Source organism: Amblyomma mixtum, chromosome 10 (assembly GCF_055824585.1).
Source record: "Amblyomma mixtum isolate Tamu chromosome 10, ASM5582458v1, whole genome shotgun sequence".
Lineage (NCBI taxonomy): Eukaryota > Metazoa > Arthropoda > Arachnida > Ixodida > Ixodidae > Amblyomma > Amblyomma mixtum.
The window spans coordinates 162,172,017-162,244,105 of record NC_143021.1 but is presented as its reverse complement, the minus strand read 5'-3'; the positions used below and the strand labels follow the sequence as shown (position 1 = coordinate 162,244,105).

At 48.1% G+C, this 72,089-nt stretch overlaps 1 non-coding gene and 2 pseudogenes across 1 annotated transcript; all 3 read left to right on the top strand.

Annotated features, from left to right (window-relative positions):
- The first annotated feature begins 31,284 nt into the window (after nucleotides 1-31,284).
- Nucleotides 31,285-31,812, top strand: LOC149327557 (uncharacterized; annotated as a pseudogene).
- A 1,005-nt stretch (nucleotides 31,813-32,817) lies between these two features.
- Nucleotides 32,818-33,500, top strand: LOC149327556 (uncharacterized; annotated as a pseudogene).
- Nucleotides 33,501-66,819: 33,319 nt separating this feature from the next.
- Nucleotides 66,820-66,981, top strand: LOC149327555 (U1 spliceosomal RNA). The gene has a single exon (XR_016286609.1). It is a non-coding gene; the product is annotated as a U1 spliceosomal RNA (small nuclear RNA).
- The last annotated feature ends 5,108 nt before the right edge of the window (nucleotides 66,982-72,089 follow it).

The window sequence follows — 72,089 nt, the reverse complement described above, 5'->3', positions numbered from 1 at the left end:
ACCGGCTCAGTTCCGAAGACTCATACTTGGTGTCAACGTTTCTGAGCATCACTTCTAACATTTACAAGCGGCTTTTAACTCTACACATCATGGGCAACAGGGCACCTCCTGGCTCATCGATGCCAGATGCACGTATGGTTTCTGCCACATTTCATACAGTGTAATGATGTCTACACGAATGATTCAACACCAGACCTTCTAAACCAGTCATCTTACATCTGGCTGTGCTGATCACAAGAAGCATGTCCATTCAATATTACTGCTAGCTCCTTCAGGGCATAACGTACTCAAGCCTTCCCTCTGGCGACCCTGTGCATTTATAGTGCGGTGAAGCTGTCCCTGCAGCCATACGACTGACCGTAGCTCACTGGCAAACTGCAGCTCAGAACGGACAGCTTCGAGAAAAAAAATTAGGAGTGATCAGTTGAGTGAAAAGGCGTAAACTCGACAGCATCATCCTTTCGATCACCAATCAATTCCAGTTGTGATTTTATTCTAATTATCAGTACATTGTCTTTCACACTCCAGTATATCCTAATTCTTATTCTACTGCAGTTCTGACTACGCAACTACGCAAATTTTGTTACATTGTTAGATCGCGGTGAGCACTCCGACAACTACCGGTGCTGCGGTACAGCAGTTAAGCGATGCGCCACTGCACTGGCAGGCGCCTGTTTCAAACACAGCCACCGGCGGAGGTTGTGAAACCCAGGTTGCTCATTCCGAGCTCACGTAAGATTCATCTTTGCACAGGTTGTTCTTCGAAAGTTATTCGAGTGGGAGAGGAGTAAGTGTAGAGGGGGGCGAGTCGACCGGTGGCTGATATCGATATTTACAACGGTGGGCTACAGTTTGCTGGTGAGCATGTTCAATTCGATTCAATTCACCTTTATTTTCAGCATTTTTACAATGTTGACGGTCTCCCAAGCAAAAAGCTGTAGTAACAGCTTGACGAGGCCTGGAAGCCGGCGGCAGGCAGCAGTGACAGCAGTACAAAAAAAATATATGTACAAGATATCAATTGCTATTACATTTTATCACGGTCACATTTTGTCACAGATTTACAAAAATGAAGTAAATGAATAAAAAAAAAGATATTGAGATGTTATACAAAAGCCAGGGTTAACAGGCACATAAAACTGCAAAAGCGATAATTGCCCATATGAGAGGTTAAACTACCATGTGTATGTTTTTATTGAACACGTCACCATTTTACGCCAGAAACAGCAAACACACGTCACTCCAGAAACATTGAACGCAAACTTTTACGCGTTATTCGAGCGTTATTAAAACTAGATAGACTGATCTGATTTAGTAACACTTGCACTGTAGAGCTTAATGACTGGAGAAGGTAATTAGTTCGGTGGTGTGGAATCAACCATTTTTCAGGGGCACATGTTTTCGAAATATTACAGCGCAGCGTTGAACCTGAGAGTGAGAGAAGGAATTCTTTATACATTTCGTTAGCAAAATAAGTGTTAGAGGAGGCGGTAACTATAGAGAGACTAAATATTAATGACATGATGCTGACGAAATAGCGCGGCTGAAGGATGTAAATATGGCACATTGTTTATGCAAAGCATGGCTTCTTTTTCTAGACGAAGAAGTTTACCGACGTTTTTTTTCGTAGTCGTTCCCCATACTAGTGTACGATAGTTAAGGTGTGAACGGAAGAGTGCGTGGTAAACTTGTAGTCTAATGGATATCGGAAAGAGGTCACGGGTCTTAGCTGCATTCTGATGCAGTATACTGCCGACGCAACTGGAGGAGACACTTAAGCTCTCTCTTAAGGGTTTGACGCAATAGTGTAAAGGGTTAATTCCAAAACATGCAGAAGGTCATTATCTAATTCACATTCATAGTTCCTTGGGAGTCCTAACAGCCCTCCCGGCGCAGTGGTGCAGCGGTTAAGCGATGCGCCTTGCCTTGCGATGGCAAGCGCTTCCAGGTTGCCGTTCCTGAGTCACCAATCATAAAGTGTGCCAGCTGCAATGGTGGGTAGTTTGCTCACAATCAGTTGGCCAGGCTATGATGACGCCGAAGGTCATGTGACCTAGGTGGCCCACCTTCCTCCAAGATTGCTGTGTGGTGACATGCCAGAACCTTGACGATGGTTTTTCGCTGACAACGCTGACGCCGAATTTTATTTTTAACCGGGCCTTTAACACTATGAGGTACGTCGTAGTGAACGGCTCCAGAAATTTGGACCACCTGGGTTTTAACGTGCGCAGATATCGCACAGTACATGGGCCTCTAGAATTCCGTGTCCATCGGTGGTCGAATTTCGATGCAGACGAAATGCTAGAGGCCCGTGTACTGTGCGATGTCAGTGCAGGTTAAAGAACCCCAGATGGTCGGAATTTCCCGAACCTTTTTTTTTTCTTGCCGCCTAATGGCCTACGGAGAAAAAACGTGCAGCCTAAGCGGTCTTGATGCCTCAGTGTTTATTTTGCTCGGCTGCTGTACCGAAAACCGCGGATTCTATCCCGGTCCCAACGGTCGCATTTCGTTGAAGGCGAAAGGCTAGAGGTTTGTGTACTGTGCGATGTCAGCGCTCCACTGCGGCGCTCCGCACTGTCCCTTTCGGACGTTAGGCTCCATAAAACCAGTAAACCCAACAGACATGCAGCCTTACGCGCTCCCTGAATCGCTGCTCTCTTACAGGCCAGGAGCCAGCTGCCGCCACTTCGTTGTCATGGAAACTGCCAGTAGCGGGACGTGGTGGCTCGCTCTGCCATTGGCTCACGCGTCTCCGACATTTAGCTCGGAGGCATTCGATCAGCGAGCGACCATTGCACGATGTAGCGTCGCTCCATCGGTCCCAGAACGAAGAACATGTCCGGTCGTACCTGCCAGGCAGCCCGCTCAACACCGAGGAAAACTGCCGGAGGTGAGTATGTGGTTCCTGAGATACAATAGCGTATAGAGGACAAGATTGCCTTCGTAATTTAGGATGACGTTATCGCTCTTCTGTGCGAGAAAATGTGTTACTCTCACAAGCCGATCATTGCGGTGAGAGAAACAGAACCTGGCTGAAGAGTTTTAACAAGCACGCTAATGCATGATGAAATGAACGGCGGCGCAACAAGGACACTAACAAGAAAGGGACACCCCCACCTCTTTCTTGTTAGAGTCCTTGTTGCGCCGCCGTTCATTTCATCATGCACCAACTCGCCCCTCAGGCCATTCTTCTGACGCTAATGCATGTGTAGAAATTTTTGCGCAAGAGATTTTCACTGAGGTTAAAGTAATAAATATATTTGTTTTCTTCGCTCTTGTGACCTAATCTTCTACGCGGAGAAAATAACGTGGATGCTCAAGAGCAGAAGGCTGTGTAGCAGACAATGTAATCTCAAACCAGATGCCCTCAGATGACATAACAAGCCTGAAATATGTTTCGGTTGATCAAAATGTGTAGCTGTGTATTTATTTTGATTGAGCAAAATTTCCCACAAAAACCACCTTTTCACGCAATTTTCTGTGGAACAATAAATGGGAAAACTCAGGAAAACTTGTCACTTAGCTGACGATATAATTCCCAGTTTTCTCTTGATCTTGTAACAACAGAGCAAGCTGAAACAGGAACACAATCAGCAGTGGTGTGTGTGTCCGCCTAAAGCATTACAATATAGAAATATGCCAGCTCCCCCAAAAGAATTACCAGTAGGAGACAAGGGTCGTATATTTTTATAGGATGCAAGTTTTTAGCCAGTTTGCGGTATCCTTCAGTGAATGCATTTGCACTCTATTCAGGTGCAGGCCTTTTGTTTTCCACTTAAAAATGAAACATCGGTACCGGCTGGGAGACTCAGTTCATCAATAGGTGTGCAGGTAGATCGTCGACTCAAGTGGAAGCTCTCTGAATCCAGCATTCGTGGCATTAATCCCTAACGCAAACATTTCCTGCAACATGGACGGCAGTAGTCTTGCTGTCACTGTAGTCTGCACATTGCATTCATAAAGCCATTGCCAATGACAGGGACCGGAAAATCATCGCAGCCAAGCCCAGTCGATGGTCAGCATTGAAGAATATAACAGCGGTGTCGTAGGATTTAACTGTCAAATATTGCTTAGGTTTGGAGGGGCCTGCACTTCTTTTGTAGCGATACCTTGTCCCCAACGTTCTGCGGTCACACGCTCACTTTCGGACGCTTCCGGCTAAACTAAATAGGTAGGGTGCTGTTAAAGCACGTTCTTACTGACGCGTTCGCGGAGGTCATGGGACATAATTGAGCCGATTCATCATGGAAGAGGGGCCCTGAGCAAGTCGCCAGCGACCATTTTGGGCTGTCACTCACTGACCAATTCTTGCGACGCGACTGCATGTTGCAGAACTCCTCAACCAGTTTCTCGAAGAGAATTGTCTCTGCAGTTGTTTACTCCAAGATTGTGACGAAAGTCCTTGTTCCTCGTAGCTACAAGCACCAGTACCATCCCAGTACCACGTGATGGTTTCCTTGTGAGCTAAATTGGGGAAGCCACTGCAGCGTCTGAATGGGGTTAGCGCCCATTGCTTCTACTTCCGGAGACGTGGACGGCGCTGCTGGAATGGAGGGGAGCAGGGTACAGCATCGGAGTAGTGATGCCCACGCTCCTACGATCAACAGGTGTGGGTCAGGACAGGGCACGGATTTGTTTACCGATATACCTAACCAAGCACAGATGTCAGGCAACCATTACAGACAAATTGCGAATAGAAAAAAAACAGCCCAATGAAAGACGACAAAAGAGAAGGACAAAACACCAGCGCTGACTAACAACCAAATGGTTTATTGCTACAGGTAAGGCAACATATAAATTAAATGGCACGAGTAAACTCTCCCGTAATCGAAAGTAGAGTAAGCATGAAATGTTTACGGGCATAACACATTGGTTGTAGATGGTACTAGTCAAAATCTTGAAATGGGTCTAGTGTTCACCACACCACACCACACCACACCACACTCTTCTTGTTGAGTCGAAGCGATCGCCTGCAGTAGTGCAGGCTAAGGTAGGCAGCCGCGAACCGTGGCGGCCTGGTCGCTTTCGGGAGCGGCCGCATAATCAGGGCGTTGTCGGCAGCGGCGAGCATTCTTCTGCTATGGCGTATCACTCGCAAAGCGATCGCTTTCCGCAAGACGCTTCCTCCCTCCCCTTCATCAGGCTCCATTGCTCGGCTTAAACAGCTGTGACGGTGGCGGCATTGCAATGCAGGACGATGCAGAAGCGTACGCGGACACGACGAGACGCAGGCCTGACAAGAATGTACAAGCAGCGCGTTCTAATACTCCGCGAGCGTGTATACATCTGCCTGCCAAAGGGGCAAACGTCATGAGCTGAAGGCCCAGCGGCCGGTCTTTTACATGCGTGAGTGTGGGACCGCAGCGCCATCCTTGGGGACGGCGCGGAAGCGGCCCCCCACGGCCCTCTCTCGTAGAGTGTCGTTAAATCTCGTGCGGTGCCCGGATGCTCTCGTTTCAGTGCCCGGATTGTCTCGTTTCAGTGCCCGGATGTTGGCTCTCGGTCTCGGTGTAATGTCACCACACTGCGGACAACGGGCGCTAAAAGCATTTCATGCTTAAAAACACAAAATAAGCATGAGAGAAAGATACCGCACAACCACACAACTTGACTGAGAAAAGGCACGTCACTGATTAAGGTATATGCGAGTTCCTTAGGTAGTAGATTTATCGATGGGCTGCTGATACAGGTGTTACCTAGCTTTTTGGTATGGCAAGCCTCTCATCTTTATAACGGGCGATGATAGTGGTCCGGTTGAGATGCGCTTCGCAATCTTCACACTCAACACAGTGCACAGCAAGATGGTTTCTGCGAGACTTGTTCTCTATATATTTTGCATGTTCACGTAGTCTATCGTTGATGCATCGTCCCGTCTCACCGATGTAGAAACTGCCACAGGAGGTCGGGATCTTGTAAACGACACCAACACGACAGTGAACAAACTTCCGCTTATGCTTCTTCTGGCAGCCTTTTTTGCTTCCATCCTCATTAACACGTTTGCACAATCCGCTAAGTTTATTCCTGGCTGAAAAAACCACCCTAACGCCTCCTTTGCTCACTATCTTCTTTAGATTGTGCGAAACTTTGTGCACATACGGGATGCACACTGTTCTCTTTCTTTCTGCCTGACCTGTATCGGTGCGCTTGATCTTTGGTAGACTACATTCAGCAAGCAGGGACTCAGCAACATTTGACACCATCTTCTTGGTGTACCCTGCTGCAGATAGCCTGTTCACCTGTGCGTAGAAACTGTCTTTTGTCTGATGCAGACATGATCTTTGCAGTCCGGCTCTTAGGCATGCCTTGGCGATACCAGGCTTAACAATCTTAGAATGAGCTGACCGGAAAGGGAGAAGGCTCTTCCTGGACCGCGGCGAGTATGCCCAACAAATATGGTTGTTAGAAATTGTCAGTTCCATGCCTAAAAACCGGAGCCTATTATTAGAGGCCAGTGACAGGGACCTTCAGAGCTCAGCTCTGAAGTCAATTGGAGGTCATTACGTTCATGTCAGAACACGTCAAAAATCTCTGCAGCCGTTTGCTGTGCGTCATTAGTGAGACATAAAATTAGAAAGCCATCAACATATCGCATAATCTTAACCATGGGCGCGTCATCGAGCTTAGTTCGAAGACGCCTGTCATAACTTGCTAGAAGTAAATCGCTTAGTACAGGAGCGATGCTCGAGCCAATGCAGACTCCTTGTTTTTGGATAAAAAATTTTCTGTCTATAGTGACAACGGTTGACTTCATGTAAAAACTTATCAATTCTAAAAACCTGCTAACGTTCAATCCGCATGCGTTTTGAAACTTTGTTACGCCAAAGCGGTACATGTGCCAAAGCAAAACATGTACCAACCAGCCAGTATTTACCCTCTACTACAGACAAATTGCGCTATAGCTAACCACATATTCAATACAAGCACATTGCACATGCTTCATTTCACGTCTATAAAACAGGTATCAACACTTTTTTCCCTGCAGTTTCTTTTCTTGCAGCCTAGCATTTTTCTAACTCTGACGACCTGGAGTCGTAGCTCTTCTTTCGTATCTAATACTTGTACCCAGTCTAGACAGGGTGTCTGTCGACACATAACCAGTTTCCTCACAGCCCGCGTTCAAATAACATGGGCAAATTAGCGTCATCTATACGAGGAATGATGGAGGTCAGGTGTGGACCGCATAATGCCGTGATTCAGAAAACTAGATAACAATAAACATGCAAAGGTTTCCTCGATATTTCAGTCAGGGCATAATACAAAACCGCCCGTGTGCTTGGTGATGCCATGAGGTTAATGAACTCCAAGTGTCCAAGCATTAATCCGGAGCCTTGAACTGTGACGTCCCTCATGGCATAAGTGCCCCGTCGGCACACTGAACCATCATACTTACTACACCGTACCAATATCACCTCTGATATCTTCTATCGTATTATTCCATACCATATTATACTATACCTTACACAAGCACTACGCCACTAAAAAAATTATTCATTTCTTAAAATGTTCATTGTTAACATAGGTGTTAACAGAAGAAGGTATGTACTCATTATGTTGTTGCTACGAGGATCCTTTTTTTTCCTCTCGCAGAGTGAAAATCCCAATGCCATTAGGTGTCAGTACTTGCGCGCCTCCGGGTCCGTTCCCAGAAAATTTGTGAAAATGTGTGTTATGGACGATGCCTGTCTACGTAGGCGTTCGCAAGCGATGTTCGGTGAATGTCGCCATAGCGTTAGTCTTATAGCGAACCAGCTTTAACTTTTGTCCCTCCCTTCGTCCTCAAGCAACAGAGCCAGCGGGGCCGATGTCAATCAAGACGTGGCAGACTGCGCTGTCTAGAGTACCTTCGTCACGTGGGTGCGAGTCGGTCCTCCGGCAGTCTTCACCCTCGCCCTTACCACCAGGACTGGGATGAAGAGCTGTACCAGGTGAGCAGGACTGATACTTGACTATTGTGGAAGTGACTGGCCCGCTCGCTTTGCTGTAATGCAATTCATTCGACAGTCTGCATTCTAAACATACGTGTTCAGCCTTTAATGTGCTTCAACGTGTCTCTAAAACTTGCACATCCTCACTACGCATTGTACAGGGTCGTCCACTCTAAGTACGAACACGGCGCAGCGTGGCAGCGCTCCGCGGGGCGCGAGCGCATCCGGCGCAGGCGCACACGGGCCCGGAGGCGGTGCTTCGTGTCGTTTGCTGCAGCGCTTGCTCTGTGGTGAAGCGCACCTAACTTTCTGCATGATTACAGCGCTCGTGTGCACCGAGACAGCACTGCGGGAAAGCGCACTAACTACAGCCCGTTGTGGCTGGTTGCGCCTACGACGACTCAGCGGCCTCTCGTCTCAGTGCCACGATCTCGGTGATATGCGTGTATTGCTGCAAAGTGGTCATTTCAGATCTGAATTTATTTGGTTTATGGGGATTAACGTCCGAAAGCGGCATAGATTACATGGGACGTTATAGTTTAGTTTATAGGGGTTTAACGTCCCAAACCGACTCAGGCTAATACAGACGCCGTAGTGAAGGGCTCCGGGAATTTCGGCCACCTGGAGTTCTTTAAAGTGCACTGAAATCGCACAATACACGGGCCTCTAGAATATCGCGTCCATCAAAATTCGGCCGCCGCGGCAGGGATCGAACCCGCGTCTTTCGGGTCAGCACCGAGCGCCATAACCACTGAGCCATCACGGTGGGGACAAGAAACGTTATAGTCGAGGACCCCAGATTATTGTCGACCATATAGAGTTTTTAACCTGCGCTGACATCCCACAGTACACCGGTGCCTTGGTGTTTCGCCTCCATTGAAACGGCCACGTTTCAATGTGGGCCTGGGGTCCTGGACTATAACGGGGTCCTCGACTATGACGTCCCTGACCCGAAAGACGCGGGTTTGATCTCGGCCGCGGCGGCCGAATTTCGATGGACGCGAAATTCTAGAGGCCCGTGTATTGTGCGATTTCAGTGCACGTTAAAGAACCCCAGGTGGCCGGAATTCCCGGAGCCCTTCACTACGGCGTCTCTCTTAGCCTGAGTCGGTTTGGGACGTTAAACCCCAATAACTAAACTATAACGTCCCTTGTAATCTATGTCGCTTTCGGACGTTAATCCCCATAAACCAAATAAATTCAGACCTGAAATGACCACTTTGCAGCAATACATGCATATCACCGAGATCGTGGCACGTAGACGAGAGGCCGCAACCAGCCACAACGGGCTGTAGTTAGTGCGCTTTCCCGCAGTGCTGTCTCGGTGCACACGAGCGCTGTAATCATGCAGAAAGTTAGGTGCGCTTCACCACAGAGCAAGCGCTGTAGCAGACGACACGAAGCACCGCCTCCGGGCCCGTGTGCGCCTGCGCCACGAACACGGCCCGGCCACGCTGCGCCGTGTTCGTACTTAGAGTGGACGACCCTGTACATCATTTCATGAGTGAAAGCAATTGTCCTGTGCCACCCCTACTTTTCTGTAAGGAACTGCAATGTTGCTCGCTTAAATTGCGCCGAATTCTTTTTTTGCCCTCCTTTGCGCGGTTTACTCATTGCAGCGTAATGGGCATAGAGGTTATGGAATGGACACATACATGAACAGGGCCTGTAAAAGAATGACCTCTTATAAATGCTTCAGTACTGAGAGGGGGGAAATTCAGCTTTGCGCTTACCAGGAGCCCAAACCTTGCGCTTACCAGGAGCCAGATACAGACAAACTGGTTTTCAGCCTAAGCCACCCCATTGAGGTAGTTCAATGGGAAAAGACGCTGCTTTTCCACTGTCATGGATACAAGTAGCCGAGATTCCTTTTGCCTTAGCTCAGTCACTGGATTCGCTGCAGTTGCCAATGCAGAAACGTCAGCATCCAGTCAGCATGGTAGTGTTGAAGATTTGCGGGGTCGCAGCGGAGCACCAGAGAGAGATGACCAGCGTGGCAGGCTTCTAGTTCCGAACTGCCCGTGCCGGGTGTGCGCCCCGAGCACGCGCTGTCCATCTTTATTTTTTTTCCATCGCGCGCTGTAACGCCGATCTTAGCGCCGGCGCTTTATAGCGTCGCCGGGCGCTATAGGGCCCCCCGCCTAGACGGAACGGCGAAATGTACGCGCTGACGGGGCAGAGATGTAGGAGCCACAGCGGCAAGCAGGCCTGCAGGTGGGCCGGCAACATCTGAGGAGAGCTCCTGGGGAGGTGTCTCGAGGTACGCTGGTTTGAGTCGGTCCAGGGAGACGACCTCTTGACGACCATCGAGCAGGATTGTCGCTGACATTGTCGTCCTGGTGAGGACGCGGTACGGGCCGTCGTATGAGGGGGTAAGAGGCGCCTTTACAGCGTCTCGGCTGAGAAAAACGTGCGTCGAGGAAGCAAGGTCCGGGTGCACAAAGACTTGATGGGCAGTTGAGCGAGGCGGCACTGGGCGCAGGTGCTGGAGACAGTCCTGTAGGCGGTGAAGGTATTGCAGGGGTTGGGACGAGGGAGCCGAAGGTACGAACAAGTCTCCGGGAAGCCGCAGGGAGGTACCGAAGACGAGTTCGGCCGCCGAACAGCCAAGGTCACGACGCAGGACGGCGCGTAGGCCTAGGAGCACCATAGGGAGGTGATCTACCCAGTGCTCGCGATCCAGGCGCGCAGTAAGGGCAGCCTTGAGCTGGCGATGGAACCGCTCGACCATGCCGTTGGCACAGGGATGGTATGATGTGGTGCGGCAGTGTTTAGTGCCGAGTAGCCGGGTGAGCGAAGTGAAGAGGGCGCATTCGAACTGGCGGCCGCGATCCGTGGTAACAATGCCGGGGCAGCCGAAGCGGGAAACCCACGTCGAAACGAAGGCTCTGGCAACTGTTTCCGCAGTAATGTCCGGAATGGGCACGGCTTCGGGCCAACGGGTGAAGCGGTCGACCATCGTCAGAATATAATGTCCGGAATGGGCACGGCTTCGGGCCAACGGGTGAAGCGGTCGACCATCGTCAGAATATAATGTCCGGAATGGGCACGGCTTCGGGCCAACGGGTGAAGCGGTCGACCATCGTCAGAATATAATGTCCGGAATGGGCACGGCTTCGGGCCAACGAGTGAAGCGGTCGACCATCGTCAGAATATACTTGTAGCCCTGAGAAGGGGGAAGCGGTCTAACCAGGTCGAGATGAATATGGTCAAAGCGTGATCCAGGCGGCAGGAAAGACTGAGGGGGAGTCTTGGTATGGCGTGTCACTTTGGTGGACTGACACGCAAGGCACGAGCGGGCCCACTGGCGAACGTCGGTGTTAATGTTCGGCCAGACGTACCGCTGGGTAACGAGGCGCTGCGTGGCGCGAATGCTAGGATGGCAGATGTCGTGAAGGGAATGAAAAATGGCACGACGAAAGGCCTCCGGGATGAACGGTCGCGGTAGAGCCGATGATATGTCGCACCAGAGTGATCCGGGCACAAACGGATGAGGCACGAGCTGCAGACGGAGTGCTCGGGGGTGGTCACGCAGGGCGTGCAGCTCAGGGTACCAAGCTGTGCCCGCGCCAGGGGACCAAGCTGTGCCCGCGCCAGGGACGGCCAGTCCACAGCAGGTGGAGACACGCCGATGGTGGAAATGCGTGAAAGTGCATCAGCTGCCTCGTTGTCGGTGCCTTTGATATGTCGAATATCGGTTGTGAACTCCGATATGTAGGCCAGCTGACGAAGTTCACGGGCGACGTACTTCGAAGAGTTCGTACGGAACACATACACCAGAGGCTTATGGTCCGTGAGAACGTAAAACGGCTGGCCCTCCAAGAAGTGGCGATAGTGCTGAATGGTGGAGTAGATAGCAAGCAGCTCACGGCCAAATACGCTGTAGTGAGTCTCAGCAGGCTGGACCTTCCGAGAGAAGAAACCCAGTGGGTGCCACTCGGAGTCAATCTTCTGCTGGAGAACCGGGCCAATGGCCACGCTGGAAGCATCCACCATGATGCGAGTGGGCGCGGAAGTCCTAGGGTGGATGAGGACGACAGAATCGGCGAGGGCTTGTTTGGCAGCCGTGAAAGCGGCCTGAGCTTCGGGAGACCAGGAAATCGCAGAGGATGAGGACTTCGTGGTGCGGAGAAGGTCAGTCAAGGGGTGAAGAAGCTCGGCGCAGTGTGAGATAAAGCGCCGTGAAAAATTCACTAGGCCCAGGAACTCACGGAGCTTGCGTAGGGTAGTTGGTGCTGGGAAGTCCTTAACGGCCTGGACGTGAGAAGGCAATGGACGAATTCCCAGCGCCGAGATGTGGTGGCCCAAGAACTCGAGCTCAGAAGAGCCGAAGACACATTTCTGGGCATTGACGACCAAGCCAAACTCTTGGAGGCGTTGAAAGAGTTCCCGGAGGTGACGCTCGTGGTCCTGTGGAGTACGACTCGCGACGAGGATGTCATCGATGTAGGCGAATACCGCCGGGAGACCACGCGTCACTTCAGTGATGAATCTTTGGAAAGTTTGGGCTGCGTTGCGTAGCCAAAAAGGCATGCGCACGTACTCAAACAGTCCGAAAGGTGTAGTGATGGCCGTCTTCGGAATATCGGCCGGCTCAACAGGGATTTGGTGGTACGCCTTGACAAGGTCCACTTTACTAAAGATCTTGCAGCCATCCAGATGTCCAGTGAAGTCTTGGATGTGTGGAAGGGGATAGCTGTCGTGGACCGTGTGAGCGTTGAGAGCCCGGTAGTCGCCGCACGGACGCCAGTCACCCGGATCTTTCTTGGGCACCAGATGAAGTGGTGAGGCCCAACTACTGGATGAAGGGCGAATAATACCCAACTGGAGCATGTGGTCAAATTCCCGTTTTGCAATAGCCAGACGCTCACCGAAGAGGCGGCGCGGGCGAGCTGCGACAGGTGGACCACGCGTGACAATGTGGTGGGTGATACCGTGCTTGGGTGGCTGATGTCAATTACAAGGCTTCGTGACCTCGGGAAAGCCTGCGAGGACTTGAGCATACGGGCATGACGGAAGCAGAGTTCGGATTCCAGTGGAAGTGACAGCTGATATAACGCCAGTGATGGAAAGGCGCGTCTTGGTGTCGATGAGACGATGGTGACGCATGCTGACGACCAGATCAAAATGCGTCAGGAAGTCGGAACCGAGGATGGGTTGATGTACATCGGCGACGATGAAGACCCATCGAAACGTGCGCCGTAGGCCAATGTCCAGAGTGAGGGATCGGAGACCATACGTTGCGATGGAGGTTGAGTTGGCCGCACGAAGAGTTGGTCCATGTGACTTGGAAGCACGGTCTTCTTTGGAGGCCGGCAGTACGCTGACTTCGGCACCAGTGTCGATGAGGAAGCGCAGGCCAGAAATGCGATCCATGACGATGAAAAGGCGGCCAGGTTGAAGAGCGAGGTCACACGCCGCCGTCAGTGATCTCGCTGCGCGTTTCCCGACCAGTTGCATGGTGGAGTACAGCGGCGAGCGTTGTGCTGGAAAGTTCGGTGATACCAGCAGAGATGCGGACGGCGAGGACTGGACGAGTGCGGACCACTCGGGGAAGACGAACGGCGGCGAGGTGTTGAGGATAAACCGTGCGGGGCATGAGAGGACGTCCGAAGGGAATCGATAGAAGCGGCCAGCTGATTGATCCGGGCCTCTAACCGTGAAATGACGGCGGTCTCCGGTGGAGAAGAGAGGGCGGCGAAGGAAGGAAAAGCCGCGTCGTGGACTCGATCAGCGAGCTGGGCGAGGCGGTCAAGGGTCAAGTCGCCCGCAGCAGCCAAGACGAGGCGGGTGGACTGTGGCAAGCGTTGTAGGAAGAGCTGCCGCAACAGTGCGCCGTTCGGGTCTGCATTGGTTTCGCCCAGGAGCTGCCGCATGCTATTGAGTAACTGGGAGGGGCGGCGGTCTCCAAGCTCTTCGTAGGTGAGCAGCTGCTGGAGGCGCGCACTCTCTGACGCCGTGGTGCGGTCCAGGATGCCCTGATTTAGTCGCTGGTACGGGGTATCGCCCAAGGGTGCAGCGATGATGTCCGCTACCTCTTGAGCCACCTCAGAAGGCAGGTTGGAAAGTAAATGACGAAACCGAGATGCCTCCGAGGTGACGTGGTGCAGATGGAAGACGGCTTCCACTTGGGCGAACCAGATCTGCGGACACTTGGGCCAGAATGTTGGTAGGCGGAGCTGGAGAGCTGCGACGTCCCGTGGGCTCAAGGTAGCGTCAGGCGGAAGGTCGCCTGAGGGCGGTAGGTTGCTGGGGTCGGTCATGTCTTAGGCCGGAGTCACCACTGTTGAAGATTTGCGGGGTCGCAGCGGAGCACCAGAGAGAGACGACCAGCGTGGCAGGCTTCTAGTTCCGAACTGCCCGTGCCGGGTGGCGTGTTCGCCAAATGCAGCCGGTACAGCCAGCGATGACAGCGCCGCCCACCGGCAGGTAGCAGCCACATTAAGGCTGGTTATAAATATTCATTCAGAACGACGGCTTGACATCGCCGCTATGGCGCAGTGGATTAGAGGCACGTGTTGCGTATGGAAGGTCGGCCGTTCGACTCCGCTCTCTGTACTGTATTTTTATTTTTTTAATTTCATTTCTTTCTGTTTTTTGTTTTTTCCCTTTTAGGTCGCAAATCGTGATGCTTATGGCATATAACGCCGTTTAAGACGATTTATTATCCCTTTTAGGTAAGCCGTTGTGACAATCTTCAGTCACCGTGATCAATTCACCGTGGTTTCAAGCCTTGAGGCTGTACAGGCTGCAGTTGGCGAATACGCTGCCGGGTGTGCGCCCCGAGCACGCGCTGTACATCTTCATTTTTTTCTAGCGCGCGCTGTAACGCCGATCTTAGCGCCGGCGCTTTATAGCGTCGCCGGCCGCTATAGTAGGACCTGGCGACAATCCATCCAGCTCAAAGTTCAGTACCAAATATATACGAAAATGAACATGAGCATCAATCAAACGTGAAGTTCAATGCCACAAAAAGGTTGAGCTGCAAAATAAGGCCATTCTATGTACGATCTCTTCAGCAGTTATAACTAGAATTATTCTAGTAAAAGATTATTACAAATCATGTATACTGCGTCCCCGCAAGCATATAGCTGCTCTTTGCCGAAACTGGCTTGGATTTCTGCTGCATCACGCTCGCTCCTATTTTCCAACCTCTTTCTGCGCATATTCCTTGCATTGTTTCACCTGCTGTCTTCTGTCTTACTCTGCCCTCACAACGTTTCTAACTGTGCCAGGACGAACGCGGGCTTCTGATTACTACACTATGATTACAATAATGCTTTCGTACTGATAAACACCACAAATTTCAGCAAAAAAAGCTTCCGTATGCTTTCCTCGCTTTCAGTGACTTATCGCTGCGTTCATAAGTATGTCGTTAACAAGCACCTCATTTTCCTATTCTTGTTTGCTCAGTGGAATTCCCAAAATATCTGTAAAACACCTTGCGAAATTAACATAGTAATTTCTTCATTCCCCGTCAGTGATGAGGCATTCACCCCACAGTGGGCATAAATAGGCTGATTACAATGATGATGAATAGATCTGCGCTATTCTATAACCCTAACATTAACTTTTTTTCAGCTCATGCACTTTGTGGTACTGTTTCGCGAATGTATCAGACACATAATTTCATGCTTATGAGAATTTAAAAAGATACTTGGAACTAAAATGGGGCAGTCAACTTCGTCAGTCGAAAGCTAGTGCAAGCCTTGAGGTTGGTCGTGCAGAAGCTAGCCAAACAACTCGCTGAGACCTCAATTAGTGGCTGTCCCCAGTAGCTCAAGGCACAACACGTCATGACATGGGCAGACACGGCGGGCGACAGCAGTGCAATATTGGGTACGCTGTGCGCGGCATGTCAAGAAAGAGAAAGGGAGCCGAGGGAAAAGAAAGGCCTCAGCCAAATACGGTTCACAAAAAACAATTTTATACGGTAAGAATACACTACGTACAATATGAATGAAAAGCACCTCTTTCTGCAAATACAATCGCTACTTTTCTTTTTTTTTTGCAGACACGTGCAAAACCTGCGGCTAGCTTCTTAAGAAACAAAATCATCCCGCTAACTTCATTTGAGATTCCTCAATAGTGCAAGTAAACTGCGGCTGATAACTTCGATAACAAGGCTGTAGCTACCATACCCATGGATTCCTCCAGGCATAATGCTTTTGCTGGTTCACTAATTCTAAGTCCAGCTTTTTTTTTTGCTTGCACTCAATACGACAGCCTGGGCACGCCACTTTTGTAGCAGACACTGACTCTCTACTGTGCCTACTCAATGATCGCTAGCGGAAAACCGACTTAGATTGTAGAAAACCTATCCGTAAGTTTGTCATGAATTATGCGTATAGATCGTTAAAGGATGGCTGCAAGGATTATTTAAATATTGCATTGTTACTACGTATAATTTAGCGCATTACGTATGAGTGCCAGCATGACTTGTGCCTCACCTTTTCCGCATAGTTATAAACAACCCGCATCTCTTGACAACCCTTTTGCAACTTTGCTGTGATATCTTGCCACTTCTTAGACGGCAGCTTTCCCCTGCATAATTCATTGTCAATAATTGCTGAATCCCTCCACCTCTCTTGAAGCTCTACGAACCAGGGTCGGGGCAAGGACCAGTGTCGGGAGAGAAAATGCGGCCGCCTACGTGTTGCTGTGGTGCCTTCGTCACGTGGGTGCCTCTTATCCCACCCTCAGCTTGACGAGGACAGGGTGGGAGAAGATTGTGATCGGTAAGGAATAATTCGACCGGAGCAGTGCATGAACCTTTGGCCCTACTGAAAGTTTCCATATGAAAAGTTCCATAATTTCATTAGTTTCCATACGAAACTTTATGCAGTCAGTATCGAGCATAAGGAGTCGTTATGGGCTATATAGACGCACGTATGGAAGCTTACGCACTCTACATAAGGTCATGCGCACTGCATGGAAATCGTGTAAAAATTTAATGGAATCCTTATAGACTCCGTAAAGGGAAGACATAGATCTTCATACGGTTTCGTTTGGTTTGGTTTATGGGGTTTAACATCCCAAAGTTACTCAGGCTATGAGAGACGCCATAGTGAAGGGCTCCGGAAATTTCGACCACCTGGGGTCCTTTAACGTGCGCTGACATTGCACAGTTTTCTTCCCTATCTTATGGGCTTCATATTCCTATAATTTCATACGAGTGACTCACATGGAATGTTTCAGTATGGGATCCCCCTGTGCTATTTCGCGCTCCCTTCAGTTATTTAACTCCATCTTGAACAAATGTTCTCATTTTCATTCATTGCACTAAGGCCTGAGCTGACGCCCCGCTGTTCGCTTGCCAGCACTGTTAATGCTACCCTGCTTATTCGCCAATTTGGTCCTCGGTTCCGGCTTTCGCCAGTTGTAAAGCACGTAGGGAGCGCTTAGTTTGTGTCTCATAGCAACAGCCGTTGAATGGATTTTGCGCCCTTTGACAAAATGTTTATTGCCTGTCAACCGCTTGACCTCCGGCAGCAACTGGAACGATAGAAATAATGTGAATCGTGTACAGGTCGCCACATTTGTTGAATTTACGACTGTTAGTCCATGCACAGCTCCAACGACAGATTTTGCTATCCATGGAAGCTTAAGCGCTGCGCACCATCTATGTTGTGTGCCTAAGTGAGGTTTACGACCATAGTAATTGCTTTAATGAGCCAAAGCTTAGGTTGTTTATTTTTCTAGAACTCAATTCTTGCGGCTTTATTTCTTTTATTACTTACTCTCTTGCCGCTCCAGAAACATAGATGATAACTTTGCTCCCGTTTCTGAAGTGGCAACTTCAAAACCTCGTAATTCGACTCCTGTTATATGCAATAATTTTACCCTTATTGCACTCCATGATGTCAAGCCAAACCAGTGGAATGCATATCAGCTAGTTCCCATCAGCAAAATTGCTTAAACTTCTATTCTCTCTACATAACATTTTTATACTTTCATAACATATTGTATGAGCACACAAGTACAGTCCTGGTCAAAAGTGTTAAGGCCACAGCGTTTACCTGCAGCGAAATGAATGTTCCAAGAATGTTCCCTGTAACGGATCATTCAAAACACTAGTCAAGCAGGAAGCTTCACTGCCGCAATAAGAAGCCTTCTGCAAGCATTTCAAGGTGATTAGACCTTTAATAGTGCCGTATTGACTCTTATGCGGCTGAGCCAAAAAGCATTTTTCCTTGAGATTTTTGAACACGACTGTACATGTTTAGCATTAAATAAATGGACATATTTAGAATCAACACACTGTTCCCTGAAGACTGCATAACTGTGACTTCATTATTAAATTCCATTTTTTTTTAAAGAGCAGCATTCCCCCTCAAAGCAGCCCCACTGTTGGCAGATATTTCACTGTCAGCTAGCCGATATGTTTTGCGAGTGAACGGTGATCAGCACACTGAGGCTTCCCTCCCCAGTGCCGTTGTTCAAATCTGCACCTCCAAGTGCAAGTTATATTGATTTGCTCTTTGATTCATGTGTGGCGTAAAATTTAGAAAGGCTGCAAAAAGTATGTTTTGGCTTAACCTCTTCCTTAAAGGGATACTAAACCAAACTTTTGGAGCTGCTTTTTTAGATGCACACAAGAGCTTGGCTGCTAAAATTGATAAATGCGGCAAGCATTTTTGCGAGAAAGGCAGATGGCACGTTTTTTTCGAGATTTATTTCCGTAGTGTTGCCCCTGGCGGCCGCCTCTGGAAGCTGCGACTAGACGTCATAACACCCGCGCGCCCACTGTTCCCGCAGGAGCACGATTGCCATTGCTACTCACGGGTTTTGCCAGTTTCGCGTCGGCAGCATCGGAGGTTGGGAGCCTTATCGCTTGCTCTACCCTAACGGCAATGCGACATTGCGCTTCGTGTGACGCGACCGGTTGCTTCTTGGACGAGGGTGCCATGACGTCACGCTTTCCACCTGGCGCTGGCCCGGAGTGCTTGGCGCGCGCTCATAAAACATCGAAAATAAAATCATCCACTGAAAAATATGCGAAGTGACGACAAAATTTCGGTGTAATCACATTCCGAGAATCTATTTTCAGCGTTTTTGCTCAATTTTAAGATTTTACTTCAGTATTCCTTAGAATGGTAAGGTTAGAGTGTAATTTTTGTTATGATTTAAACAAGCAACTAAGAATTCCTTTAAGAGGGTTATGTATGATGCATTGTTGCCTCTTCCTGTCAGGAATAATTTTTATCGGATTAAAGAGCTTGGGGGGACCCGTGCTAGATGTTTAAAAAATTTTTCATTGTGAACGGCCCGCCCCGAGTCCTTCCCTTCTCTGAAGTGATCAGAACTCGCTGCCGAAGAATTTGTATGCTGGTGCAGCACGTCGGAGCAGTACAGCATGTTATAGCCTTATATGCGCATCGCAATCAGTACCGCGAATGCTCAACAGCCGACCAACATCGCGTCCTCTGTAAATTTCCGGAGCCCTTCACTACGGTGTCCCTCATAGCCTGAGTCACTTTGGGACGTTAAACCCCCCTAAAGCATAAACCAATCTGGCGGAAGCCAACAGTTGTACTACGATATTTATATCCAAATTAAAGAGCTTCACGCGGTCGAAATCAACCCGAGCTATTCTGCTGCGATGCTTTTACATTTAATAGCGACGCTAAATCCTACATAATTGCCTCCCATCACGTTTACAAATTTCGGAGGGTTGAGAGCTAATTTGTTAGCTCGGAGTCGACCAGAACCGGTCAGTTCTGCTGATCAGAGAGGTTATCACAGTTAAACATCTCGAAGTCACTTCCTAAGTGCGCGGTTGACCATTGGTTCCATCGTGCGAGGCATATCCGATGGCGGCCGTTAGATCTTGCATCAATGTGGCATTGCCACATCTCTGCGTCCGCATGCGTCGCTTCACTCTAAACGCCAGCGTCTCCCCTTCAGTGAAGCCAATAGCTGAGACCCCGAGGCGACAAGGGGAGTTAGACCTAGTTGTTCCACAACTACGAATGTGCTACCACTGGAACCACGCTACCGATAATGTAAAGCCAAATTAATGTTAAGATAAATATTGCAATGCAGTTTCGAGTTGTAACCGCAGAATGTTGTGGTTTTTGCAGAACTCCGTTTCTTTGGATGTGGTACCTGGGACAGGACTCTGCTGAGGCGACTACAGCGCCTGGTGACTATGCTGTTATCTGTTGTAGATTACTCGGGCTATTGCCAGTAAATGGAATGAATGGCCTCAGTGTCTGTACCTTGACAGCTCTGATTTACCTGCGGCACGTTCATTTGCACTAGTAATAAGGAGTAAGGAGTTGTAGTATCGCGGTATCCTTTGGCACTTTTTTAGCGGTCATGAAAATTCTCATTAACACAATGGGACAACCCTATAGGCCACCCTGACTGACCGTGCCAAGGCGCCACCTGAGAGGGCGCAGACTGTTTTAAACACATCGGCACCGTTCAGTGTACACCTAGCTTAAAAGACAAAAGTAATGAAATTTATCAGAAGGAAGAAAACTTTATTCCTCACTCCCGAAGCACTTACCCCGCAGCACGCCACCTCACAGGTGGCGTGCTGCGGTGTGTGACGTGGCGTCTTAGCAGGCAGTAGCAGTTTGAAACGCCACCTGTCACGGCAAGAGCGGAGGAATGGACAACCGGAGGTAGATGGGTGGCTAGCAGCATAACACGGTACCTGCCAGCGGTGGCAGGTGGTGTTTGAAAAGCTGCGCTTAAATTTTACATAACTGACTACCGTAATCGTCTGCCAATTTTAAGCCGGTTTAATTAAGTCACCTTCTATTCAGAAATGTTTGGCGCTTGTCGAATCGCATATTGTCTGAATCTAAACGGACACTATTAGGAACGGCTCTTCATTCAGTTCGATTACACGGCTACAGCCACGTACCCTTCAGTTCTTGCCGCCATGCTTCGTCCATAGCTATATAAAAAGATGGACTGCAGAGGGCAAGTTCAGCTACGTGAGCTTTAGAATATTGCACGCTCCTTGTTGCCGCCAGTTGAGGTCACCAAGCGCCTTTGGAACGAATATGCTTTGACCAACCCTTTCTTTAACTCTTTTCCGGCGCTTTGTACACAATTGCGTATACAGCAAACTCACAGCTTTTTCTGAGAGACTGGTGCACCTAGCAGTAATTTCATTATTTCAATCGAATTGAGCAGCCTTCTTGTCCAAAATAGCTTGGTTTTTTGTGCCAGGTAGAAAACACAGTGAATAATATTGCACTCAACAGTGAGCTAGGTAGCACTTTGTCCACTATTTTTGTGCACATGGATTTTGTCGCAGGCGAAAACATTGATTATTTTTGTTGAATTTTGGGCGTATTATGCATGTTTGAAACGCAAAGTGATTCCACAATTCCCAGGTTGCTTACCTGACATGTGAGAACATTTCGATGTTACTATTTCTAACAAATCTGGCACTTTGTATGGAATTCTTCACATCGTTGTAAAAAATTACCCGCTCGTCTTTCACGCTCAAAAACTAACAAATTTCCTGTCTTGAGGCCTGGATATACAGAATATACTACTGAGGCGAAAAAAATAACTATTTTCAATAAAACGGAAAATGGCGCCTAAAAGAATTAAGCAAGTACAGTACAAACATTACTATATACTTTAATGATATTGAGCAAGTACAGTACAAACATTACTATATACTTTAATGATACAAATTGCGTTATGCATTTCCCTGGAAAGAATCTTTGATGAGAATCTCGGTGACGTGGCTGTACTCTCAGGGCACTCTTTTTTTTTCGGCTATTTTTTCCGGCTATTCATTTTTTTCATCAGCCATCCAGACTAGTTGCTGTGAGCTAGGGGCGTCCGTTCAATCCGTGTAACGATACTGAACAGAAAATTGCTCTTACAGCCATGGTTTGACGAGGACCGCATAGTAACGCTAAGATTCTATGGCCACCTGGCACCTAGGCAATAATTCAGATTTGAAAAAAAATTTTGATGGTTAGCGCTGCCTTCAACCGGAGCAGAAGCTTGAAGCAGAACTCGTTGCTACGTTCCCTAGTTTTAGCGACCTAGACTTGCGCCTTTGCGTCTACTGAATTACTATGCGCGCGCATTCTTGGACACTCGTTCCTCAAAGTGACTACTCCTGTTGTACCCCTGGAGTACGTGTGCAGCCTTTGACTGAAACGCTTGTTTCATTGAACCTGGGAGATCATCACTAATAGCATGTAATCACCAGTTTACACTCTAGCACATTCCCCTGGTGTCATCGCAGAGCTGGCGTTTCTTCGAATAAAGTACCTGGATACGGGGGGCTTCCAGCGCCTGAATCAACTTCATAAGTAAGTCAACCGTTTTTGCTTTCTTACACTCAGACAGGCAGTTTTATGAACTGGAAGGGAATGTCATAGCGTAGGCATCTACGCGCCCAATGGCCGGGCCGCTTTATAAAAGCAGCCTACTGGCGAGAGAGCACGACTTCGTGTGCATGCTCTATGCACACAGGTTTAGCATACAAGCGCGATTAAACTACTCAAACATACATTCTCTCTGGACGAGCAGTTACACACCGTGCCCCCTTATTGGCACCCGCAAGAGCTGCGGATCACGTTGCTGTTTTAATCCAACCTCGTGATACTGCAGTACATCTTCTGTCGCCTCCACACACGTCAAATATGAAAACTGGCGAGGGGTTTCCAAAATTTTTCTTTCCATGCAGGTGGCAGTGCACTCAAACAACAACTGCGCACTTCCGGTTGTAAATATGTGGACCTCAGCTTTGGCGCTGTAGAGCTCTGCTCAGGAATTCGTCATAGTCGCATTTTGTGACGTATGTTATCAGTGTGTGTGAAAATGAATGACGCCAATGTCATGGCCCGCACGTGTAACGTACAAAGAACCTAATTCAAACGACGCAATAAGATCAGCATGCACACAAGTTATTGTTTTTAACACTTCGTAAGTACAGTTGTCAAAACATGAAGGTAAGCACAGTCATCTGTCCATCATCATCGACGTGAACATTTCTTGTGGTCGTGTTGTGTAGCTTTGCACTCCGAACCTTTCTCCTTTAGTTCCTATTATGACCGCAAGGTGGTCGCCCAGCACTAGATCGCATTGGCTGCACATCGTCCCGTTAAATCTCTGGACATATTTTCGTACCAAAGATGGCGTTGCCCTTCCAGCCGCCTGCAGCAGATTCCCAGCAAAGTCTCTGGAAATGTGGCGTGTCAACTCCCAGCCGTTGTGACTCTCTGCTGAACAAGAACCCTGGTGAGTGAATGCTGCTTAAGGGGACATAGTTACGGTTCCCATTTTCAAAGTAGTGTGCTTCAGGGCATAGCGGGGAATGTTTCTTTTTTTAAATTTCAAATCATGCCCTGTATTTGACACGAGTAGCGTCTAAGCTTCCCATGTACTGAGACGGTAGCGACATTGATTCCTCGTTGCCTGTTTAGACGCCAACCACATTGCCAATTTCTGATTGCAAACGCCGCAAATGGTGGTGAAACATGCTTCCGGGAGATAAAAATAAACCACTATCTTTGTAATTATCCTCCAATCCTTGCTTAACACTAAATTCCAAATGCAGTGTGAAGTCGTTTATGCAATCTCCTAGGGATCGGCCCTTTTTTTACAATCTCGTTGCAGTTTTCACATTTTCTGGTGCGAACTAAAAAGCACGGCTAACCATGAGAATTACAATCTCATTTACAATCTCGTGGAAGTTTTCAGATTTTCTGGTGCGAACTAAAAAGCACGGCTAACCGTAAGAATTAACAGTTGGCGTCGACTGAGACTAGTGTCGAAACTGGGCGCGGTTATTCAACATGCTCGAGAAGTAGATGGGTGATAAGAGTATTTCCACTCTGTGCAGTCTTACCCTTTGGACAAAAATATCCACCCTTAATACTGCCTATCAGTCAGACCCACCTACCCGCCCTACTCCTCTACAACTGACGACTCATAGAAGTGGTAGTAATGGAAATTATAGCAATGGCAATATAGTTGCAGCTTCTATTTTTTGCCATTTTTACAGGACTGCATTTCTTTGGATGTGGTACCTGGGCAGAGGGAGATTTCTGAACAGGACCTAAAATTTCAGCGCCGTGGCCTGAAATTCATCGGCGAGTTCATTCCTATTTCTGTTGAGTCGGCGATTGGTAGTGCCTAGAAAAAAAAATGTAAAAACATTTTATAATTATGTAACAGCGCCTGCTGGTGTGAAGGAAGAGAGAACTGTTAACGAACTGCAAAACACCCATAATGCAAGAAATACTAGCTGGAAATAAACAAATTCATAAGTGCATCGGACTCGCCCTACATCACATCGAGTAGAGTAGAGATGGTAACTACCCAACTGGCTAAGCCGCTCGATGAGACTATGTTGTTACTGCGGGCACTTTGAAGCTTGGCAAACGCGAACCAGCTCGAGGATGTGAATTTCATGCAGAACATTTTTGTACAGCGTAGTAAACAGAAAAGGCATTAATTATTTACAAAAGAGGTAATACACTGCAAATAATGGCAAATGGCGCCGAGCGTTTCGCCTGTTGTTCCTGACATTTGTAGGCTTGTTTCTCAGGTCTTCAACTGAAAAATGTTCCTCGCATCCTGTAAGGATGTTTCCGATGCTAGTCTGCAGCATAACCTAGAACCTTCTCTTTTTTTGGTAGGACGCCTCTTTTGATGAACCTGTCGTTCAGAGCATTGGTCTGAAGTCCGTGGGTGAGTTCACTGCTGTTGCATTATAGATTATGTTTTGGTACTCCCACGCAGCACAGGAAATGGGTCCAATATTGCAAATGAATGGTTTTACTCTGATCCTTTGTAAGACCGATATTTGCAAATATGTTTCCAATATTGAGCTGATTACCTATGCTGCTTTGGTTACTGCCTAGGCAGTAACCAAATGAATTTTTTTAGTCTTCGCAACCGTCGACAGAAAAGCACATATTCATTCAGGAGTCACGACTTTCAGCCAACAGAACAAGTGATTGAGTGTGTGACTTAAAAGCACATATTTATTCAGGAGTCACGACTTTCAGCCAACAGAACAAGTGATTGAATGTGTGACTTAAAAGCACATATTTATTCAGGAGTCTTGACTTTCAACCTCAAACAAAAACCGGGGCTGTTGAACAAGTGATTGAATGTGTTTTGACTTAGGAGCAAATATAAAGGACAACAAATGTTATTGTCACGGCGTTTATTGCTCTAATATACTGCATTCCATTTAGAGTGCTCATTAAGAAAACATCATTATTACGGTAACAGACACAGTTCATGGCTTTTCTGGGCACTTATTTTGACACAGAGCTCTTCCCACACTGTATATCTATGCGTTAAAACAGTGTGAGTGTCACACCACTGAACGTGCAGTTCTTGGCATTTTCAAACCAAAGCGATTGCAGGCATCATTAAAATCTTCTGAATGGGTTGCGAATGCGATTTCCGTCTTCCTCCTTGTGGAGGGCTCAACTGCATTATCCTATCCTATTCGAGGCGCCATTTTCAAAAAACAGTCCTCCATTAGGAAGACGCCTCTCCTTCCTTCTCGTAAAAAAAGTTGTCGATCCGGAAAAAAACCTAATTTCGAAAAGAAGCCCATGTTTTTGAAACTATTACATGTTCCTCTATTCTGACAGGCATATTTACCTCTTGGAACATGACAGCTTTAGCTGCTTACATGCTATGGAGCTGAACACAGCACATTTGTTCCCTTTTGACAAGTCCGTTTGTCCTCTATCCGGACATCACGTGGCTTCAGTTGAATTTGATGGGATACAAAGCCTCTCGCGCCTGTGAGCAGCCATTTGTAATACGTCAGCTTCCTGGTAAGACTACCCTGGTGAGGTTCCAATGTTTTTTTGAGGGTTGGTTAGATACAGTTGATTTAGGCGGTCATCAGACATACCAGGGGCGAGAAAGCGTACAAAATGTGAAGCGAGAAGCGATCCCATCAGCTACAAAAAAAAAGCATATCACCTGTTTTCAAACCAGCCACTTGAGACCATGCATTTGATGCTGTATTCCGCAAAATCAGCAACATGAGTTCCTTCTTAGCAAAATTGTAACTAACTTAAATGTGCTGCTTTCCTTCCTTTTTTTTATTTTCAGCGATGCGTTGGGGGAACATGATGGCCCCCACATGCCAACCTTTCCAGAATTCGCAGCGTGCTTGTTCCACCAAATATTCAAGTAAGACCCTTTTCCGTTCACGTGGTACAGTTCCGTTCTGATTCCATTTATATGGAAGGAAGAACACGTGGCTTCACGAAACACCTTCTGCTCTCGTAGCGCTCTCTTTGTAACAAGGTGTGATAATGAAACATTTTGTGAAGGAGCTGTAAGCGTATCAGTTTTTCTAGACTGGCTTCTCACATTATTCGGAAGCTCCAATCCGCTGTTCTCTATCAACACGGGGCGTAAGCTGAAGGGCAAACTGCTGGAGCTACGTGACTGACTGCACCTGCCACACACCTGTACTTCCCCAGTATTTGCGCCTAAGCGCAGAAGTGATGAGGAGTGATTCGAAAGGCTTATGACACTTGTGAATTTTTGCTAACTTCATGTAAACTAACTGGCCACATGCTCACAGGCCTGAAATCCAGAGAAGCACCTGCAGACACCACCTGTGATAGAGAGCACGTTATGTGTGATGTTCGACACCAAATTATTTCTGGACTGCAACGTTTTTAGAAAAACATTAGAGTGAAAGGATTGAACATCGAATTTTTCAGGGAGCTCGTCGTTATTCACTGTGCTTCCTTCACAAGCGCACAGTCGCAAAAACAAATTCTCTTTCCCACAATGAGCGCAGCAGCCGACGACTCCGTTGAAGCAGTGCACTGTTGATACGTTTTAGACATCAAGGCTCACCTTTCCAGTGTCCGTCTATCTTTGTGGGCAGCAACGTGCTGCTGGGAAAGAAGATATGTTCAGGCATTAATGTGAATGTAACAACTGTTCCGTTTGGTCTCAAGGAAGTGTCAATGCTGTCTATTTTATTAACAATACATCTTTAGCACCAGTTACACTGTTTAAATATCTTGGTGTGTATCTAACCCCAAACCTCACTTGGAATGATCATGTCAGCCACATTGTCGCCAACGCTAATCGCATGCTGGGATACCTAAAAAGAAATTTTTCTCTTGCTTCGTCTTCTGTCAAACTAACACTCTATAAATCTTTGGTGCGTGCTAAGGTAGAATATGCTTCTTCAATTTGGGACCCGCAAACTAAATCATTGATAACAGCTCTTGAAGCTGTACAAAATCGAGCAGCCCGTTTTATTTTTTCGGACTATAATCGTTCACATAGCGTGACACTCATGAAAAATGCATTGTCATTACCACCCCTTGAGACGCGCAGAAAAGTGTCACGACTGAGCCTTTTCTTTAAAATTTTTCACACGAACGAAGACCTAAAAAGAGCACTGTTCATTCCACCTACATACATTTCATCACGCGTTGATCATCCGCACAAGGTCGGCATCCCACTTTGCCGCACTACTGCTTGCTTGGCATCTTTAATTCCCAGGACGTCATCGGAGTGGAACCACCTACCTGCAGCCTTACTTACTACTAACAACATTGAAGAATTTAAAAAACGGTTGCGGGATCATTTTGTAGTAGATTAGATAAAATGGTCATTTTATTTATTTTCACGTTGCCATCCTGTATAAAGCGATTTCACCAATTTTAAACCTGCATTTTCGTTATTTTTGCCGCTTACTGTTACTAACTGTGTTGTCATTGCTTTGTATTATAGCTTCTGTTATGAGTATTTCTAAATGACCTTATGCCTTAACACTACTTTGTATACTTTTGTTTCTCAAACCTAAAGTTCTTTCGCGCTTCATACTTTTTTGAAATATTGTTTACTTGTATTCTCTTCACTTCGAAATCTGGTGTAATGATCCTGCTAAATACACGCGTTAGCTATTGTTTTAAATAACCCGCTGTGTATATATTCTGTACGAATTTGTAACCGCCCACTGCCTTCTCTAATGCCCTCCAAGGGCCATGAAGGAACCTGAAATAAATAAATAATAAATAAATATAAGGCTAAACATATCGAACACGCCTCGTTTCCTGCCAAGCTTCGTTCCAGCCAGCCTCCCTGTGGTGTATAAGGTACCGGGTCTCCTTGGTTATTTTTATTGATGATTATATTACAGATGCAGTCTGTTTCAAATGAGTACAACACTCATTAGCGGCCTCATGCCATGGATGCATGTATTTCTGGCGTGACACTTTCCTGAAGTAATCAGTGAATGCCTTTTGTAGTGATAAAAGATATGGCTGCTGATTTAAGTCTCCAGACAATAAAACAATTTTCAGCTTTTCTGAAGTATGTTTCTAATATTCGTCCTCTAAGGCGACGCACTTCATCCAGCGGTGCTGAAAAACCTTTTCACCGAAATTGTCCAGCTGCCATCCTAATTGTTAGTGGCAAAACTTTACCCAGCAAGAAATATTTCATGTTTGGAAAAAGATTAGTAGCGGGCCACATCTGGCAGATCGTACGAGTGAGGGACAAGCTGGAACTACCGGGCACTTGCTGAAGTGTGTGCTGGAACGCTGTCCTGATTGTACAAGACTTCCCTGGTCAGAGTTCCTGGTTTCTTTTCTCGCATTCTTTATTTTATATTCTTCAGAAGTTCGCAATAATAGAGCCCGGCAATGTTGTAACCTTTCGCATGACACTCAGTGAGCAACAAATCCTTGCATTTCATAAAACTTGACACCGCCTAACCGATGGTAGAGAGATGAACCGATATTCGCCCATGATAAATAATCGAGCAAGCATATTGCTGCTCAGGAGTGACGAGACGTGGAACCCATTGAGCAGAAATTTTTAAGAAGCTAATATCCCCGGATATAGAATAGTATGCTCTCTCCTTTTTAAGAAGCTAATATCCCTGGATATAGTATAGTATGCTCTCTCCTGTGCAATTCCCAGCCGTTCTACTACATGGCGCGTAGACAATTGCCGAGCGTGTGTTGTCGTATCCCGGAGGAGTCGAACACCTTCGTCTCATCTTCTAAGCTCTCCCTGCCTCACTTTAGATCTTGCACCCATTGTTTCGCCATGTGCGTAGGGGGAATGGTCATGTAAGGTCATGACAGTCCTAAATTTAAGATGGCGACATATCCTACATGCCCTTATATTTTATTACAGTGCAGAGGTTAAGTTTGTCCAATTTCTTCATGCTTAAAAGCTAAGAAGGTTAGTTGGCGCTCTGTGGTGTTTTTCTACGTTTTTTCCTTGTCTGCCGCGCAGAAGCATTTCTTGAAATACTTAAAAGCTACCTCATGTAAAATACTGGAAAAAATATAACAATCTTAGAAATACGGAAAAAGTAAATGCTACGGCTAACGGATTATGCTGTGATGTTGTCTTATATTTCTAGTCAACACCTTGCTCTGTTAGCCCCTCAACTCAGTCACCCAGTGTATTTGATCTAAAATTAATGCGTTTTGGTTTAAGAGCATTGGTATCCTCATTGCACTTCCAGTACCATGCAACTGAGGGCAACGTTAAAATGTAACGCAAAAAAGTGCCTGTAGTTAAAGCCAGCAAACAGCAACCGCATGGGAGCAACGTATATGAGGTAGTGATGCAAAACTATCCATAGTACTATCGATACTATCGCTAGTTGAGTCACTATCGAACTATCGATGGTAAAAAAGACTATCGATAGTACTTTCGATAGCCGTATCGACAGTACTATCGATAGTACTTTCGATAGCCGTATCGACACTACTTGTATATAGTACTATCGTTTCTATAAAATCAACCACGCGTACCCACTGCATCCTAAACTTGGTTTCCCTAGTGCGTGGTATGCAGGTGATGGTATGAGTAACTGACAGGACTAGCCCGTTTTCGCAACCTTGGCGTCACCGAACTCTGCAGACTTTCTCTACGTAATGCTGCTGAATAAAATGTGAGCGTGCGAATGTCCCAGTTGCGAAGCAGGTGTGCGAAAAGGATTTATGCAGCAGTTACGTCAGCAAGACAATAGTAGCAGATAGTATCATGTAAGCAAGCACAACTTGTGCTATTTATTCTTTCATCGGATGCATTTCTAGGTATTTTTCCGAACTCTCACAGTGCATGTTAAAGAACCACAACTGGTCGAAGTTTACCCGAAGACTTCCACTATACGGCATCCCTCATAGCTTGAGTCTCTTTGGGAAGTTCAGCCTCATGAAACTGTGAAACCAAAGAGATGTAGCAAGTGTTTTGGTTATATCGCTGGCCAACAAATGCGTAATAACAATATTGTTACTATCAATATTCTTACCATCGACAGTTTCACTATCGATAGTCTTGCTATCGATAGCGGTACTATCGCTAGTAAAACTATCGATACCAACACTATCGATAGTAATACTAACGAATCTACTATCGATAGTGACGCTATTGATTGTAGAATCGATAGTATTACTACCTTTCTGTCTTTCTTTATTCAATACTGCAAACCTTATACAGGTCCAAGCAGGGTGGATAAAATGGCAAACAAAACAATAATAACAAAGTTAGTAAACATCAAAGTGTGGCGAAACGCAATAAAGAATCATTCCAGTCGGTTACTGTGCGAGGAAAAAATGAAAACTTGAATAAATCTGTTCGTGCAAAATACGGCGTCAATAGTAGACTAACCATAGTAGACTATCGATATTACTATCGATAGTAGACTATCGATAATATTATCGATAGTCTATCGATAGTAGAACCGTGGCCGCCGCGATCTGCTCCGGCGGCGGCGCGCGCCGTTGCTCCGGCCGTCCCATTCGGCGCCTCGCCCAGCAGAAGAGTGTAATCATGGCCGCCGCGATCTGCTCCGGCGGCGGCGCGCGCCGTTGCTCCGGCCGTCCCATTCGGCGCCTCGCCCAGCAGAAGAGTGTAATGCTGCTAGTTCCCTAAAACGCCGCGAGGTGGCGGTCTTTGCCTAAGCATCGAGCGGCGCTCGTCCGGCCGGCACTGCCTGCACTTTCAGCCGCTGCACCAGCTTTGTGGCGCGCTTCGACACTGAATGACTAGGCATACGCAGGCAGTGTTTTTCTGACTCGTTCCTGAGGTGACAAAGAAGTTGAGGTACATTGTTAAACAGTTGCGAATGTTTTCTCCATGCAGCTTTTGTGGTAATTTAAGAGTTGATGGGGGCAACACATGCTTTCACCTTGCGACATGTCGTCTAAATTGCTTGCCATCGCGCTGAGTTTTTTCTTCACATCCTTGAAAGCGATGCCCACTCGTTCACCTACTCCACCCATGAAGTGCAACCAAAAAGCGACCACTTTGCTTTATGTTAAAGCTATAATAACTGAGTGGCAACAATGCCATGATTTGAAAATTTTGCAATACATTGCAGAAAGTCTAGGTCGGGATCATGGTCGGGATACTTATATGGGCATTTTCTATCTCGCAGCAGCGGCCGCCATCAGGTATCACAAATGCCAGCATTGCTTACATAGGAGGGTTCGTGGCGAGAGCTCTTGAAGAACGTAGAAGGTGCAGCTCCTGGCCTGCGCTTTACCAGTCGGATGGGTCTAGTCCGTTGCTGACTCATTAGCCTACAGTCAAGGGGGGGGGGGGGGATTAACCTACCCAAATCCAGAGTTCGTCAGTGTTCTGGTGGCCACTAAGAAGGCTTGATATTGCCCCGCCGCATATAAAAATAAGCAACGTGCGGCAGCAGCTGGCTGCAACTATTACTTTCGAGGATCTGGCAGTGCTCCCTTTTTGTTGGCAAAGCAAGGGAGGACCACGCCGCAAGCACAGTATCTGTGGTGTTCGATAATTTCGTGAGGCCACTCTTATCTAACGTAGGAGCTACTGTCACAGACTATAGGGCAGTATATACCGCAAAAAAAAGCTCGCCAGCCAGCCGCTCCACAGGAAAGTGCTCCGTGTTTAGAATGAGCACTATGCGAGAAACATTATAGATCTGGTTTAATCTGCGTAATTAAATCAATCAGGCTATATGCGCCAAAAAACCTTATGCACTGCAGGCTGTTGGACACGGCCCTGCCCAACATTCGACAGGGAAAAAGGAATTGACTGATATCTACAAGCGCCGAAAGCAAACGTTTATTGGATGCATTAAAGTTCAAATGAAATACCATTGCTACACAGGAAAACCGACAGAACGCTAATCTCTCTATATAATTTAAGGCTCTAAACTAACGTTTACGTGGATAGCAAAATTAAAATTGACCGCTGTGCTCAAATGTAAAGTAATTCATGTTTGGTGCCATATACAAATGCACAAATAAAAAAAAACGCTCTTATGACGATCTGCTTAATCTCGGTCCTAAGTCTGCTTCCGAATTTAGGAAGATATTATACCAGTAAGCTATCTTGTCCTTTGCCGGCGCTCCTGTGCGGTAATTTTCTAGCGCGCATCGCACACAGGCCTGCGACAGCTGCGTTTTCGCGGTTTACGCACGACCGCCTCAGGGAAAGCGCGCGTGGGGTAAGCGCGCCACCGTGCGGCGAGAGGAGCGGTCACACCGCTCTCTCGAATTACGCTCTCTCCGTGCGAATGGGATGGCCGGAGCAAAAGCGCGCTTCGATCGCGGAGGCCACGGTGTAATGCTGCTAGTTCCCTAAAACGCCGCGAGGTGGCGGTCTTAGCCTAAGCATCGAGCGGCGCTCGTCCGGCCGGCACTGCCTGCACTTTCAGCCGCTGCACCAGCTTTGTTGGCGCGCTTCGACACTGAATGACTAGGCATACGCAGGCAGTTTTTTTCTGACTCGTTCCTGAGGTGACAAAGAAGTTGAGGTACATTGTTAAACAGTTGCGAATGTCTTCTCCGTGCAGCTTTTGCGGTAATTTAAGAGTTGATGGGGGCAACACATGCTTTCACCTTGCGACATGTCGTCTAAATTGCTTGCCATCGCGCTGAGTTTTTTCTTCACATCCTTGAAAGCGATGCCCACTCGTTCACCAACTCCACCCATGAAGTGCAACCAAAAAGCGACCACTTTGCTTTATGTTAAAGCTATAATAACTGAGTGGCAACAATGCCATGATTTGAAAATTTTGCAATACATTGCAGAAAGTCTAGGTCGGGATCATGGTCGGGCTACTTATATGGGCATTTTCTATCTCACTGCAGCGGCCGCCATCAGGTATCACAAATGCCAGCATTGCTTACATAGCAGGGTTCGTGGCGAGAGCTCTTGAAGAACGTAGAAGGTGCAGCTCCTGGCCTGCCCTTTACCAGTCGGATGGGTCTAGTCCGTTTCTGACTCATTAGCCTACAGTCAAGGGGGGGGGGGGATTAACCTACCCAAAATAAGAGTTCGTCAGTGTTCTGGTGGCCACTAAGAAGGCTTGATATCGCCCCGCCGAATATAAAAATAAGCAACGTGCGGCAGCAGCTGGCTGCAGCTATTACTTTCGAGGATCTGGCAGTGCTCCCTTTTTGTTGGCAAAGGAAGGGAGGACCACGCCGCAAGCACAGTATCTGTGGTGTTCGATAATTTCGTGAGGCCACTCTTATCTAACGTAGGAGCTACTGTCACATACTATAGGGCAGCATATACCGCAAAAAAAAGCTCGCCAGCCAGCCGCTCCACAGGAAAGTGCTCCGTGTTTAGAATGAACACTATGCGAGAAACATTATAGATCTGGTTTAATCTGCGTAATTAAACCAACCAGGCTATATGCGCCAAAAAACCTTATGCACTGCAGGCTGTTGGGCACGGCCCTGCCCAACATTCGACAGGGAAAAAGGAATTGACTGATATCTACAAGCGCCGAAAGCAAACGTTTATTGGATGCATTAAAGTTCAAATGAAATACCATTGCTACACAGGAAAACCGACAGAACGCTAATCTCTCTATATAATTTAAGGCTCTAAACTAACGTTTACGTGGATAGCAAAATTAAAATTGACCGCTGTGCTAAAATGTAAAGTAATTCATGTTTGGTGCCATATACAACTGCACAAATAAAAAAAACGCTCTTATGACGATCTGCTTTATCTCGGCCCTAAGTCTGCTTCCGAATTTAGGAAGATATTATACCAGTAAGCTATCTTGTCCTTTGCCGGCGCTCCTGTGCGGTAATTTTCTAGCGCGCATCGCACACAGGCCTGCGACAGCTGCGTTTTCGCGGTTTACGCACGACCGCCTCAGGGAAAGCGCGCATTAGGGTGCCTCGATGCCAGCGCCGCCGTTCAGGGTGGTGCCATCCTTTGACCGCTCCAACGCCGCCTCTCACTCCCTGCGGCGCCATTTTGAATCACAGCGGTCGGTCGGGCTGGTCTCAGTTGCTTGGTGCAAGCAGCTGAGCTTCCGTTTTTCGAGGCCCAGTGGCTGCGGACGATCGCTGGTGGCTTTATTTGTTTGACAGTGCTTTACCGCATGACTGAGGAGCTTGTCAAGTCCACCGAGGCAGCATGACAGGTTGTTGTGTGGCAATGTACGCCGGGTCAACGCGTAAAGGCCTACGCTGTTTTCGCTTCCCCGGAGACTCCAAGCGAAATAAAAAATGGGAAGCTCAAGTAAAGCGGGATCAGCCCCAGAGTACATTGCTTTAAATGTTACACCTCACTGTGCTTTTTTACCACTGTGTCTCGTTCTGCTATTTCGTGGTTTGCATCTTTTTTTTCTTCATACGTTTTCATGTTCGCGGCGAAGGTTGCACCACAATGCACAACAACATTTTCCCCCTAAATATTGTTCATTTATTTCGTGGTTTGAACCTTTTTTCATGTTTTGCTTTTATGTTTTCCTTTAAGGTTACAGCCCACGGTACATGCCCCACTTTTATGTCCCAATGTCTTGCTTGCTTATATTGTAGTTCGTGTTTTTTTCATGACTAGCAATTACAGTTGGCATTAAATGAATAATTTTCATTATCCTTTGTTTTGTTCTCTGTACCCTCTGTAAGAGGGTAGGCTGAAAAGCTATGTTACATATTTGTCTTCCTCAGTAATAAAGATCAACTTTTAGGTAGGAGTTATTTTTCGAACAGCCTAACCCATCAGCACAAAATTTTGTAGACAGAATAGGAAATACACGGATAGCCAACGTTAAAAACCGCGTTGTTTTTATTTAACAAAACCCTCTATGGTCGATTTTTTTCGAAAAGCGTGACTTTTCGATGTCGATTAATTCGATTTAGAATTTAAAATTTCCAGAATTACTGTAGTTTTTGAATGACTAAAATCCACCCTTATTGAGCAGGTTTATATGCATGGTTTATTCATGAATACCGATTGGCTTGAATAAAATGAATATGAAAAATATGTGTAGAATTGTGTTTCACAAACTGAGGAATCGCGGGAGAGCAACCGGTGCGTATGTCCATGGCGCAAGCGAAGTGTGCATGCGAGCGCACGCAAGAACATTCGGTGGTTGTGCGCTCCTCATAAAAATGAAGCGAGTGAGAAACTTCCAGTAATCCTTTATGCTATCGCCAACGAGGGGTGATTCGTTTTCTTTGGCCTCGAGAAAGAAAACGCAGGAGCAGTGGCAACGTCGGTATGCGGCGGCATCATTTGTACATAACAGCGCCCACCCCATAAGCAGATGTAATTGCGCCCTTGTGAGCAATAAACGGGCGAGCAACTCGCAGTTACCCTTTGAAAGATTAGAAAGCAAACAGACACCAGTTTTTGCGAGCAGAAGAACCGGAAACAGCCCGCGCGACGATAGCGAAACCAGCCGCAGCGCTCGAGCGGCTGACGATACGCGGGCGTTAACAGAACGTGGGAATTAAAATCCAAAATATCGTGAAAAAAAGAGGCAGCAATTTCTTCTATCCGCATGGGGCAGCAGCACCTGCCCGGCAACAGATCTTTAAAATATTAGCGCGTTTTTCAAACCAACAGACGGAACAGTAAATGTTCAACCTCGACCACCTGGGGCTGTAAAATTAAGTCATGCAATTACGTCGTCGACCCTCGGATGTTAAAATGGCTATTATGAGTGAAAAGATACGCAGTGCAATGTTGATGAAAAAGACTGTTCCAGTCAAAAGCACTCTCACGCCCGCCGAAAGTAAGAGTGGCGCCGTTACACACGCTAGCGCAGCTGATCTCGTGTGATTCAATATGGCGGCGCCCGCGATGTTGTCTCCACCCTGTACGGCGGCGCTGGCATCGAGGCACCCTAGCGCGCATGGGGTAAGCGCGCCACCGTGCGGCGAGAGGAGCGGTCACACCGCTCTCTCAAATTACGCTCTCTCCGTGCGAATGGGATGGCCGGAGCAAAAGCGCGCTTCGATCGCGGAGGCCACGGTAGAACTATCGATGGTTTTTTTGAACTATCGATAGTTTCGAAAAAACTATCGATAGTCATTTTTCCGATAGTTTTGAATCACTAATAGGAGGTATTCACATAAGCACACGGGCGCCATTTTGGCCTCCAACGTGCTGCTTCAGCGATACAGGCCGGAGGAGTGGGAGATAAGCCGATTAGACATGCGCTGTAGCCTTTCACTGTGTTTCATCGACGCCAAAATGGCGACCACTGTGGTTTGATTTTCATACAGACCTGGCATCACACCAATAGGATCATTTTGTTTCCCATGTCGTTATAATTGTGTTAAGCGTTGCCTTTTGTGTGTAAACCGGTTATTTGTTGTCATATCAGTACTCTAATTGTTTATCAGGGACATCGTAAGCCAGCAGAAACGGGAGACACTTCGTGACCACACTGAGCTCTGGCGCCACCTTCATGCTTAATTTTTGATGTCAGCCCACAAGCTTAATCGTCGCAATTTTTTTTATACAGCGTATACAGGGCTGTATTACGATGGTTGCACCTAAATAAATGCAAAAGTTGTTACAATTTCTACATGTTGGTAGAATAACTCTTTCTATAATAATCATTGGTTTTTTGCAGGTAACTAATACAGCCTTTTGATTGCATGCAGCTAACGGATCGCAAGGAGAAGCAACGGTTCCTCTTGGAATTACAAAGGGTACAGGCTGTCCGAAATCCACTGAAGGGCTACTCAATGTTTATGGAGATAACACCGTGGACAAGAACAACGTGCTTGGATGGATTAAGAAGGTTCAACACGGAATATCAGCATTGAAGACAAACCACGCAGTGAGACATCTGTGCGTCACACGGATTGTCAGCGAGTGGACGAAATGATGCCGGCCAAATGCACAACTGTGATAGTCAACATTGAGTAGTACTTTTGTATTGAGAAACAGTTGCTCTACAAACAAATAGAATTTGAACGACGTATGTGAGTTAAATAAAAAACTACAAATTTGGCAATAGTTTCTGTACAATCCTCATTTTTGCCGGAATATGGGACTGCTACATGTGCAGACACCATTTCATGGCCCCTATAACCCATCCTTTGGCAGACTGCTAAAGTGAGTGCGAAAACCGTGGCCCCTTCTTTCGTCAGCCCTCTTAGGCTGGCGCTCCCGAGAAACCCAGCGGAGGGCAGTCGGCATATACTGGGCTTGGAGCAAAGGGCCCTAATAAAATTCGCATAAAAATGTACGGTGCACATTCAGTGATGGACACGAATTCATGTACTACAGCAATCAGAAGTTTACGGGACACGAGTGGGCGTAAACTTTTTAGGCGCAGTCGCGTAATCCAGTGGTCTGAAATGTGTCAGTGTATGTGGAGACATGTATGCGTTATTCACTGTGCTCGCGCCTGTGACAGCACCCCTGACGTACGCCCAAGCGGTGGCCAGGCCACGACATACGCCGGCACCCGATTCCTGCCAGGCCGCCCCTTCTTTCCGTCCTCCGCCGCCGTCTGAGCCCCCGTCTCAAGCTCTGTTCTCAAGGGTTCGCCCACATCCTACCAATCCCTGGCGTACTGCGGACAACCGACCCATCTGTTACGCCTGTGGTCTGCCCGGCCATGTCGCGCGGCTTTGCCGCCACCGCCTTCCGCCTTCTCGACCTGATCTGCGCTCCTACCCGTACGATGCCGAACTATCCTCGCCGAGAAGGCCACCTGGTCCCCCCTTTGTTTCCCCTGATCGCCAACTTTACACCACTCGCCGATCGCCTTCCCCTCGACGCCGTTCCCCTTCTCCGATGCTGCGACGTTCTAGCTCAGCGCTTGAGGGAAACTAACAGCCGCAGTTCCGGGGGCAAGAACTGTGCTTGTTTCGAACTCCTCAAGTCCTCCGTGTCGTCCCGCTAATATAATCGTAGTGTTCGTGGAAGGTGCCAAGGTTCTCGCCCTCGTCGACACGGGCGCTGCAGTATCTGTCATAAGTGAAGCTCTCTGCCGCCGACTCCGCAAAGTGACTACCCCACTTTCTGACTTTTCGCTTCGCACCACCTCATCACAGCGCATTCATCCCTCAGCCGCATGTACGGCCCGTGTCCTCATTTAAGATGTTTTGTACACCATCGAGTTTATTGTGCTGTCTCACTGCTCACACGACATCATCCTGGGATGTGACTTCCTTTCGACTCATCGTGCCGTTATTGACTGCGCTCGAGCTGAAATCGCCTTTTCTCCGCTGTGTGACGCTCCCTTTTGCGAGGTACCTACGCAGTCTGCCAAACTTGTGGTCGCGACTGATACCGACATTCCTCCGTTTTCTGCTGCCCTCGTGCCGCTCTCCTGTGTCGGCGTCCCTCATTCAACTGTTTTCTTCACGCCTTCCGAAACCGCTTCCCGCCATCCCTGCCTCCTGCTTCCCGTTGCTGTTCTGACGATCGACCATGGACAAAGTGCAATTTATGTCTCGAACCCATCTTCGTGCCCGTCAGCAGTGCTCCGAGGTGAATGCCTCGGGCGTGTTGAAGAACTTGATTCCTGCCTTCCCTACCCTATTCTTGATTCCACCGCTTCCTTCGATGTCGATGTGCTCAGCTCTTGTGATGTTAAGAATGATCCACCGCCCTCCGACGTCTTCCACCGTGCCATTGACGCCGACCTTCCACCCGCGCTACGTGATCAACTCGTCGCCCTCCTCCAGCGCTTCAGTTCTTCTTTCGATCTTCCTCAGACTGCCTTGGGCCGTACGTCTGTCGTTGCGCACACCATCGACACCGGTACACACGCCCCTCTTCGCCAGCGCCCCTATCGTGTCTCGGCTTCTGAGCGCCGCGTCATTTCTGATCACGTGGACGACATGCTCCGTCGGGGTGTCATACAGCCCTCCCACAGTCCCTGGGCGTCTGCTGTTGTGTTGGTAAAAAAGAAAGATGGTTCCATCAGGTTCTGTGTTGATTACCGCCGGCTCAACAACATCACACGCAAGGACGTCTATCCCCTGCCACGAATCGATGACGCCCTGGACTGCTTGCAGGGAGCTGAGTATTTCTCCTCGCTGGATTTGAGGTCAGGCTACTGGCAGGTGCCCATGGCTGACGCTGATCGCTCAAAAACTGCCTTCATAACGCCTGACGGCTTATATGAGTTCAACGTCATGCCGTTTGGCCTTTGCAACGCCCCGGCAACTTTCGAACGCCTGATGGACACTATCCTTAAGTGGGAGAGTTGTCTTTGCTATCTCGATGACATCGTCGTCTTTTCTGCGGACTTTTCTTCTCATCTCATCCGCCTCGAGCGCGTTCTGACTTGTCTTACTGACGCTGGGCTCCAGATGAATTTGAAAAAGTGCCGCTTTGCTGCCCGACAACTCACCATTTTATGACATGTAGTCTCTAAAGACGGCATTCTTCCGGACCCCGCCAAACTTCGTGCAGTTGCCGAATTTCCGAAGCCCACCTCACTGAAGCAGCTCCGTAGCTTCGTTGGCCTTTGCTCTTACTTCCGTCGCTTCATCTTGAATTTCGCCACGATCATCGCTCTTCTGACCCAGCTACTCGCAGGCAGCTCCAACCTCTCCGCTTGGACGCCTGCTTGCGATAACGCCTTCGACACCTTGCGCCGCCTTTTGGTTTCGCCTCCCATCCTGCGCCACTTTGAGCCGACTGCGCCTACTGAGATCCACACTGACGCCAGCGGTATTGGACTGGGTGCCGTTCTCACTCAACGCAAACCTGGCTTCCGTGAATATGTGGTCGCCTACGCCAGTCGGACCTTGAGCAAAGCGGAGGCCAACTATTCTGTTACCGAACGAGAATGTTTGGCCATCATTTGGGCCATTGGAAAATTTCGTCCCTATGTCTACGGTCGCCCGTTCTGTATAGTAACCGACCACCGTGCCCTGTGCTGGCTGGCCTCTCTCAGACCCGTCAGGCCGCCTAGCTCGCTGGGCTCTGCGATTGCAGGAGTATGACATTCATGTCATTTACCGCTCTGGCCTCAAGCATAATGATGCGGACGCTCTTTCCCGCTCGCCGCTACCTAGTGCTTCATCGCCTGCTCCTGTGTCTGCTTACGACTTGTCCTCGCTTGCCACTGCCGACATGTCCACCGAGCAGCGGAAAGACCCTTGGATCGCCACTCTTATTAACTTCCTTTCGAGTCCTGCGACTGATAATTCGTCCCGTTCCCTCTTACGTCAAGCCCGTCACTTTTCTATTCGGGACGGTCTCCTCTATCGTCGCAATTACCTGTTCGACGGACGCAAATGGCTCCTAGTGATCCCCCGCCATCTACGCACCGACATTTGCGCCGCTTTCCATGCGGACCCCCAGTGCGCCCACGGCGGCGTGTTGAAAACCTATACGCGTCTGCGTCTCCGAGTCTACTGGCGTGGCATGTACCGCTTTGTTCGCCACTTTGTGCGATCTTGCCCATCCTGTCAACGGCGTAAATTTCCGCCTCACACCTCGCCTGCTCCACTGCAGCCGTTACCCTGCCCTGCCCGCCCGTTTGACCGCGTTGGCATAGACATCTACGGCCCCCTCCCTCCCACTCCCGCTGGTCACCGCTGGATTATCGTGGCCGTGGATCATCTCACACGTTATGCTGAAACGTCTCCATTACCATCTGCCTCCGCCCGCGACGTGGCTTCCTTTCTTCTAAAGAACCTGATTCTTCGCCATGGTGCTCCTCAAGAACTGCTCAGCGACCGTAGACGCGTATTCCTGTCTGACGCTCTTGAGGCCCTCCTCAAGGAATGCCGCATTATCCATCGAACCGCTTCGTCTTACCACCCTCAGACCAACGGCCTGACCGAGCGTTTCAACCGAACCCTCAGTGACATGCTGTCCATGTACGTCGACGCCAACCGCTCCAACTGGGACCAAGTTCTTCCCTTCGTCACCTACGCATATAACACTGCGACACAAACCACCACTGGATTCTCTCCCTTCTTTCTTCTGTACGGCCGCGAGCCCCCCTGCACGATGGATACTCTTCGCTACCGACCCGACATTTCCGAGTCCACGCCACTGTCCGACGCTGCCAGGTACGCCGAAGAATGCCGCCAGCTTGCTCGCTCGTTTACCACGCAGACCCAGTGGCAGCAAAAACATGACCGCGACACTTCCGCGACCTCTACCTTCTACCCTGCCGACTCCCTTGTGTGGTTCTGGGTGCCTCCCACAACTCCCGGCCTTTCGCGGAAACTGCTGCATCGGTATCATGGTCCCTACCGGGTTCTCAAGCAAACATCTCCGGTCAATTATATGGTTGAGCCTGTTGCACCCGCTGCGGACTTGCGTCGCCGTGGCCGCGAAACCGTCCACGTCGACCGACTGAAGCCGTACTACGACCCCTCTGTTCTTCCTTCCCCTTAAGACGCCAAGATGGCTCCTTTTCACCCGGGGGAAACTGTAGTGTGCCAACTGTGACAGGTTCCGCTACCGCCATGCGCCGACACTGCGCTGCGCCTGACGACGACGAAGTTATGCGCCGACACTACGCTGCGCCTGACGACGACGAAGTTGCCCCGCTCTCTTGGTGCTGGCTACGCCCATCTACGCTGCCAGATCCTGCACGGCGGTTCGGTCTCTTGAGGACGCCTAATAAACGCACCCCTACACTGGTAACAAAACCACTCGACTAGTTTGCGAATTTGAGCTCCAATGGTTGTTTTTCCGAGAATACGCATTCCGCATAATTTTATCGCGATAGTACCTGTTCCCTCTGCCCGACGTTGGCGGATGGCTGCAGATTCTAGGTATGTGGACTCAAATCCCGGCCGAGGCGGCCGCTTTTCAGTGGAGGCGAAATGCAAAAATCGCCCCGTGTGCTGTGCGATGTCAGCACACGTTAAAGGACCTGGTTGTTATGTGTAAATCGGGGGCCCTTCTGCGGCCTCCCTCGTAGCCCACGTGCCGCTTCGGAATGTTGGACACGACCCGCAATTTTGAACAATATTTCCAACGATCGCCCTTCTTCTTGGCCAAGGTATAGTGGTATAAATAAGAAAATTTTCATAGGATTACGACAAAATATCGGAGCCAAACGTGAATTTTGAAAAATGTATTCATGAAAAACGACAGGAGAATATTTGAAGTGAAATAACAAAGAACATTTTGGTGAAGAAAAAAGGAAAACTCCAAGACGATCGCCCTCTTCGCATGTTTCTTCTTCCTCCCGCGATTGCTTCGAGCGAGACGTCGACTGTAAACGGCCTCAGACTGAAGCTTCAACGCCGATGTAACCATATCCTCGTTTGCATACCCTTAAGGCGGAGCTTCAATGCCTCCTCCAATTTTAAGAGTGGAGGAGGAGGTAAACTTTATTAAAGAAGAGGTCATAGGCGCGGATTGGGGTCATGTTTCCCTCCCCGCGGTGGGCTCTTCTTCTAGGCCGGACGCCAGGTGGCCGACCGACGATGTCGTTCGGCGACCTCTTCGGCTCGCTCTGTGGCTCGAAGTTGAACCTCCGGGTCCGAGCTGAGCAGCGCAGCCTCCCACTGAGATTGGGTACAGAGCTGCAGACTGTGCGATGGCCTGTCTTGAGTACATGAGTATAGGATGTGCGGTGTGTCTGCCTTTTGGTGCCCACAGAGAGAACAGACGGGGCTGTACTGCTCCGGGAACCATATGGAGTACATGTACGGATTAAAGAAAGTGTCTGTTTGGAGCTGCCGCCAACTGACTTGTTGTGTTTTACTGAGGGATTTATGTGCTTCTGGGAAGATCTGTCTTTCTTTCTTGAAGTGGGTAGTAATTTCTTTGTAGGTTGTCATTCGCACCTTGGCCGTCCTGAGCTCGGGGTAGCGCACCTCCCGGTTAACCACGAATCCTCGGGCAAATTGGTGCGCCGCCTCGTTTCCAGGATGGTCCGAATGGGCAGGGACCCAGATCAATGTTATCTGGCGGGTATTGGAGATTTTTTGTAAGATTTTGATGGCTGCTGAGTGGGCCCTTCCTTTTGCAAAATTTCGAATTGCTGTTTTGGAGTCACTTATGATGTATTTGGCAGTGGTGGAGGTAATGGCTAAAGCTATGGCAGCTTCTTCAGCCTCCTCCGGAAATTTTGTTTTATCTATTGTCGCCGATGCAAGGGGAGAACCTCGATGATCGACAACTGCCAGAGAAAAGGCGTCTCTGTCCGCATGTTCTGCCACGTTCACGTACACCGTGTCTTTCTGAACTGAAAATCTTTCGTGAAGCTTTTATGCCCTAGCCTTTCTTCTGTCCGTATCGTAGTGTGGATGCATGTTTTTGGGTAGAAGAGGGACTGTTAAGTGTTCGTGCACGTGTCTTGGAATTGGCAAGGTGTGTGTACGGATTCCTTCATATTGTATTCCTGTATTGATTCAGGATGAAACGTCCCGTTTCAGTGCCTGATAGTCTTTCATATTGTGCGGTGAGGTGTGCTTCTATCATTTCCGCTAAGGTGTTATGAATTCCTAACTGTAATAGTTTTTCATTTGGAGTATGACGAGGGAGGTTGAGCGCAATTTTGTAGGACTCTCTAATTAGAGAATCCAGGTCTTCTCTTTCTCTTACTGTGAGGGTGACGTATGGTGTAGTGTAGTTGACTCTGCTGAGAACGAAGGCTTGTATTAGTCTCCTGGTCTCGGCTTCTTTAACTCCTCCTCGCCTATTCGCGATGCGTCTGATGAGGAAGATTTGGTTGACAGTGTTTCTCAGTTTCTTAATTAACGTGTCGTTTTTTGGTTTGACTGTATCAGCATTCCTAAGATTCTTAGTGCTTCCACTTCTGGGATGGCTGCCCCTTCTGCGTAGATTTTGATCTCAGGCGCTTTATTTTTCCTTTGACGCTTTGAGTGTAGGATGAGGACTTCAGATTTTTTGGGGGAACACGCGAGTCCTGCGGTGTCTCCTCTACTACTACATCTGCCGCTTGTTGTAGCGTATCTTGTATTATGGCGATACTCCCCTTGGTGGTCCAAAGGGTGATATCGTCCGCGTACAAAGAGTGTTCTAGGTCTGGGATTTTTGCGAGTGCGTGTGCCATTTTGATGAGGGTTATATTGAATAAGAAGGGGGAGAGGACCGATCCTTGCGGCGTTCCTCTGTCTCCTAAACTGAAGGTGTCGTATTTGATTGCGCCAATTTGAATTTTAGCCGTTCTATCCGAGAGAAAGTCCTTGATGTAGTTAAACGCTCTTTCGCCCACATTCAACGCTGAAAGAGATTCTAGGATTGCTTTGTGTTTGACGTTATCAAACGCTTTTGTTAAATCTAGAGCTACGATTGCCCTGGTGCTCCTTTCTTGCTCCTGAGATAGGACTTCGTTTGCTAGTCTGAGCATCGTGTCCTGTGTTGATAAATGTGGTCTAAAGCCAATCATAGTGTGTGGATATAAATTCTCTTTGTGCATGTGAGACTGGAGTCTGTCTAGTATGACGTGCTCTATCAGCTTTCCTATGCAAGATGTAAGCGAAATAGGTCTGAGGTTTTCGAGCGCGAGCTTTTTGCCCGGTTTTGGGATGAATTCAACGATGGCATGTTTCCAAGCCGCTGGGAGTTTTCCCTCCCTCTAACACTCGTTCGCAAAATCCGTGAGGGCTGTGATGGAAGCGTCGTCTAGGTTTCTGAGTGTCTTATTGTTAATGCCGTCTTCTCCCGGGGCGGATGTCGTGCGTATCTTATGGAGGGCTGCTCTTATTTTCGGCTTTTGTTATGTCAGCGTCCAGGAGGGGGTTAGGTTGTCCTTTATAATCTGGTAGTGACTGCGTCTCTCGGGTTGTGCAGAAGTATTTCTGCTGTAGCGTGTTGATAATGCCTTGATCCGTGCCTGGGTCAATGTTTAAAATTTTGGTGATTTCCCTTTGAGTCGTAGCTTTATTTGATTCCGGATAAAGGAGATCCCGCAGAAGATTCCATGTCTCTCTCGTGCCTAGATTGCCATTTACATTTTCGCAGATATGGTCCCATTGCTGCCTTGCGATTTCTGCGGAGTGGTGTTGAATTTCTTCTGTGAGTGTGAGTATCTTGTTTCTAAGCTTTTTGTTGTATTTTTGTTTAAGACATCATTTTTCTAGGCTTTGCCTTGCCTCCCACATGTGTGTAAGTCTGCTGTCAATCGCATTTACGTCTAGGTCATGTACTAGTTCTTTAGTGGCCTTTCCCACATCTGATAGGAGGGTTAGTGTCCACTGTTCTAGGTCTGTGATCGGTTCCTGATTTTGGTCGCGGATTGTCCTAAGTTTGTCCCAGTCGGTGATCTTGTTTTTTCTGGGTTGGGGTTTGAGATTGGCAATGACGATTTTAGATGCTATGATATAATGGTCACTTCCCAGATTTTGTCTGGTGTTGCTCCAGCTTAAGTCTGGGAGGTTTTTGCCTATCGTGAGGTCCGGGCACGTGTCCCTGCTCACGCTGTTACCTATCCTGGTAGGTTGCATGGGATCCGTGTATTGGGTTAGCCCTCTTTGCTGGATAAAATCAATTAGGGCCGTGCCTTTCTTAGATATAGTTGCGTGTCCCCATTGCACGTGTTGAGCGTTGAAGTCGCCCACAATTAGGGTTGGGTTTTGGCCTGAAATTTGTAGGGCTTTCAGTATAGCGGCTTTCGCTGGTCCAGCCTGCGCCCTGGGGTGGCTGTATGCGTTCAGTATGAACAGAGAAGAGGAGTTTCTTTTGCTGGGTAAAATTTCGATTAATATACAGTCGAGCTCACAGGGTCAGAACATTACAGGTTTTGAAGAACACCGGCTTCCCTTAAAAAGCTAAAAACATCAAGTATACTAACGGGTGCATGTTCAGCTAAAATCAATGCTGAATGAAATGGGATATGTTCTTTGTAAAATGTAGCAAAATATTTTTTCCTAAATGATTCAAGTTTTGTGCATGATAGTAGTATCTGGTTTACGGTAAGTTCATGTCCGCATTGCTCGCAAACAGGTTTGTCTTTGTTAGCAGGAAGTTGTGGGTGAGATGTGTGTGTCCAATACGGAGACGGCATAAAATAACTTCGATGAATCGTTTTTGGTGTGAGCATGATTTCCATTCGTCTAGAGTGGGTTTTAATAAATGTAGCTTATTATTTCTTTCGATATTCCATTGCGACTGCCATTTATTTCTTAATTTGCACTGCACCAACTTCATACCATCTTTGTAGGGAATGTACGCTTTCTTTATTTCTTTGTTCCGAGCTTTTCCAGCACATTCATCTGCCTTCTCATTGCCAGTGATTACAATGTGACTGGGAACCCAGCAAAATTTTATGTCTTGTCCCTGTATTGTGGCGCTTGTTATGTTGTGTATGATGTCACCAATTAGTGGTGTCACTGCATTTCTATGGTGAAGTGAGGTTAGTATGCTCAGAGAATCAGTGTAAATGATACTGTTTTGAATGTTCTCATTTATTATTTTTTCTACAGCCACCGAGACTGCGTAACACTCGGCGGTGAAAATGGATGCGCACACAGGCAGGCGTACTATTTTTTCCCAATTAGTCTGAACCACAGCACTTCCGACATATTGTGCTGATTTTGATCCATCAGTATAAAATGCTTCGTATTCTCCGTATTTTTCGTTTAGCGCTAAATACTCTTGTAATATCTGTCCATGCGGTGTATGTTTCTTCCGAAATTGTGTTAATGTGAAGTCGCACACAGATGGTAGGCAGTACCAAGGCGGGAGTGGATCACGTTTGCGGGCAATATTAGGCAATGTGTCCATTATATCTACTTCTTGGCATTTCTCTTCAAAGCGGAGAAGAAGGGGCCTGATTGCGAGGGGTCTGTTGGTAAATAGTGTTCGGGATAGGCACTTTGTAGTGAGTGGGTAACAGATGTGTTTAGGCTGGGAACGGATCTTTAAAATGTATGAGCATGTGAGCGTTGTTCTTCTGTCTGCAAGTGGTGGTTCATTAGTTTCTACGTACAGGCTTTTTATGGGTGACGTCCTGTATGCACCAGTTGAAAGACGCAATCCCAAATTGTGCACAGGATCCAGTCGCTTCAAGTACGATAGCCTTGCTGATCCATACACTATGCAACCATAATCTAGAATGGAACGTACTACAGAGCGATAAATCTGTAGAAGGCATACCCGATCAGAACGCCAGTGTTTGCGTGAAAGGACTTTCAGTATGTTCAGTGCTAGCGACACCTTCTTTTTCAGTGCGTTTATGTGAGGCAGGAAAGTAAGTTTTTTGTCGAAAGTGATGCCTAGAAATTTGTGTTCCTTTTTTAAAGGCAGCTCGGTTTGGTTTAGGTGTAATGTTGGATTTGTGTGCAAGCCTCGTTTGAGTGAAGAAAGTAAGGCCATTGTTTTCTGTGGTGAGAACTGGAAACCATTCTTGTCTGCCCATGTTGCCATTTTGTTGATTGTAAGCTGTACTTGTCGTTCGCATGTGGATATATTGGAAGATGTGCACGCTATCTGAAGATCATCAACATACATGGAATACATAATGGACCTTGGGATTATTTTTCTAATAGAATTCATTTTTACAACGAAGAGAGTTGTGCTTAAAATGCACCCTTGAGGAACTCCATTTTCCTGAATGAAGTCCCTCGAAAGGGTCGAGCCTAGGCGGACATTAAATGAGCGGTTAGACAAAAAGTCTTTAATGGAGTTCAGCATTCTGCCACGAATGCCTAGCTCAGCTAAGTCCTGGAGGATCCCGAACCTCCAGGTTGTATCATATCCTTTTTCTAAATCAAAAAAGACGCTAAGACAGTGTTGTTTGTGTATAAAAGCTTCTCTGACTGTATTTTCGAGACGGACTAGGTGATCTGTAGTGGAGCATCCTTTTTTAAATCCACACTGATGGATATCAAGCAGTTCACAGGATTGAAGAACAAAGGTTAGCCTTATATTTACGACACTTTCGAAGGATTTGGCGAGGCAACTGGTTAAGGCTATGGGTCTATAACTGCTAGGAGAGGTTGGGGGTTTACTAGGTTTAAGAAACGGTACAATAATAGCTTTCTTCCAGGCTTCAGGTATTTTCCCTGACATCCAAACTGTATTGAAGAATCTCAAAAGTGCTTCTATGGCAGGCTCAGAAAGATGTGCAAGCATTTCATAATGTATATGGTCGGGTCCTGGAGCAGTTTTTTTTCCGGCAGACAGTACTCTGTTGATTTCTTGGCGGGTAATTAGACTGTTATATTTTTCATTTGCACCTCCAGTTGTTGGGAGCCTCTGTTTTTCAGCTGTATTTTTGTATTTTAAAAAGGACTGCGTGTAGTGTGATGAACTTGAAACTGCAGTGAAATGTTCCCCCAATATGTCTGCCTGTTCCTCTATGCTTGTTTGTGTTCCGGGTGTTGTTAAAGAAGGAATTGTGAATGGTGAAAAGTTGCCGTTTATTTTTCGAACCTGCTCCCACATTTTTTTAGATGGGATCTGACTGTTGATAGTTGAAACATAATTCTGCCATGAAGCTTTTGCGGCACTGCGACGTACATACCGAGCTTTAGCTTTTGCCTTTATAAAATTTAGGAAATTTTCATGCGTCGGATACCTACGGAATTTACCCCAAGCTCTGTTTTGTTGTTTTTTCGCTTCTTTACAGTCTTCTGTCCACCATACTTTATGGTTTTGTCGCGCCACTCCTGACGACTGAGGAATAGCTGTGAGTGCGGCAGTTATGATACAATTAGTGAACTTTTCGTTTATCTGGTCAACGGTAAGATTTCCTAAAACTATATCTTCTAAAGTTGCCTTTGCTCTAAAAAGTGACCAGTCGGCGAGGTGAAGCTTCCAGCGCCGTGGCCTTGTGGGGATTATTTCCGGTGTGGACGTTAAAGTGATTAGTACAGGGAGGTGATCGCTGCCATATGGATTGTCAATGACGTCCCAGTTAAAATCGTTAAAAACAGAAGGTGAACTAAACGATAAATCTCAAAAGGTCATTTTCCCTGAGGTAGGGGAGCTGTATGTGGCTTTTTCTGTATTTAAAAGACATACATTATTTGTGAGGATAAAATCTTCAATGATGTGACCCCTAGAGTCACAGTGCTCGCTTCCCCAAAAAGGGGAGTGAGCGTTAAAGTCCCCAACTACTAGATACGGTTCTGGAAATTCATTGACAAGTTCTTGCTAATCGTAGACTGTTAATGTAAAGTGTGGAGGAATATATACAGAACAGATAGAAATTGTTTTATGGCTGACGACACTGACCGCAACAGCTTCAAGTTTTGTTTTGAGTGTGATTTCTCGAGCCGGGACACCGTTTTTCACTATGATGGCTACGCCTCCCGATAGTCGGCTCGCCTGTTCCCGATCACGGCGCAAAACAGTGTAATTCTTAAGAAAGTTATTTTTTTTTACCTAAATTTGTTTCTTGTAGACATAAGGCTACAGGAGCGTGTGCTCCTAGTATGTCTTTTATGTCACTGTAATTGTTTAAAAGTTCTCTACAATTCCATTGTATTATAAAAGCCATCTTATTTTTGTGTTTGTATCGAGTGAAAAACTAGATCAAGTGGTTTATGGTCCCGTGACTCGGGGCCTGTCTTTCTTTGACCGATCCAGGGAGCTCTGCCGACCGTCCGAAGTGGACGGCGCGGGGCTGCCCGGGGTCGTGTCCATCCCCTCTGCGGAGGCGCTGGGCGAACGTGTAGAAGGCACGTTCATTTTCGAGTTTGACCTCGATTTGCGGGACGAGGTCTTGAGGCCCGCCGACCCGGGGGTTTGCGCAGCCTGACTTGGACTTGGCGGAGTAGCGTTAGCTGCTCCACCTTGAGAGAGTTTACAATAAATGGGCGCGGATGGCCCCGCCACAGGCTCACTGCGTGTGACCTGGACGGGTGCCGAAGCCTGGTGTGGTGCGCCGCGCCCACGCACCACATCGGCGAAGTTTGATTTTGCAGTGAAGGAGAATGAGTTGGTGAGTGCAAAACGCCTTCTCGCTTCTTGAAATGAAATGTTTTCCTTTGTCTTTATGGTGATTGTTTCCTTTTCTTTTTTCCAGAACGGACACGCCCTGGAGTATGCTGCATGGTCTCCTTCACAGTTTGCGCAGTGCGGGGCTGCGTCACATTGATCAGAATGATCCTTCGAGGCGCACTTCGCGCACGTTTTCCGACCGCGGCAACTTTGTGAGCCGTGGCCGAACCTTTGGCAGTTGAAACATCGGCGAGGGTTGGGAACGTATGGTCTTACGTTAACTTTCAGATATCCTACTTCGACTGTGTCGGGCAGTGTGCTAGTGTTGAACGTCAGGATCATGTGTTCTGTGTCTATTTCCTTATTATCCTTCCGGATCTTGATTCTGTGAACGTCTATCACGTCTTGGTCACTCAGACCTTCGAGCATCTCTTTTTCTGTGATGTGGACAAAATCATTTTCGGATATAACGCCCCGGACGGTGGTCAAAGATCGGTGTGAAGTCAAGGAGACAGGAATATCTCCAACAGACACAATGTTTACGAGTTTTGAGTGCTGGATGTTGTCTCGCAGTTCAAGCAGTAAGTCACCGCTGCCCATTTCTGATACCTTGTAGCCAATGCCCAAGGCTTCTGTCAAACACTTTGATACTAGGAAGGGAGAAAGGATTCTTGCTTGCTTATTTTCTACTTCACTATGGATGACATGGTATGTAGGAAAACTCACTTTTCTTTTTTGAAAAAAAAAAAACATCTGCTTCGTTCCGCCCTCTCTTGAGAGAGCGATCCGGTTTGGAATGTGGGGGAGCCATAAAAAATCAGGGGGCACTTTAACTGTCTAAAGTGCGTAGAGGCGAAAGCGTTTTCCGAACCGCTTTCGCTGCTTCTGTGGCACTGGTGGCGTCACATATAATTGAGTACTAATTACTAAGTGATTTCAAATCCCTGATTAATTGTTAATTACTAAGTGATTTCAAGTCACTGATTAATTGTTAATTACTGATTGATGCCTGGATACTAATTAAATGCTAATTAATGACGCTTAAGCTTCGCCTATAGGAGTGGAACGCGACAGCGTGTTGTAGCGCTGCCAGGGGGTCTACGGAACGCCACCACCCGCTCGGCGCGATGCCTTGCCCTTTGAACGCAACGCTTTTTGAGGAAAGGAAATGGCACAGTAATTCTCTGTCATCTCGGTGTACACCTGAACCGCACCGTAGAGGAAGGGAGGAAGTGGGAGTGAAAGAAGACAAAGAGGGCCCGTAATGAAGAAAATGAAAATTGTATTTGAGGAAAGGAAATTACGCAGTAACTGTCTCACATATCTCGGTGAACACCCGTCAAAATTCAGGGGGGCACTTTCTTGGCGTAAAGTGTGGTCACTGATGTGTGGTTAAGATGTTAAGCTTCGCCTCTAAGAGTGGAACGCGACAGCATCTTGCAACGCTGCCAAGGAGTCCATAGAACGCCATTGCCCATTCGGTTCTACGCCTCGCTCGTCGGTAAATTGGTTTTTGGGGAAAGGAAATGTATCGGTCTCTCATATCTCGGTGGACACCTAAACCTCGCCGGAAGGGAAGGGAGGAGGATGGGAGTGAGCGAAGACAGCGTATTCACTATTATAGACGCGCCTTTGCTCATTCCAAACCATCGAGCTGGCATGGCGGAGTGGATAGCATGCTCGCCTCGCACGCCGAAGACCGGGGTTCGATTCCCGAGCTCGACCAATTTCCTACTCGTTTTTATTCATTTATATGACCTGACTAGAAAAGTTAAGTAGGCTAATTGGGTAATTAAGCGGTTAACTAAGCTCAGTCCCACTTACTTGGAGCATCACTATACGATTCCTTCAATTGGTTGCATGGTTACTAGCCAAAGTACAATTGGCCCCGTTTGAAATTCGCGCAATGTGACGTCACTGCCGTTTCGACCAATTGAAAAGCGTGACATTTCGTCGACAACTGCTGCTTACATTGCTGCGACATTAAAGGCTTTCGCCTTAAAAATTTATGTTTTTCGGTCATGGTGCCAGCCACCCACCATGGAGTCCAATAAGGGGACGCGACAGGAACTTGCGAGCAAGTCCTGCCCACGCCAGCTGTACACCTTAACTATAACCCAATATGACTCAACTCAGGGTAGTTGGTTACACACGGTTAACCCTCGCCGCCAGGAAAAAGAGGAAAAAACGAAGAAAAGAGGAGGAGACTGGAGAGTTGTAAGAAAGAGATAGGAAAGTGAAAGATGGAGGGGAGGATAGGAAAAGGCGACTGCCGATTTCCCCCGGTCGGGTCAGGCTGGAGGTGCCGTCTACAGGAAGCTGGGGCCAAAGTGGTGTGTTGCCTCCGCCGAGGGGCCTTAAGGGTCCAAACGCTCGGCATTGGCTCAACCACCAAGACACGGCGATGCCACGCACGGCTAAGCGCGGATGCTCGGGTCCGTGGTGACGCATTGTTCACCATCATCCCCCTGCGGGGATGTCCCTGCGGATGCTCGGGTTAACCCCGTGGTGTCGCCACTCACCAACATCTGCATGCTGCAGACGCCCCCCTGCGGGGAACCCTTCGCATTAGTATATTGCGTGGTTCCACATGCGCCGCCTAACTTTTTCCGCCAGTGGACATTCACAACTACGCAGGAAAAATGGCGGCGCTGGCATGACTGCTGTTGTTAACGCATTATCTTATTAAGGCGAAAGCCTTTAATGCCTCATCGTTGTCGACAGAAGGTTGTCAGCAGAGGTGTCACGCTTTTCGGTTGGCCGAAATGGTTATGACGTCAGAGTGCGCGGATTCGAAGTAATGAGGTCACCTACGGATGCCTGACGCCGCCTTTTGGCGCAGACGAAAACTAATAAAATAGTTGTCGTCCGCTCCGACAACTCCGGCGTAAGGCGTCCGAGGGTGACCACATTACATACCTCATTACTGCGAACAGAGCCATGGATACAACCGAACTCATCGAAGCAGGTTGGTTTATCGGGGTTTAACATTCCAAAGCGACTCAGGCTATGACGGACATATAGCATCGAAGCAGAGAAAGAGCCGTGCTAAAGAAGCAGTAAAAGTCTGCAGTCAAAGTGTGTAGTTGTAATGAGTAGTCAAAGTGTGTAGTCAAATAAAGCTCTAGTACAGCGCAAACACTCTCGAAGTCAATGCCAAACAGTGCGCCAGGAAAGGCTTTCGCCTTGCAGCACTTTAGACAGCCAAAGGGCCCCCTGAATTTTTTCGATAGGCTTACTGGCGCCGAGAGTAAACGCAGAACTTGATCCGAGCTATCGGTCTAACGCAAGTGTAGCCTTGAGTCGCTATCTCAAGTATCGACGAGATGTAACTGACAGAGTAACTGACAGGACTCGCCCGTTTTCGCGGCTTAAGCGTCACCGAGCTCTGCAGATGTTCCCTACGTAAAGTTGCTCGCTAAAATGTTAGCGTGCGAATGTCCTAGTTGCGAAGCATGTGTGTGAAAAGCATTTCTGCAGGGGTTACGTCAGAAAGCCAGCACAACTTCGTCTATTTGTTCTTTCATCGGATTCAGTTCCAGGTATTTTTCCGAACTGTCCCAATGCACGTCAAAGAACCACAGCTGGCCGAAATTTACCCGGAGACCTCTACAACGGCATCCCTCATAGCTTGAGTCTCTTTGGGACATAAGCCACATGAGACCGTCAATCAAGGCGGAAAGCTGGGCTAGTTGGTGTGTCATCGTTAATTAAAATACTAGCACATAAAACTAGGACAAAGACATAGAATGTCTTTGTCTATGTCTATGTCATAGAATGTCTATGTCTTTGTCCTAGTTTTTTGCGCAAGTCTTTTAATTAACGATGCCGTCAAACCAATCAGGTATCGCAAATGTTTTGGTTATATCGCTGGCTAACAAATGCATAATAGCAATATTGTTACTATCAATAATCTTACCATCGACAGTTTCACTATCGATAGTCTTGCTATCGATAGCAATACTATCGCTAGTAGTACTATCGAGAGCAATACTATCGATAGTAATACTATCGATTCTACTATCGATAGTAATACTATCGATACTGCTACTATCGATAGACTATCGATAGTGATACTATTGACTGTACTATCGATAGTAATGCTATCGATAGTACAATCGATAGTATTACTATCGATAGTAGACTATCGATAATACTATCGATTGTCTATCGATAGTACCACTATCGATAGTTTCCAAAAAACTATCGATAGTTTTGCATCACTAGTAGGGACGCAATGCATGAATATGACCGTGCTTCTCATAGCCTGTCAACACTGGTCGCGTCCAATCCAGAGCTAAAAAAGTACTGATTCCCCACCCCCCCCCCCCCCCACCCCCCGCAGCAGAGCTAATCGACCCAATATTGCAAATGTATTGGCAGATGCCGGTCCTACAAAGAACCAGAGTAAAACCATTCATTTTCAATATTGGGCCCGTTATCAGTGCTGCGTGGGACCGAACACACGGCCGCAAATACCGCCGTGGGACCTTCTTCATCAGACGTGTCGTGACATGCCGCACTGCCGACACTACGAAGCAGGCAGTTTGATGGGAGATTAGGTGCTAAACGTGCGCGCTGCGAATCAAATCGAGATGCATGCAGTAGCAGCGCACCTGGAGAAACTCGAGAGAACGCGAAGTAATGGCGAACCGTCGACGCTGAGGGTAGAACACACACAGAGGGACAAGGATCGCCCGGACACACGTGTCGTCATCTGGATCCCAGCACATGCGGGATCCACTGATCATGTTTTCTGATCATTGAGAATGCTTTGCAGATCATCTCCTGAGTGATTTAGCAAGGCAATGTCATCAGTGAATTGTGGATTACTAAGGTATTCTCCATTCAATCTTATCCGAAAATATTACAATATTCCTCTGTTGGCTCAGAAATGAAAGTGATGTCCAAGAAAGCCAGACTCGCACCTGCTTTTACACCCTTTAGCAGAGCCAAAGAACAAGGTGTTCACGGCTAAGTGGCTTTGAAGCATGTTGTACGTAATGGAGTCAGGACCAGCTTTGGACGACAAGATAAAACTCCACTTTCAACTTCCCCTATTAAAGAAAATGCGGTAGCATTTCGAAGCTAGCCGCCCGTAAATATTAAAAGCAGGCCCACCCCAATAGATTTTAGTGGATTAGTGAGGATTAAGGTGGATTACGGTGGATTAGTGGGTATTAGTGGGCGGATATATGTGTAAGAGTCGGTCGGGTTGGTATAGTCCCGTATGACAATCCAAAGAAAGGTACACGAACATTCTACTCATCAGACTTTCAAACGGCCCTCCCGACCAGCCAGAATTTCGTTACGGAGAAACTGGTTACACAAGACGATAGCCTAAACGATATTGCATTAAAAACAGGCTCGACGGGCTGGGGCCACAAAACGGAAACCCTGTTCAGTGATGTCACCAGAGAAAAAGTGCGTGTTGCTAAATTCTGCTGAGCCAGGATATACAGAGCGAAAGTTCTCTCAGCAAGCACCGCAATTATATTAGCGAGAGCAAATCACGTGATGCATCACGTGTCACAAGTGCAAGAGCGAGCGTCCGGAGCGGCGGTCGGCGCAGCGGCGGACGTAACTGCAAAGCGCAAGAGCTAATCACGTGACACACCACATGCCATAACTGGCGAGGAGGAGCGGCCGAGCAGCAGCCAGTGTAGCGGCGGACGTGACTGCCAAGCGCGCAGCTGTGGCGCAAGCGAGTCACATGGCATTACGTCACAGCCGCACGCGGCGCGCTTCCCGTTAGAGGTCAAATCTAAGAGGCAGTTGACCTTCAGGCTTGGCATGGGAGGAGTAGAGCTTTTCGCTCTAAAACCCAAGCGAGTTATTTTACAGGCTTGTGTCCTGTTACACTAAAGAACTGTTGATTCCAGGCCAGATCCGCCATTTATTGCACTGCTACGAGAAGTTCCCGTGAGAGGCGTTGAAAATGCACTCTGAATACACACAGCAACTGTCCCTGATCGGTCAGCCAATGCCCTCCCGGTCTCGCCATCACTCTGCCGTCACGGCCGCACTTGGTCACTTCAAGATGGCGTGCTCCTCGGTCCAGCGACGCGCCTTGTACTTGTACAGGGCGGGATCTTCCTTGTAGACTAGCGCCGCTTTGGGGTCGATAGGGTGGTCCATGTCTGGGGCCCGCAGGAGGGAGCAGATGGAGAGCACCACGTCCGATTTGGACACAGCCGGGGACCACTGCGACGTGAGGATGCCCAGGCAGACGGGGGATCCGCCAATGAGGTTTGGACGGTAGATCTTGGTGACGAGTTTCACCTGCGAAGCAAAACAGCAGTGAGGCTTGTTTGCTTTGTTAACCTACTTCACGCGTCATTTTTGGTTTATAGCGCCAATTGGTGGCCAGGGTGCGCATTGCAAGAGGAGACGGCGCCTGTCATAGTTGGCCCGAAGAGGAGGAGAAGGAGGGGGAAGAACACTTATTTCCGTCGAATATGGCGCGGCAGCCACCTCCGGGTCCGCATGCAGGCGTCCGGGGAGGCAGACTGTCGCACCGCGGCCGGAGGACATCCGACCCCGTCTAGGAGAAGAGGTCTTCAGCCTCGGGCGCCAGGCGGACGGCGAAGCGCTGAGTTTTTTCGTCGGAGCTTCTTAGCGTGGTCTCCCATTCATCGCTAGTTTTAATCGTGTTGCGCCCTGGGGCACGAACGCATCTCCATATTATGTGACCTAATGTTGCCGCGTGGCCGCAGAATTTACAAATTTCGGTTTCTGCACCGTCCCTCTTCCGCCCTCTGGCACCCGTCCAACTCCTCCACAGGGGCGAGAAGAAATTTCGAGCTTGGAGTCTTCTCCAGTAGTACGACTCCTATTTACTCAGGGATCTATCCGGTGACGGATATATCCTCCGGTCTTTCTTCAGATTGTCTGTTACATCTCTAAATGTACCAATACTTTATTTGACAACTCCACGCATGAGGCTGAGGTTCCCGTTTGGTTTGAGCACTGTGTCGTTGTCCACAGTGGTTACATCTTCGAACATTTGAGCAATAGAGTCAAAGCGATGACAGCGAACTTGTTCCTTGGTAAACCTTACCAACCATGGTAAACCTTACATGGTTCAACTTCCCGCCCCTTCGAAAGAAATTTTCCCTTTGCTAATGGCGTCATTGCGAATTTTGTGAACCAGTTTTATTAGACGCCGACGCCACCGGATTTCATTACTAACAGGTCATATAAGGATTTCGCCTGAAAACTGTAAGCCGCGAGGACCGTCAGTTGCTGTGAAAAGTATCCTAATTAGGTAGCCAATTTGGTAAAACGCACTAATGAACACTATATAATTAGCGCCGCCCGGTGTCTCAACGGTGAATTCCAACCCACGGGCAAGACGATGCAGTGGAGGTTTTTGAAACAAATAAAAAACCGATATCTAAAGCCATGCACCGCAAGGAATTCCGGTGCTTTTTCTGCTCAAAGGCGAAAATGAGAGCTCGATGCAAACGCAACGTCCGCCAGTAACGCGTTGCAATGCCTGTGGCTCCAATTCTATCTGCCTGCGTCTTGTGCCACGCCATGCACGTTATTTAACGCCATAGCGTCAATGGTCCGTTCAGCTAAAAAGGCGGCGTCTTCACCGTCGTCGGCGGGGTCGGCGGCGGCGGCTTGAGCGAACAAGTTGGTGGACCACCTTCCACCTATAGGTCATGTGACCTTGTGGCGTCATCACAGCTTGCCGACATGACTGTGAGCAAACTGCCCACCGTGGCAGGTGGTAGTAAAATTAATGATCGGGAAGAGCAACCTCAGTTTCACAAGCCCTGCTGGTGAATGTATTTGAAACACCCACTTGCCGAGCCATTGGCGCCGGCAGGTGGCGTACTCCACTCCAAATTGGTTGGTTTTTTATGCGAAGCATATTACTAGAGGTACACTACAGCCCTCCGCCGTGGTTACGCGCCGTGCACACCACGTGGTACAGTGACGTCACACCACGTGACATACCACGTGACACATGACGTCACGACAGAGGAAGACGAGGGTCCACCTCGCGCCGTCGCTGTGGTTGCACGCCGTGCAGACCACGTGGTACAGTGACGTCACACCACGCGACATACCACGTGACACCTGACGTCACGACAGATCGCCGTCACGCGCTGGGAGAGGGAGAACGATGCCATCGCACAGACGCCCATTTCGAACGCGCGTTCACACTCGGTGTAGGTGAAACGCTCGCTCCACCGGGCAGGCAGACGCGGCTTCCGTGGCAATCCAGGCGCTCACCCAACGCGCGTCTCGGGGTTAGTCGGCGTTCCGCTGTAGCCATGCAGTTGTCTTCCCCCACGACGAAGGCTTCTAGTGGTTGTATTAAAATGACCAAGTATTCAACCAAGGAAAGCCATGTATTACCAAGCCTAGCCACCAATATGCTTCGCATCTGACTAGGCTTAACCTTAGCTAAGCCTCAGCCATTTTTTTTTTGAAAAGGAAATGGCGCAGTAACTGTCTCACATATCTCGGTGTACACCTAAACCGCGCCGTAAGGGTAGGGATAAAGGGGGGCTGAAAGAAAGGAAAGCATAGGTGCCGTAGTGGAGGTCTCCGGAGTGATTTCGACCACCTCCTTTGTAGCCGCATCGCTGCATTTGGTTTGGTTTATGGAGGTTTAACGTCTCAATGTGACTCAGGCTATGAGCATGGAAGACAGTTGGGCTAGTTGGTGTGAATTCGTTAGTGACTGCGACATTGCAACTAGCGTGGAAAGCACAAGGACAGCGACAAAAGGAACCGACGGGACAGCACGCTAGCAGGCTATGAGGGACGCCGTAGTGAAGAGCTCCGGAAATTTCGACCAACTGGGGTTCTTTAACGTGCACTGACATCGCACAGTTCACGGGCCTCTAGAATTTCGCCTTCATCGAAATTCAACCGCCGCGGCCGGGATCGAACCCGCGCCTTTCGGGTGAGCACCCGAGCGCCGTAACCACTGAGCCACCGCGGCGGGGCTAAACCGAGTAGACCTGGGAAAGCAGGTGCTCTTTCTTCAACTGGAGGGATCACTTAAACTCCGCCTTAGGGGTGTGGCATGATATATTTAGTGGGTTAATGCCCACGCATGCTGAATTGGCAATTCCTACTTAAGATTCACAGGTGGCTGCGAGTCCTCATATACCACTACCAGCGCAGTGACGCAGCGGTCAAGCGATGCGTCACTGCCCTGGCAGGTGGCTGTTTTTATCCCAGCCACCCGTCGGGATTTTGCGACCCATGTTGCTCCTCGTTCCCGAGCAAACTCTCGCGTGGATCGCACGACGCTCGTCCGAACTTATCCGAGTTACTACCGGAGCTTACCCGAGTAACTCGTGTAAGCTCCGGTAGTAACTCGGGTTGCTAGGCAACGACACATGATCCTACGTGCCGTTCTTGCCAATACGCTTGTCGTGTTAGCTTGTGGTTAAGCGTCTGGTTCAGCTAGTGCCGGCTCCCTGGCCGGCACGACGCCGTCAGGAGCTGTGAAACCCAGCGCCTATGCAAGGGTGGTGCCCTCTGGGTGTGTAGGGGACAGGCGGCAGCGGCGCGGCATCATCTGTTGGAGTACTAGAATACTTTGGGTAGTGGAAAGAGCGGCGGTCAGCGCGTGAGGCACTTCATGTTATCTCTACTAGGTGGCGCTAGCGGCGCCTAACCGAGCACCATCCAGAGACCGACAGCAGCCAGGCAGCAGCAAGAACGGAAGTTTTCTTTTATAATTGCCGCATGTGTGCGTAGTATTCCCGATGCAAATGTTATTTGCTTATGAGCGAATTAATCGAAGTAATATGACTTCAGCAAGGGCATGTTTTCGTCAGATTATATCAGATGAGCAGACAGCGCAAGGCGCGAAATACGTGAAGCTTCGCGTTTAGTTCAGTAACCAGTCAGATTTTGCTCTGAACGGTGACATCTGCGTCATTTTACTGGCGGGTTAGTACGAGCAGCTCCTGCGAGAGGCAAACCGCACGCTCTGGGCACTTCGCACTCCAGTTCCCTTATCACAGTCGCTCGCCTCTGCGACACTAGCAGACAGCATCGCCGGTAGTGCAGTGAAAACATCAGAATTGCTCCAAATTTCACTGCAGCTATTATATGTTACTGATCTAAGGTCAATGCCAGGTGTTCTGCGTGTTTTTCGCTTTACAGTATCCGGTCCCTGGGGTCACCGACCTCTGCTCTGTTGTGATTTTGTCTTATTCTTCAAACACGCAGGACGAAGCTATAATTTTATATAGTAGTGAAGAAGATAGTAGTGAAGAAGACAATGATCTTCCTTGCTGATTAAAAGTACTTTCATTGCAACCTATCTTATCTCGGCAACGAAATCTAGCAGCTTACCTTTGTGAGTAACAGTCCCTGTGCAGGACTTGCTGAACACACTATCTTGCACGAGGAGCACAGAAGCCTTCAGCCGGTCTGTAAGGTGTTCAGCGTAGTCGCTGGTGTACTGTTGTCGGTCCATCGCTCCTTTGCAAACAATGGCAATGGCTGTTTGGTGAAGAAGTTCTTGAGCTTCTACCATGGATTTGATCTCAACTTCTTTCGCTTCTTTGTCATGAAAATAAGGGCGAGCGAAGACCCGTTTCCTGTCGTCTGCAGTAAACACCAGCAGCTTCTCGTGCACGACAAGAAATGGATCTCTGGTCACGGTAGTTGTAGCGCACACAACTCCATCAAAATCGGGCACATTAAGTCTTGTCCACGTGCTCGGAAGGCTGAGTTTCTCAGCGATTTTCTGCAATGAAGCAGGCTCACTTGGCTCGTTCAAATTCGGGCTCACGCTCTCCTCTTGCACATTTGTGTCTTGTTGACAGGAATCGTGAAAGTCACGCCGCGACAAGCGCACTTTCTTGGCCGATGCCACAGCACAGGCAGCTGGACGCTTTCTCTCTCGTCGTTTTTGTTGAACTTGCTTGGAAAGGTAGGCCGGCAAGTCAGGCAGCAAGGTTGGGACCGCATCAGCGGTCAGCGCAGGTTTGCCACGAGGGATCCTCACCTCTTTACCGTCGATTTTGTGCACATAATGCCGCACGATGAACGGCTCTTCGAAATGCCTTTCGCACACCACCGACGTTTCCGAGAGTGGCTTGTCGCTGCGGTGCAAATTCCTCTCCCACTGCTTTCGTTGGGCTTCGTCTTTTGGGGCTTTAAACAACGACGTCCGTTCAACACACGAAATCCAGGGTACCCGGTCTTACAACCTGGCGCGTAGCAGTGTGTGTCCGCTCTTTTCGTTTTCTTTTCCATGACTGCATGCGAACCACTGTTTGAGCGCAAGACGCAATGCAAGAGACTATAAGATGTCAGAAACGCTGTAAAGAAAGCAGGAACAGCGCACGTGCACAACCTTACTGACAGCAATCAACACGCGCTCCTGCGGCGCCGATCTCCTCGGTTTCTAGACGCCAGCGCCACGCGCGGCGGTTAACAGAAATGGCAACAGCTCTCTCGCAGGCCGCGCCGCGCGGTCTTTCCACTACCCAAAGGCTTTCTAGTACACTAAAGGCTTTCTATTACACTATAGTTGGAGCGCAGCTGAAGTGGTTGCTAGGCAACGGCTTGGTAGCCGCACCGCCACGAGCATACGCGACGAGCCGAGCTGGGCTCCAGTAGTGTTGCTTTCTCAACAAAATCATACGTTTCCCTCCTTCCAAAGGCGTAGCACCTTAACTACCGTTCTCTCCTCCTGGACCTGCCACGATGGCTCAATGGTTAGAGCGCCGGGCTACTGAGCCGGAGTTCCCGGATTCGAACCCGGCCGTGGCGGCCACGTTTTGGATGCAGGCGAAACGCAAAAGGCACCCGTGTGCTGTGCTATGTCCGTGCACGATCCCCAAGTGGTCGATATTATTCCGGAGCCCTTTACTACGGCATCTCTTTTTCTCTTCTTTCACTCCCACCTTCATCCCTTCCCTTTCGGCGTGCTTCGGGTGTCCATCGAGATGTGGGACAGTTGCTGCGCCATTTCCTTTCCTATAAACCAATTGATTTGTGTGTGCTGTGCGATAATGAATTGTTTTTTTGAGGAAGAAAATGGCGCAGTATCTGGCTCACATATCTCGGTGGACACCTGAACCGCGCCGCAAGGGAAGGGAGGAGGGTGGGAGTGAAAGAAAAAGGGGTGCCGTGTCAGTGCATGTTAAAGATCCCCGAAAATCAGGCGTTCACTGTTAACCAGCCAACGCAGGAGGGGTGGGAGTCAGCTCTGACCAGCTCGGGCGAAACGAGTCAAAAAGAACTTATCTAAAGAGCCCGGACAGCAGCCTACTCCATTTGGGTTCCGGACTGAGAGCTCAAACCGCCGCTACAACCTCCTAAACAATTTCATTCAAATATTTTCACCACCAGCAACCCCAGGAAGTCGAAATTATTCCGGAGCCCTCCACTACCTTCCTTTCTCGCACCGAGGAGGAAAAAATCAACAGTCTCATTCGCCAGGTGTATAAGTCGGCCCTATCTCTTCCCATGTCTACCTCGAAGGCTCGGCTATTGTCCATGGGCGTCCACAACTCCCTTACGGAGCTGACAGAGGCCCATCGTATGGCGCAGCTCCTCCGTCTCTCCCGCACCCGCGCGGGTCGCGCACTTCTCTCCACATTTAAGCTCTCCCCTCTTATCCCCCTTTCCACCTAACTGCCCATCCCTTTCCATGTCTCCTCCCTCCTAACCGTTCATCCCCTCCCTAAGATTATACATCCCGAACACCACCCCTCCCGCAGAGCACTACGAGCGTCCGCGCTCTGGCGTGAGTACGGACGGAAACCTGCCGTGGCTTATGTAGATGCCGCTCGCTCCGTACAGTCGCTACCCAGCCCACACCCTTGCAGTCACTGACAACTCTATCCAACCCACTCTTACTGCCTCAGTCTACACTTCGACCTCTGTAGACGCCAAGGAGGCAGCTATTGTCCCTGCCATCACGCAGACCTCCGCGGAATACATTTTCAGTGACTCCAAGCCTGTGGTCCACAACTACGCGGTTGGACGGATGGCATCCCCGACCATCAACATCTTACGTTCACACACCATCCCCTCTCGCCCCATCCAAATCATCTGGATTCCCACTCACGCGGCCCATCCTGGAAACGACGCGGCTAATCATACTGCTCACGATTTGACCGACCGAGCAAGCCCGCCCCCGCCGGGAATGGATACGCGCGACGCGCTCCTCACCTACCATGATATTACTTTAAACTACCGCCTCGCTCGTCTCACTTTGCCCCCTCCGCACAAATCCCTTTCCCAGCACCACGAACGCTTGTGACGCCACCTTCAGGCCCACACCTTTCTCACCCCCGCACGTCTTGCCTTCCTCCACCCCGGAGAGTGCTCGCCTGCCTGCCGCTTATGTGACAGCCCAAGAGCCGACTACGCTCATATCCTATTCTCCTTCATAGCATACTTGCCCCCTGCCTCTTGGCACCTAGACAGTCCGCAGCAGTGGGAGGCTGCTTTCTCCAGCACTGAGCCGAATCTCCAACTTCGGCTGGTGACCTGGGCAGAGGACGTCGCGACTAGGCACGGTTAGGACGCCACAACCGGCAGCCTGAAGGCCGCCCGTAGTGCTGCTGCATTATTTTCGTTTTTTTTTAGGCTTACAAATAAATAAACGTTTTTCACCAGCACCATCCTCCACTATGGCACCTCTTTCCTCCTTTTTTCTCTCGCTCCCTCCTTTATCCCTTCCTTTACGTCCCGGCTCGGGTGTCCATCGAGATGTGAGATAGTTACTGTGCCATTAGCTGCCCTCAGAAACCAATTTCTTAAAGAAACGATACATATGGCCGACTTTGTATTTCTGGCTTTAAAAAGTGAAGCCCGCCTACTACGAACTTCGGATACAACGAACGATTTCAGCGCTACCGTCAGGTTCGTTATAAGCTGGCAGGACTGCATAGCACTTGATATTTGCACATGCTTTTTGTAGCCCAGGTAGATCACGTTTGAAGAAATATTGGGTTGGGTGCCTAAAAAGCACTGTGCTGTTCTGCGAACGTTATACTGCAGCATGGCAATCCCATGTTCGCATGCTGTCACTGCATCGCTGACGCCATAAATATCAACCATTGACCTTCAGCGGTTCCGCTATCTCGTTGGCTAGGAGATATAAATGTCACAGCGCTCCCGACAAATATTTTTTTACGTCAAGCGTCTGAACGGGCCGACAAATCACTCAGGCAACGGAGCAGACGAGGCGGTCCTGCCCGCCGATCCTTCGTAGACTAGATGGAGGCGCCACCGCAGCTTGGCGTCGATTTCATGAGATAAGTGCAACCAGGGCCAACACGCCTCCGTGGCTCAGTGGTTAGCGCGCTCGGCTACTGAGCCGGAGTACCCGGGTTCGATTCCGACCGCGCCGGCCGCGTCTCCATGGAGGAGAAACGCAAAGGCGTCCGTATGCTGTGCGATGTCAGTGCACGCTAAAGATTCCCAGGTGGTCGAAATTATTCCGGAGCCCTCCACTACGGCACCTCTTTCTTCTTTCACTCCTTCCTTTACCCTTACCCTTTCGGCGCGGTTCGGGGGTCCATCGAGATGTGAGACAGTTACTGCGCCATATCCTGTACTCACAGACTAATTTTCAACCAGGGCTTTTCTTTCAGGCCTTTCATTTATTTTGGCAAAGCTCTACGATTCCCTCGGTCCTCAAGGAAGGCCTAAAGGTTGACGGGTTTTATGACTGAAGAAGTGAAGTTTTCAAAAAACCAAGCAAACGTAGTCTCGATACACACTTCTCACAGTTAGAATATGCAGATGCGCATTTATAATCCCTTTATGAACCTTGTGAGCGGCAATAAAGCGTTTAGTGAAAGTTCAGCGCTTGTGTCTTTTCGTTTCGCACTATGGAACCTCATGTGAACTGCCTACTAGCCCGAACCATCACCCTTCCACACATAACGTGCCACCCAACCTGAAGACGACCTTTGCAAAGAAGTTACCCATGTCACTGCGATAAAACAAAAAAAAATGAAATGACTGCTCAAACGCTCGCTTTATTTTTTTTTTTTACTTTGCGCATCCGCCTACTTTGCGGGAAGTGCTGAGGGGGATCCCTACACTTTGAACAGAAAGGAGTAAAAAGGGAGTAAACTGTCCTCTAGCGCACTCCCTTTTATAAAAGGAAGCTTTTTTTATTCCCATATAGGTGTATTGGTCTTTAGAGTGTAGTTGCACCAGATACCAAACGGTCGCAAACTTTCCCCTGTCCAGATGCTGGGATTCTTAGGGGAGAAATTTGGTTTGGTTTACGAGGTTTAACGTCCCAAAGCGACTCCGGCTATGAGAGACGCCGTAGTGAAGGGCTCCGGAAATTTCGAACACCTGGGGTTCTTTAACGTGCACTGACATCGCACAGTACACGGGCTTCTGGAATTTCGCCTCCATAGAAATTCGACCGCCGCGGCCGGGATCGAGCCCGCGTCTTTCGGGTCAGCAGCCGAGCCCCATAACCACTGAGCCACCGCGGCGGACTCGGGGGTGAATTGTGTTGTACTGTGTGGCGTTGGGTTTTTAAGATGCCTAGGCAGCTAAGGCTATCATAATTCCAGCGCGAGGTTGGAAAAATGGTGACGTGCTTGGAAAAATGGGCCTTTGACTCTTTCCCTCGCGCAGTCTGGAACTCGTTGCAGTGGAGCTCTTCCGGCTCGGCTGCTCTCCGCATTTAAAATCAAATCAAACTACCATGATCATTAAAACTTTTTACCCTCTGTCAGTCGAATTTCGATGGCGGCGAAATTCTGAAGTCCGTGTACTATGCGATGTGAGTGCACGTTAAAAAACCCCAGGTAGTCGAACTTTCCGGAGCCCTTCACTACGGCGTCCCTCATAGCCTGAGTCGCTTTGTGACGTCAAACCCTCATAAACCATAAACCTTTGTCAGTCATCTCAGCCGTCAACAAGAACGTGCACCTCCCGACAGTTGTTGAAAAGGAAAACGAAGAGGTGTGTGCCGCATTCGGTGTACTTCTTAACCAAAGTTAAACCATTAGCTTGGCTCCAATTTATCTTCTTTGGGCGCTCCTCACTGAACCCTGGCCAATCCCCCGTCGTGGGTATGTGCCATGCCACCAAGCCATCAACAACCCCAACTTCTGTTCCCTTTTTCACGAAACGACTCCCACCATCGCGTAGCTCAAAACTGCTTCAGAAATGTAGGATAACAGTTGGGAAAGCATAGTTGGGATATCATAGTTTGGAATGCAGGCAAGAAGCAATTTACCTCAACTACAGCCAACGACTTTTTGGGACGCCCAAATATACCGGCACCAAACATCTTTGTAGTATCTACGCACCAGTGTTAAAAGAAATAACACTTAAACGTGTACACAGTGTGTGCCGTTTAGGCCACACTAGAGGAGGGCTTCGGTTTATTTCGGCCACCTGTGACGCTTCAACAAGCGCTGGGCTCCCAAACAGCACAAGCGCAATCGATTCTGCACTTAACGTTTATCAAAACAGGGCCGCCTCGGCCAGAATGCGATCGTGATAGCTCGCGCCCAGCAGCCGAGCTCGATAGCCAACTGAACCACGGCGGCATGCATGCTCGTACGTCTTAAGTCACAGCAAATCAACAAACAATGCACCTGAGCATGTGAATCCATGCCCTTTGCGCATTAGCCCCTGCACCTCGTTGTGTAATTATTATAAAAAAAGGACCTTAGTAGAGCGCATTCCTCGAAACTTGAATTACACGTCACTGCGTATGATTCTTTAGTATTTAACAGCTGGCTTCTCAGCAGAAGTACTGTTAGCTTGGTGTCAGAAATGGTACAAACGGCGTTTCTCTCACTGGCGCTAGATGGCGGTGTGCCCAGCATGGCCTGCGTTTACCTGCGCCTTCGCAAGCATACTTACCTGGTGTCGGGTCACCGGCGATCACTCAGGCCTGGGCCCCGTGTTGAGGCCTTCCATTGCACTGCGGTTGGCTGAAGCACGCCACTACCCCTAATCGGGGCAGATGGGACATGCAATTTTTGGTAGTGGGGCTTGGCGTACGCGCCGGCCCCTGCCATGTTGAAATCAAAAACAGATTAAGTAAGGTATGAATGCGGGCAGCTTTACGTCGTCGTGGCACCGAAACCTCGCTCAACCAGTCGGCGACTATATTGTAATATCGTCAAGCAAAGGGGACGGGAAGAGAAATAAATGCTTCCTCGATCGATGTGTGCGTGTACCGAAATTTCGATGCCCGTGCAGGTAGCAGGTTGCTGGTGTGATTACATATGACGGGTTCACGGGATGCCGCCTGGTTAAGTAGGGCTATAGTAGGATACAACTTAAAAAAACAGCAGTTGCTAGCACTGGGCCGCGGACCGCGGCGTCCTGTATTACTCCGCTGTAACAGTAAACGAAGCCAGTTTTTTAATGCTCGACTATCTTAAACAAGCCACGTATCAAAACCCTAGAGGTTATAATTTATTTGTTGCGAAAGCAACACCACGCGAGTCGCCGAGCCATTTCTCGGAGCTGCCGAAAGTTCATACTGCGCATGCGCGAGGAGCAGTGACGTCACACTGCGCATAGCTGGCGCGCCGCCGCGCTCGCCAGTTGCGCATGCGCAGTAGCGGCGCATAGCTAGCGTGCCGGGGCCACCGCCGCTGCTGCCGCGCACTCTCCATCGCCTCTCTCTTTCTCACCGTTGCTTTCGCAATCCTCCAGGTTTAACCAGAGCTAAACCACTGCCAGTTTTTTTTTCTTGTGATCAGCTTCTTATTAAAAAGTTTCAACAACATACTACTTTTTCGTCGGGAAGGAATTCTGTGCGGTGGTCTTGATTGTGGGCAGAGCTTCACTGCAGACTTAAAGGTGCAGTGAAGACGAATCTGAACTCGTCTTTTTGCCGCGGGAACTCATTCTGCACGTTCCGAGCATTCTTAGAAACTTCGATTTATTGCCCTGTGTGGCCGATTTCCCTAATTAAATTGAATTAACGTCCGGCTCCCGCCTTTTTTTTCAATTCTCCCCCGTACGGTGGGCGGAGTCGACCAACGCGTGGAGTGCCTTTCACCCAGCCCCGTGGCGGCTTGCCACTCTGCCATCGGCGGAGTAATACGTAGTAGTGCGTAGAAGCAAATAGTCCGCGCGTATTTTTATTTCTGCGGGCTTATTTTGCGGCTATATTATCTGCGAATGCAACTATTTACTCACGGAAACATAAAAAACAAAATAAAGCGAAAGCAAAGCCTCCACGGAGCTGGCTGAAAGGTACACCACGCGTTGGTCGACTCCGCCCACCGTACGGGGGAGAATTCGAAAAGAAAGGCGGGAGCCGGACGTTAATTCGATTTAATTAGGGAAATCGGCCACACAGGGCCATAAATCGCAGTTTCTGAGAATGCTCAGAACGTGTACATCGAGTTCCCGCGGCAAAAAGACGAGTTCAGATTCCTATTCAGTGCACCTTTAAGTTGTACGCGGCTCCAGAGATCCACCTCTAGCATCCACTTCTGCGTATCTAAACTTCTTCTTCGCCCACACTGCAATAGACTGGAATAACTTGCCCGCTGAAGCTGTTACTCGCCCTGCCCCGAGTCCTCCAAGTCAGTGATCACAAAACTAATTAAATTAAGTATTAGCCCACCCTCATGTTAGTTAGTTATATGGGGTTTTATGGCACATAAGCAACTATGGCTATCATGCACCAAACACAAGGTTAGATGATGTTAAGTGTATAGAGGTTACATTATAATAGATTTAAAACATTGGCTTTCTTTAGAAACTTACAAACAAGTGAAAACTCGACAGGTGTTTGCTCGCCTAAAAGCAATGCGGGGCGAAATGGAATGTGTTCACTGTAAAATACCGTAAAAAAAAATTTTCTAAGTTCTTCGAGATGCGAACAAGAAATTAAAATGTGATTTACTGTGAGCTCCTCACCACACATTTTACACACAGGTTTGTCTTTTTTGGTTAATAAGTTATGGGCGATGTACGTGTGACCTATGCGTAAACGACATAAAATTACTTCGATAAAACGCTCTTTATGACGGCATGATTTCCATTCTTTTAAAATAGGCTTTATGGTATGCAGCTTGTTGTTTCCTTCATTTTCCCAAGAAGCTTGCCACTTGGCTCTCAGTTTGCTATGTACTAACTTCATGTAATACCTAGGAGGCAGATTCACATGTTTTATTTCCGTGGTTCTGGTCTGCAGCACACAAGTCGGCTCTCTCATTGTCCCTAATGCCAACGTGACTGGGAACCCAGCAGAATTTTATAACATGTTTTTGTGCTGTGACCTTTACTATATTGTGTATGATGCTTCCTAACAGTAGCTCCGTGGCATTTTTGGAGTTTAATGCTGTAAGGACGCTCAGTGAATCTGTATAAATGATGCTGTTTTTGATGTTTTCATTTGTTATTTTCTGTACCGCAACACAAATGGCATAACACTCAGCGGTGAAAACTGTACCACATGAGGCCAGTTGTACTGCATTTTTATTTTTTCCTTGTATTACTGCGCATCCTACATGAGCATGAGTTTTTGACCCATCAGTATAAAATGCAGTATAATTTCTGTATTTTTCTTGTAGTGCTAGATATTCTTGTATTATATGGTCTTGTGGCGTACAGGTTTTCCTGAGGCGTGTTAGTGTGACGTCCCACACTGTGGGGGGAGTGTACCACGATGGTAGTGCTTCGTGTCTTGGGGCAATATTTTTAATTTCATTTAGTATGTTCAGAGCTTGGCATTTTTCTTCGAAGCGCAAGAGCAACGGCTTAATTGCGTGAGGCTTGTTGTTGAACAGTATTCGGGATGGGCATTTCGTCACAATTGGGTAACAGATATGTTTGGGCTGAGAAAGGATTTTGAGGATGTATGTACAAGTTAGTGCAGTTCTTCGATCTTCTAAGGAAGGTTCATTCGTTTCCACATACAGACTTGCTATTGGTGAAGTTCTGTAAGCACCGGAAGACAACCTTAAACCAAGACTGTGGATAGGATCCAGTCGTTTTATGTAGGATGGTCTTGCTGAGCCATATACTATGGACCCATAGTCTAACTTAGAGCGAACCAGAGAACGGTATATATGTAACAGGCATGCCCTATCAGACTCCCAGCGTTTTCTTGACAGTAGATTCAGTACATTGAGGGCCTGGGAAGCTTTTTTCTTTAGGCTGTTTATATGTGGCAAGAAAGTGAGCTTTTTATCGAAAGTTACCCCTAGAAATTTATGCTCTTGTTTGACAGGTAATGGGGTTTGGTTTAGATATAGTGTGGGGTCGGCCTGTAGGCCTCGTCTCAAAGAGAACAGAACCACTACTGTTTTCTGAGGAGAAAATCTAAATCCGTTTCTATCTGCCCAGGTAGCCAGTTTATTTATTGTTATTTGTATCTGTCGCTCACAAGTAGGTATGCTGGAAGAGGTGCATGCTATTTGGAGGTCATCTACGTAAACTGAGTACATTATGGATTTTGGGATTACTTTTCCTATGGAGTTCATTTTGACGATGAATAAGGTCGTGCTGTGGATGCACCCCTGGGGTACGCCAGTTTCTTGTACAAAAGTGTTGGAGAAGGTTGCGCCTAGGCGGACTCGGAACGTGCAGTTGGTTAGGAAGTCGTTCAAACAGCTCAGCATCCTGCCGCGGATACCTAGGTCCGCTAGGTCACGGAAGATACCGAACCTCCACGTGGTATCGTAAGCCTTCTCCAGGTCGAAGAAGACCCCGATACAGTGTTGCTTGTGGATGAACGCTTCCCGGACTGTGTTCTCAAAGCGAACAAGGTGATCGGTTGTGGAACATGTCTTTTTAAAACCGCATTGGTGTATATCTAAAAGCTGCCGGGACTGAAGTATGAAGGTTAGCCTGATGTTTAGAATGCTTTCGAATGATTTTGCTATACAGCTAGTGAGTGCTATTGGCCTGTAACTGGTGGGACTAGTTGGTGGTTTGCCAGGCTTTAGGAAGGGTACTATGATTGCTTCTTTCCATGCTTGGGGGATTTCTCCACTCATCCATATTTTATTGAAAAATGTTAGGAGAGCCTCTATGGCAGTCTCAGAGAGGTGAACAAGCATACCATAATGTATATTGTCTGGGCCTGGTGCTGTCTTTTTACCGGATGTTAGTAGTGTGTTTAGTTCCTGCATTGTAATCAGCTGATTGTAGTCTTCATGTATGCATGTTCTGAAGGGAAGTTTTTGTTTTTTACAACTGTTTTGTGCTTTTGAAATGTGTGTGTGTAGTTGGATGAGCTTGAAACTGTGGAAGAATGCCCACCCAATATGTTGGCCTGCTCTTCTAATGTTGTTTGAGTACCGGGTGTTGTTAGGATTGGAAATGTGTGTTGTGTTGTGTTTATTGACGCATAAGCAGCTAAGGCTATCATGCGCCAAGAACAAGGTATGGAAACATTGGCTTGAGCAGATTTTGAAAACAAAGTGGATAAAAACGGTGGTGTAAAGGGCCTAAAAGTTATTTTTGCTACCTAGCTGATGAAAGACAAGAATTTTAAAAATGTCCAATAACAGAAACTTTTAAAGGTTGGGTAACCTCCGCAGACATCCTTGGTTCGGCAAGGATTTCGAGGCTCCCAACAACTCAGGTAAAGACCTCCTCCTCCTTTTCATGATTGAGAAAGTGGCTGAGGTGTATTATTGTATGCAGTGAAGCACAGGGTGAGTAGATTAGAGTTTATGAAGAATACTGGCTTCCCTTAAAAAGCTAAAAACACAGGGTATACTGACAAGTGCATCTTCGCCTAAAATCAATGCTCGATGAAAAGGAATGTGTTCTTTGTAAAATGTAGTAAAGTGTTGTTTCCTTAGTGATTCAAGTTGAGTACATGAGAATAATATGTGGTTTACTGTTACTTCATCTCCGCATTTCTCGCAAACAGGTTTGTCTTCCTTTGTGAGTAGGAAGTTGTGTGTGAGATGTGTGTGTCCAATACGGAGACGGCATAAAATAACTTCCGTGAAACGTTCTTGGTGGGAGCATGACTTCCATTCTTCTATAAATGGTTTCACTAAGTGGAGCTTATTATTAGCTTCAATATTCCATTCAGACTGCCATTTATCTCTGAGCTTATACTGTACTAACTTCATGCCATCTTTGTAGGGAATGTTAACTTTATTTGTTTGTTCCGAGCTTTCGCAACCCATTCATCCA